Source organism: Phaseolus vulgaris, chromosome 4 (assembly GCF_051622355.1).
Source record: "Phaseolus vulgaris cultivar YP4 chromosome 4, ASM5162235v1, whole genome shotgun sequence".
NCBI classification, from domain to species: Eukaryota; Viridiplantae; Streptophyta; class Magnoliopsida; order Fabales; family Fabaceae; genus Phaseolus; species Phaseolus vulgaris.
This window is the reverse complement of record NC_143501.1, coordinates 29162404-29234492: the sequence shown is the minus strand read 5'-3', so window position 1 is coordinate 29234492 and position 72089 is coordinate 29162404. Positions and strand designations below refer to the sequence as shown.

At 36.2% G+C, this 72089-nt stretch overlaps 1 protein-coding gene and 2 pseudogenes across 1 annotated transcript in view; 1 reads left to right on the top strand and 2 right to left on the bottom strand.

Moving 5' to 3' along the window:
- The window catches only part of LOC137837442 (cellulose synthase A catalytic subunit 2 [UDP-forming]), a 9062-nt gene extending 5396 nt beyond the window's left edge, over positions 1–3666 (top strand). The window contains exons 7-14 of the mRNA XM_068646427.1: positions 1–63; positions 480–617; positions 714–839; positions 948–1160; positions 1268–1541; positions 1756–1952; positions 2039–2389; positions 2712–3666. The exon at positions 1–63 is cut by the window's left edge and continues 283 nt beyond it. Coding sequence (XP_068502528.1) covers positions 1–63; positions 480–617; positions 714–839; positions 948–1160; positions 1268–1541; positions 1756–1952; positions 2039–2389; positions 2712–3293 — 1944 coding nt within the window. The 3' untranslated portion in view covers positions 3294–3666. The remainder of the gene's footprint in view (positions 64–479; positions 618–713; positions 840–947; positions 1161–1267; positions 1542–1755; positions 1953–2038; positions 2390–2711) is intronic.
- A 1537-nt stretch (positions 3667–5203) lies between these two features.
- On the bottom strand, positions 5204–6803 carry LOC150027992 (uncharacterized; annotated as a pseudogene).
- A 23047-nt stretch (positions 6804–29850) lies between these two features.
- On the bottom strand, positions 29851–30432 carry LOC150027991 (serine/threonine-protein phosphatase 7 long form homolog; annotated as a pseudogene).
- Positions 30433–72089: the final 41657 nt, after the last annotated feature.

Below are 72089 nucleotides of genomic sequence, written 5' to 3'. Positions count from 1 at the left end.
AAGGTTGACTACTTGAAGGATAAAGTTGATGCAGGATTTATAAGAGAACGTCGTGCCATTAAGGTTTGAAATTGTTCCTATGATGTCATTTTCTGACCAAAGGAAAACCCATAAACTTAAGGTTTCAATTTTGCATGAAATATGACTAGACTAACTGAGAAACATAGTTTATGCCAGGGGAAAGTTTAGTTATTTTTCTTCGGCTTCTCTATAATCATGATTGAATGTTACTTTAGGACAAAACTTAGACGTAGTTGTTTATTTATTTTTTGTGTTCTCCGATCAAAATAAAAGTTCCACTAGAAAAATTTACATAATACTGAGATGAATTCCAATTCATTGAATAACAATGTTAAAAACACCTTAAGAATTGTACCTAAGTTTTGCCCTTTATTTCTTTGTATATCATCTTTCATCTCTTCTATTTGGCTTCAACCAATAATTGGTTGCATTTGTTGTACTCAATTGTGTTGACACAGAGGGAGTATGAAGAGTTCAAAGTGAGGATTAATGCATTGGTGGCAATGGCACAGAAGGTTCCTGAGGATGGTTGGACAATGCAGGATGGTACACCATGGCCTGGGAACAATGTCAGAGATCATCCTGGAATGATACAAGTGAGTACCATGTTAAGATGCTATTTTTGGTCTTTTGTGTAGATTGAAAATGTTGTGTCCACATGGCATGTCTGTATGACTTAACTGTGATTACAGGTTTTCCTTGGTCAAAATGGTGTTCGTGACATTGAAGGAAATGAATTACCTCGACTTGTCTATGTGTCTCGTGAGAAAAGACCTGGATATGAGCACCACAAGAAAGCTGGAGCTATGAATGCTTTGGTAGAGTCCCCTTTTCTCACTATAAAACTGAAAGCTTTCCTAGTTTTCTTCTGTCTCTCCATTTCCCTTCTAACATTTTTTCTATTGCTTTGTTGGTTGATTGTGAAGGTGAGAGTCTCAGCAATAATCACAAATGCTCCTTACCTACTGAATGTTGATTGTGATCACTACATAAATAATAGTAAGGCCCTTCGTGAATCCATGTGCTTCATGATGGATCCTACATCAGGGAAAAAAATATGCTATGTACAGTTTCCCCAAAGATTTGATGGGATTGATCGTAATGATAGATACTCAAATCGCAATGTTGTATTCTTTGATGTAAGTAAGAATTTGCTCGTGTTGTTTGAACATATATACTACCATACTATACATACATATAGCTTTTAGTTTGCTATGAAGAGCTAATATTTGTTAAATATGTATAGATCAATATGAAAGGTTTGGATGGGATCCAAGGACCAATATATGTGGGAACTGGGTGTGTCTTCAGGAGGCAGGCATTTTATGGATATGACGCTCCTGCTACGAAGAAACCACCAAGGAAGACATGTAACTGTTGGCCTAAATGGTGTTGCGGTCTGTGTTGTGGATCTAGTAAGAGAAAGATTAAATCAAAGTCAAGTATGAAAAAGATGGTAAAGAATAAGGATGACACTAAGCAAATGCATGCACTAGAAAATATTGAAGAGGGAATTGAAGGTATGAAATGCCTCAAATTGGCCGTGTTTCATTTGGAAACATTGAAATGCTTTCTAAGACTCTTAAATAGTTTTTGAGATGTACTGAGTTGAACTTTGCTCTACTATTACAATACATACTTATGTAGCATACTTTTATTGTATTTGCATTCTTATGAAGCAACTAATTAATTTTGTAATGGCATTTGGTGTTCCTCTTGAAACCTCAATCACAGGATTTGACAACGAGAAGTCCTCACTAATGTCTCAACAAAAGTTTGAGAAGAAATATGGGCAATCATCTGTTTTCATAGCTTCAACACTCATGGAAGATGGGGGTATTCCAAAAGCAGCAAGTTCTGCGACACTCTTGAAAGAAGCCATCCATGTAATTAGTTGTGGATATGAGGATAAGACAGAATGGGGGAAAGAGGTATGCTATTTGTTTCAGATTTAAGGCCTTGAAGCTCTTTTAAGCCATGGTCTACATGTATTTAGACCTCTGCAACATTGTTTCAGGTAGGGTGGATATATGGATCAGTTACAGAAGATATTTTAACAGGTTTCAAGATGCATTGTCATGGTTGGAGATCTGTGTACTGCATGCCCAAAAGGCCTGCTTTCAAGGGTTCAGCTCCTATAAATCTCTCAGATCGTCTGCATCAAGTTCTTCGATGGGCGCTTGGATCTGTTGAGATCTTTTTCAGTAGGCATTGTCCTATTTGGTATGGTTATGGTGGTGGCTTGAAATCGCTGGAACGATTCTCTTACATAAACTCAGTTGTTTATCCTCTGACTTCAGTTCCCTTAATTGCTTACTGTGCATTGCCAGCTGTCTGTCTGCTCACTGGAAAATTCATTGTCCCTGAGGTAGGGTTAATTTTTTCAACTTTTAATTACAATCCTCAAACTGAGTACAATTTATGTCCTAGGTAGGGATACATAAACATAGAAGTAACTTTCACATAATTACAGTGCCTATAGGCATAACCAATCGAAAGCCGAAGATGTATTAAAATCATAATATAGTCTGTAGTAAAGTGTGTTACAAAGTTTTTTAATATTATCTCAAACTTTTGATTAGGAGTATGTATAGTGCTCACACCAAATTCAAGAATTGTTTTAAGCAATAAAATAGAATGGGATGCAGTTTATGATGTTTTTGACTAATGCTTTATTTTATTGTTCTCAGATAAGTAACTATGCCAGTATCATTTTCATGGCCCTATTCATCTCTATAGCTGCAACTGGCATCCTGGAAATGCAGTGGGGAGGTGTTGGTATACATGACTGGTGGAGGAATGAGCAGTTCTGGGTTATTGGTGGTGCCTCCTCACATCTGTTTGCTCTCTTTCAGGGTTTGCTCAAAGTTCTGGCAGGAGTTAACACAAACTTCACTGTCACATCCAAAGCTGCAGACGATGGAGATTTTGCTGAACTCTACATCTTCAAGTGGACATCCTTGTTGATCCCTCCCTTGACCCTACTAATCATAAACATAATTGGAGTCATTGTTGGTGTGTCAGATGCTATAAATAATGGCTATGATTCATGGGGTCCTTTGTTTGGCAGGCTATTTTTCGCCCTTTGGGTCATTGTCCATCTTTACCCTTTCCTCAAGGGTGTCATGGGTAAACAGGAAGGTGTTCCTACCATCATATTGGTCTGGGCCATTCTTCTGGCTTCAATCTTAACACTACTTTGGGTGAGGATCAACCCATTTTTGGCCAAAAATGATATTGTGCTGGAAATTTGTGGATTGAAGTGTGACTAAGGTAACAAGATGGAAGGCATGGTTTACTGTTTTACACAGATTAGTCTTGCAACATGCATAAATTTTTGGTCAAAGACACATTTCTGGATGCAGTACTATCTGTTGGTAAGCACTACCACTGAAAAACAAAGTTATTTGTGGCGGGTGTTTGTAGATACAACATGTTTTGAAAGGTTTCATTATTCTTTTTATACATGTGCATTTAGTCTGAAATCACAGGTGAGATGTAATTTATAACTTATTTCTAAATAAGGCATCTCATATTTGTAATCATAAGTGTTCTCATGTGTTTGAAATCCCCTATGAAAGTGGGATCTATGGTTGATTTTGATACTGTTGCACCAAGTGAATAAAACGTCTACATTGTATAGTATTTCCAATTTCACATAGTATCTTGAAAATAATGCAAAGCTAAGTGCAGATTTGTGCAATGAACTGGTCTTGAAATTTTCTGCCAATTTTTGTATATCCCTCTATTTGCCTTAAAACTCGTTTTGCCAAATCTTGCATTTCCTCCTATGGGGCATGAATGTATGTAGAGTTAATAAAGTGTTTAGCTTAGTCCTTATTACAGATTAAAACTGATGAGAGAAAAAAATCATATATGACAGCACAAGTAAAGTGTAAAGTTTAATTTTAATGCATTTCATATTAATTGTAATAAAAAAATGATTTTTTTTTAACTAGTGTCTAGGACTAGACAGAAGAACCATTTATAAATCGATGGTTGGATATTGATTAGGTAGTTGAAGTGTCAACATCACAGTTTTTGCTGATGGGACAAGCTCAGAAACTCTCACTATTTTCACTCTCTTTACTTGTCAGTCAAAAGAACTTGCAAAGAATATCACGTGAACTGATTTTAGAATCACAAGTTTCCAATCTGGTGAAAGCTGAATACTGGGTCAATGTGCAAACTCTCCAAGTAAATAACTTTCTTTTAAGATTTATTTTCCATGAATAATACATTTTTTTTTTAAAAAAAGTCTTAATATGGAATCAGGGAAACTTTATTTCCCCCAAATAGTACTTATTCCTGTTCATAGTGGAAATTTGGAGATTTTTTCCATAACCAGTACGGATTTGGGAAATAATTCCCTGAATATAACCCTCCACACCTAGTAAGAATTCAAATCCATTAAATCAAATTCTCACATTTGCTTCTCATTCACGAAATAATTTTTTTTTTCAGAATTTGATTTTCAGAGAGCTGAATTCTGGAGATATATATATATATATATATTATAATTATCTTATTGGTTTCTACATTTAGGGTTAATATTCAATTTAGTATGGTGGTTTTAAAAAAAAGTCAATTTGGTCCCTATATTTTTTAAAAAGTATTCATATTGGTCCTTTCTGTTAAGTTTCACCTTACAGCCTCAAGTGCTGCTTATGTGATAGAGAGAAATGTTCATGTGCACTGTCTATTTAAAGACACATCAGATTGGGTGTTGTGTGAGGTGACATGAGATTGAGTTTGATAGAGATTAATAAAGTGTGGAGGGTTAGGGTTTCTTCTTCTCGTTAACGTTTTTTGGAAGGTGGTTTATTCACGGATATGAGGGTCGTTTGTGGTGGAGTCCGGTGTTGTGGATTCGTTGGTGGGAGGAAGGAATTGACTTTTGTGATTTGTTCCTAGATTTGTTATTATTTGCGGTTTCCTTAAGTAGGAATGCTTGCCTATAGGTCTGTATTTGTATCATCATGCACCTGTAATCGGATGGAAGTGCAGAATCAGTCTAATTGTAGCCATGGTGGTGGGAGCAGGACCGCATTGGTTGCTCCCATTTGCGATTGTGAGGAATTTGCAGTTTTGAGAACAACAACAACTGTAAAAAATGGTGGGAGACAATTTTGGGGTGTCCAAAGTACAAGGTGAGATGTATTGAAATGTGTTCCAAAAGCAGTCATGACTTCCAAAACTGAACTCTCATGGATTGTAACTTAAGCCTCGTGTTGGGTTTGACAAATTTTGCATTTGGTCTTGTTGTTCTTCGAGTTGGCTGAGTAGGGGGAGATGATGGAGGGGGTGCGGTTGGAGCTGCCTGACATGGAGCTTGCTGAGATGACCTTGGGTGAGATGAACATGGATCACTTGGAGCTTGTTGAGATGATTTTTCAATGCAGGACTTTCTGTTGTGGCCAAGCTTATGGCAGATCCCACATTTTTTCTTTAATCCTGTTTGGCCTAACTGACTCTTGTTTTTCATTACCTCCCATGCCTCCAACCTTCTCTTCTTTTTTGGTCTTCCAGGCATCTTCTTTGTGGGAGGTGGCACAATATATGGCATTTCAGTTTTGTCCCACACTTGTTCACCGTCCACTGGATATATAATTGAATTGTACACCTCTGCATATGTTTCCTTCTTGAACCATAATGAAATGAAGTTGTCTGCATCCACATTCATAAATTTCATTGCAAAAAGTGCATGACAACAAAGTATTCCCGTCAACATCCATTTTCGGAAGTTGTAGTCATGTATGTCCAAGTTAACCACAATTTTTTCTCCAATGATATAGATATGCCTCACTTCAAATAGCTGATATGTGGAAGAGCTATGATGATTGAATGGGTTAGACATATCTAACAACTAACACAATAACTTTTTAAAATACTGTATGAATGTTGTCATCTAACCTGGGTATCCAATATCGAGTTTGATTTGCTTCCTTTTGTTACCTACTTAAAATCTTTGGACATATTGATCCTTCAAATGAGGCAATTTTCAATATGTTCTTTGCCCATCTCTACATTATACAAGACCTGATATCTTCTAGCATGCTAATGATAGGTTTTGCACGTGCAACTACAAACACACTATTAAAGCTTTAACAAATATTGTTAGACAAGTGAGTCACATTTTAAAGTGAATGTGAACCTTGATCTAGACCACATAAAGGAAAATAAATGATTTTATATTTCTTTTATGACTTGAAAAACTGAAAAAAAAAACTACTGCACAAAACGAATCATATAACATTCATACTTCATTACAATTGCTGCACAAAACTAGTGGAACACGAGTCATACAACATTTATATTGCATCAAAATTAATTTTTAAAAAAATAAGTCTTTTCTATAGATTAAAACACAAACACTATCATTTAAATATATAATCAGCCATCAAGGAGTAAACATATAAGATTTCTAACATGAATTTGATTCAGATGTGAAGATTAGAGGCAAGATGTGAAGATTAGAGGCAGATCCAATCATATTATTCAATGAATAATACTTTTATGTATAACTCACTTTTTCTTAAAGTAGAAGTGTTTCAACCATGCATCTATAAACTTTAACCGACCCTAATGAAAAAGAGGCATGTATCAAGCACATCAATAACAAAAATACCATATCAATCAACTAAGATGATGTGAGTATATGATGTGAGTACAGGTGAAATGATGTATGTGAGTACAAGTATGTGCTTTATGAATGCTTGCTTGAGAGGTAGTGCAATCAGATGTTTGAAAGCCTCATCATTAACTTCCTTTATAGCCCTCATGATGTGAGTTGATTTTTAGATGTTTTCATTTATGGTGACACTTTTACTTAAGATTGAGATTTTAACAATTTAAGGTGATGACATAAGGAAGATTCCCACTGGACACGAACTTAACCAAGTGGTTAAGTAAGTGTGGAAGTTCACTTCACAGAGGCAAAAATGAAAAACAAGATATGGTGAGGATGAGATGCAATTGCGAAATTTAAAAGGGGCACAAGGTTAACATCAATGGTGGTCACAACCTCCCAAATGGTGCACCATACTCATGATTATGATCGAAACTCAAAAACAACAAAGAAAAGAAACTAAAAGACAAACACATAAAATGGAATGGAGAAATGGAATGAGAAAACTTATGATGGTGGGTGAGAATTGTCACGCCACTTGGAGGGTGACGTGCTTCAAGATGAGTGTGTTGGCCGCCACTTGAGAGCTTCTCAATCACTCAAGATAAGACCTCAAATCGAAGAGGACATAAGCCTCACTAAGAGCTCACACAATTTGTGCAAAGTTTCTTCACTTCATTCAAATTTCAACTTGTAAAATACATTGGGTAGGCATCCTATTTATAGGTGAAGGAGCCTTGGAAAACAAGAAAAAGGGGTAGGATGGGAAAAAGGAAAAAAAAAGGCAGCCTTAGGGTTTGACTAAGTCAAACCCGCACCTTAGGCTTGTCCTTTTAGAAACTAGGTCAAATTGCCTTCCTAAAGGGCTAGGAACAACCTAAAATGATAACTATATCCCTTATTATACTAAAGGCACCTTATTCTAGCCTATCTTTGCTATTTGGACCCCTAAAGCGAGCCCAAATTATCTACAAACATATTCTATTTTTTTAAGAAGACCAAAACGAAAAACTTATGGTATTCTGGTTTATAGCTTCTTCTTCTTTTGTTGATTCTTTCTCGAGGCTTGGTGGGGCCTGACTTTGTATCTTGAGATGACTGACCCTTTTGGGAAGTGCTTGTTGTGTCCTTAGTCATCTGTCGGTTTGTATCATGCTCCCCAGGTTCACAAGAATTGGTCCTCGAATTTAGAACTCCTGCAAGTAACATAGTGAGTTGGTTCACATGATTTGTATATGGGAGGTGTGAAGCAAACTTATGTTCATTAAGCTTGGGGAGATTATATGGTTGAATTCTAGCTACAGGCCATGTTCGGAAAGAATATTTGGGGATGAAATGATTTTGGGAGAATCCTTTTAGAAGGTGATAACCTTTAGGAGGTTTTTGAATATCATCCCTAAACTTCTTAATCAAATATGTCAAGTATTTAGAATGTTTAGGTAATTTAAAAGACAAGGAAGAAAAACACCTTTGAGGTGAAGTGATGATACCCGTGTTATCTTGTCCTTCGTTTTCTCTTTCATTTTCACTTTTGGTTTTTGTTTTAATTTGGGCATGATGCTCCTCTTTTAGCTTTGGGGTCCTTTTATTTGGATAATTGGCAACTATGTGCCCAAACCCTAAACATTTAAAACATTTTGTGCTTGAAAGTTTGGTGGGTGACTTAGGGGTAGAGGTAGAAGGTTAGTCTTTAAAAACTTTATAGGAAGAAGTGGTTTCTTTTGAAATATTGGAAGGAAAAGTTTTTGTAGAAATGTTATTTTTATCCTTCCCTGAAGATTTGTAGAAGCCATCATGACTCACTTTAGGGGTCCAAATAGCAAAGATAGGTTAAGAATGAAGATTTATCAACAATCACAGAAAGAGCAATCAGGGAAGCCAAACAATCAAAGTAATTAAATCTGTTTGCAGAAAAACAATCAGTTGAAATTTCGTTTTAACCGGTTGTTTATAACAGCAGAGACAAAAATCAAATCAAACAGTTTGTAATGAGTAAGAGTGATATGATTCCAATAACATGATAGAGATATAATATGGAGATTTTAAGGATTCAACAAGAGTTGGAATATGATTAGGCACTTTCTAAGAATTGGATCAATGTTCTTAACATTCAAGAACTCACCAAATCACAAGTAACCAAGTCAAACTCCTATAGAAACCCTTGAAAAGGAAAATGAACCGATTGAAACACAAAAGAACACAAATGAACTGATTAAAAACACAAAAGAACACAAATGAACCGATTAAATCTCCATGAAACACAATTAAAAACACAACAACAACAAACTAAGAAGAACTACCGAATGAAAACACAAAACAAACAAGTTTAACCGATTGAAATGGAAAGAAACATCAAAGACATGTTTTAGGATTTGTTTTGGATTGAAAATGGATGAAGAAGATGAAACGAAATAGGAAACTTATGTGGTTGGAGTTCTTGGAAATGAACACGCCACTTGAAGGATGAAAGGCTTCAAGATGAGTGTAGATGCCGCCATTTGAGGTTCCAAGAATGCACTCAAGATGAGACTAGAAGAGGAGAAGACACAAGTCTCTCAATCACTCACCAATTCGGGAGACTCAAAATATCAAATCTATTATTGAAGATGCCTTTCATGCCTTTATATAGAGACATAAGACCGACCAAGAGTACAAAGGAAGTAATATTTGAAGAGTCTCCTTCTAGCCTATTCCTAAATTGGCGCCTAAATGAGCAAGAGAAGGAAAAGTCACTTCTTCTAGCTCTTTCCTAAAAACTAACGCCTAAGGTACTTACAAAAGAGGTGTCTTTTTGGTTTCCCTCTTAGCACCTTCCTAAACACTACTCCTATATGTTTTACAAATTTATACAAAAGAAATTACAAAGAAAGATATTAATTGGAGCCCATTCTTGAATGCATGTAGTCTTCTTGTTGGCTTTGGGCTTGATCCTCTCTTTACTTAATTCTTCTTTAATTTTTGAGAAGACTAGAAGGAAGAACTTTAAATGTTTGGATGGATGGCCTCTTCCTCCATTAGTAAAATCCTCTCTTACTTGATCTCTATCAAAGAGAGAGAGAGAAAGATTACACAATCAATTTATACTGTTTCACTCAACACCTGAGCTACATCCAGTCCCTAGTAAACCTCTGGGTATTCCAATAGAAATCAATCATAGATTACAAACACTCAACACTACAAAGAGGCAATCTTTACCACACAAGAACACTCACCCTCTTTGCTTTTCACACAACCACAGTCAGAACAACTTCTAACCTTAGAGATTAACAAACTTACAAGTATAGAAAGAAAAAACAATTACAAGAACCAAAAGGAACAAATTACATTTGGTATTCAGGAAATCACAGAGCTCCTAAGATCAGTTCTTGAAACAATGCACAACCTTTAGGAAATCTTGCAAAATCTCTCCTAAAAAACGTTTTCAATCTTACTTCATGTTTCTTTTTGAATATAGAGAGAAACCATAATTATAGCTCTTAAATCTAGCCGGTTTAGGAAGTTAATCATGAGCTAAAACAATTTTAATTTAATTGAAAACAGATTAAACAGGTTTTTGAAAAATTGTTAAGAAATGTGACAATCAACCGGTTGAAATGTTGTTTTAACAGGTTGAATTGGTTTTGACAGTTAGTCAACCAAGTCAAAATCAGTTTTGAAAACCTTCAAACAACTGGGTGTAAAACAACCGACTAAACCGTGAAATCAACCGATTGTTTTTCACTTGGCTTAGAAAAACATTTTTCTCTTTCAAAATAGATTGATTCAGCTTGTGCATAGGATTAAGAATGAACTTTACACAATTTCTAAACACCCTAGAACTAAGCTTCAATCAAAGCAGCAAAGCATCAAACTCTTATCACAAATTTGGTTTCATCAAAGCTTCCATGTTCTACACTGATGGCATCTTTAAATGCTTCCTTGTTTGTAAAATAGGTACCCAAATCCCAGGAAAATTTTGCCATGTTTTTCGGCATTTGAAAGGATGGAAATTTACCACCAGTACTGATATGCTCCCCACCATCTTCAACTTCGTCCATGTTGTATAACTCTTCTAATTCCCACTCTGTATTTGAAAATCCTCCATCATGCACAAATGTTCCTTCACTTTCATCATCATCAACACCCAAATTCTGCAACATCTGCAGAATTTGGTTCTAAACCTTCTATGGGATTACTGGCATGCCTTTTACTTCTATGCCTCTACCTACCCTCACCGTCACCCTTATTTGTAGTACCCTCACCCTCATCCTTATCTCTAGTAAATTGAACCTCTTTTAACTAAGAAGAATCTTTTGACACATGCCCACCATCATCATCCCCACTACCATGATCACATTCCATGTCTTCATGAATAGCCGCACCAATACCCTGACCACCATGACCTTCCTCCTCCTCCTCCTCATCTTCATCAACCACACCTTCCACGCTATGAGGCTCCACACCATCATGCTCACCAATATCCTCACCACCATCATTCTCAACACCGCGTTCAACACCTTTGGGTTCCACACTAGCACGACTTTCCCCCTCCTCCTCATCTCCCTCAACCACACCTTCCACACTATCATGCTAACCAATATCCTCACCACTATCATCCTCAACACCACCTTCAACACCTTCGGGTTGTTGAATCAAGTGTGTTCAAACTTTGAAGAATCCAAACCCTTTGAAGGTTGATGGAAGGCAGGATGTGCTTGCAGTTGCTGATGTGTTTTAGAATAGGATCTAGGGTAGATTTTCTGTGTAAATTCACTCTTGATTGAATCCAAAGCTTAAGCATTCTTAAACCTTTTAACTGAAAGTGTTTTTCAAACTAAGTGAAAAACAACCTGTTGTTTTGTCGAAACCGATTGTTTTATACTTAGGTGTTTTTAGAAAGGTTGAAAAATGTTTTTGATGGTTGACTTACTGTCAAACCAAAACAACCGATTGATTCGAGTATTCAACCGATTGTTTGTTTTGGGACCATAATAGAAAACTGTTTTGTGCTTTGACTGAGCATTAAATGATTTTATAACTAATTACGCTCCAGTGTTAAATGCTTTGACCAGTCTTTGAAAGCAATAAATAGTTTGTTCAGTTTATGTAACAAACAAGGACTGAGATTAAATAAAAGAAAAACAGATTTGAGTTTTTCACTGATTTTGCTTTTGAAGAGTTGAAGTTTGCTTTGAGTTTGCTTGGATCAAGAGAGTGTGGAATAAGATTTTCATCTTGTATTGATTTCAAATCTTTCTGTAACAAGTGTAATCCTTTTGTACTTTGAAGAAACTCTATGTGTGAAGCTGAGAAGTGCTGTGTGTTCTTGAGGTTGTCAAGATCAACATTCTTAGTCGTGTTTGTGCTGAGCCAAAGGAAGTGTGTGTCTTGAGGGGATCAAGGTCACTTCTTTGGTGGTGTTGTAAGTAATCTAGGGTTGATTGCTTAGTGGATTCCCCAGTGGTTTATGGGAAGACTGGATGTAGCTCTTGGTTTAAGAGTGAACCAGTATAAACCTCTGTGTTCATTCTCTCTATCCCTTGAACTCTTTAAATTCAGTTTATATTGTGAACTGGTATAAACAACCGATTGTTTCTGCGAAACAACCAATTGTTTTTCTGGTGCTGTTCTAATTTGCTTTGTGTTTTTGGCAAACTGATTTCTTAATCAAGTTTTCTCGAAGCGATTTCATTCTAGACTTAAAAGTTTGTGAAAACTCTCTTTAAACCATTCACCCCCCCTCTAGTTTAAAGTCATCCATTCTTACACGGGTTCCACACCAGCACAACCTTCCTCCTCCTCATCATATCCTTTACTGTTAAAAACCCCATTTCCTTTACAATGTGAACTATTTCAAAGTAACTCCATCTATTAGAGTCACATGAGCATGTTGATGTTAGAATGTGTGGCCAAAATAAGAGTGGGGGGGGGGGGGGGGTGAATTGTTTTCACAAGATTTTCGCAAAGATTGGAAGTAGAGTGAAAAGTTCTGAAAAATCAAACAATTGATTTTCTATTCAACTGGATAAAATTTTAGTTTTATACTTCTTTATAAAAAATCAACCAGTTGTTTTCTCGAAACAACAAGTTGTTTATACCAGCAAACAAAGAACAAATTTCAAAATAGTAGAGAGATTCACACAAGGATATTTATACTGGTTCACTCTTAACCAAAAACTACATCCAGTCCTCAGCTAACCACTGAGAATTCACAAAGCAATCAAAGCAGAATTACAAAACACACACCAAGAGTGTTGATCTTGAACCCCTCATGATGTGAGTTGATTTTAGATTTAGCCATTTTAGATGTGACACTTTACTTAGGATTGAGAGTTTAGCAATAATATGGTGAGAATCCTAAGAAGATTCCCACTGGACACGAACTTAACCAAGTGGTTAAGTAAGTGTGAAGGTTCACTTCATAAGGGCAAAGAGAAAAATGACAATTATATGGTGATTGATGATGAAAGGCGGAAATTAATTGAACATGGAAAAGAACATAAAGAATATAACATGGAAGGAGTCACAAAGAATATGAAATTCCGAATTGATAGTGGAAGCAAATAAGATCAAAAACACACAAAGGTAAATTGAGTAATGGAAAATGGAAGAAGAGGTGGAGTAGAGAAAGCTTATGAAGATGGCAAAGAGGAGAACACGCCACTTGGAGTGTGGATTCCCCAAGATAAGTGTGGAAGGCCGCCACTTGAAGAGCCTCACTCTCACAAGATAAGACTTAAGCTAAGAGCTCCCAAATCTCTCACAAAGTGTGTAGAGTTTCCTTTCTTCTATAAATTTCAACATGAAAATACATGGAGTAAGGCACCCCATTTATAGGAATGGGTGCCTTGGTGGGCAAGAAGGACAAGGGTATGGTGGTAAATGCGTAAGGGGCTGCCTTTAGGGTTTGACTAAGTCAAAACCGCACCCTAGGCTTGTTCTTCTACAAACTAGGTCAAATTTCCTTCATAAAGGGCTAGAAACAAGCTAAAATCATAACTATACCCCCTATTATGCCATAAACACCTATTCCAGCTTATCCTACTATTTGGACCCCTCAAGAGAGCACAAATTCTTTACAACATATTTGTATCTTATAAGAAGACTAAAAGGAAGAATAGTTGGTGTGTTGGTTTATGCCCAACTCCTCTGGTGAGGTGTATGTGATCCTTGGTGGGGTCTTGAATTGTTCGCTGAGATGATTCTTCACCATGTGCTTTGTCTTTTGCTTCCTTGGTCATCTTCGTAGCTACTTGGGTTGTATCACCTCAAGAACACACACCACTGCTTGGAAACACCACAATTTTTAGAAACCATTTTTGAAACTGCCTTACACAGATTACACAAAATTACAATATTCAAAAGAAGGAAATAGTGATGGAGATCAAAATGAAGAGGATTTTACTAATGGAGGAAGAGGCCATCCACCCAAAAATTTAAAGTTCTTCCTTCTAGTCTTCTCAAAATTAAAGAAGAAATTAAATAAAGAGAGGATCAAGCCTAAAAGAAGACTACAAGCATTCAAGAATGAGCTCCAATTAATATCTCTCTTCGTAGTTTCTTTTGTATAAAAATATAAAACATATAGAGTAGTGTTTAGGAAGGTGCTAAAGAGGGAAACCTAAGACACCTCCTTTGTATAACACCTTTAGGCGTTAGTTTTTAGGAAAGATCTAGAAGGTGCCTCTTCACTCTCCTTTAGGCGCTAGAATAGGAAGAGTTAGAAGACTACCTTGCAAAGCTTCTCTTGTAAGCTTCCTTTGTAAATGTGACCGGTCCTCCTCTCTATAAAAGGAAGACTTAGGTCTTTGTAATAATAAGATTGATTTTTGAGAGTAAAGAACCTCTACCAAATTGGTGAGTGATTGAGAGAGACTTGTGTCTTATTCTTTTCTAGTCTTATCTTGAGTGAATTCTTGGGCTCTCAAGTGGCGGCAACAACACTCATCTTGAAGCCAACCATCCTTCAAGTGGCGTGCACATTCCAAGAGCTTCATCCACATAAGTCCATTTTCCCTTCATTCCAAATTACCCATTTTTGTTCTACTTGTTTGTTTTCACTTTCAATCGGTGCAATCTCTTCCTTATGATGTCCTCTTTCATTTGTTGCACTTATATTCAATTTTAATCGGTGCAAATTGGTTGTTCTTGCTGTTTTGGTCACGTCCAACATGGGTATAAATGCTATATGTTGTATTCTTGAGTTTCTATCCATGGGTTTGTTGTTCAAAATGGGTTTCTAAGTGAGTTTGGCTTGGTTACTTGTGTTTTGGTGAGTTCTTGAATGTTTAAGAACATTGATCTAATTCTTAAAAAAGTGCCTAATCATATTACAACTCTTGTTGAATCCATAACATGTTCATATCATATCCATATTATGTTATTGGAATCATATCATGTGGTATCATGAGTCTTAGGTGTGTTCTTGTGTATGTTTGAGTTGTTTTGGCACTTTTATGTCAAGAACATTACATTCTTGTTGTACATTTCTGTTTTAGGTTTATTTTTTAGTATTTCTTGCTGTTTTCTTGTTCTTATTACATTGTGTTTGTGTCATTTTGATTTTTGAATCTCTATAAGTTTTGTCAAAGTCATGTTTCTCCAAAAATGTTATAAATTCTATGTAGTCCTTTTGTTGATAATTTTGGTTTCTTGATTTTGTTTTGAGTGCAGTTTCATGTGTTTGTTTTCTTGATCCTTTGGTGCATTTTATATTTGGATTTGAGTTCTTACTTGTATTTTAGATCTATACAAGTTCTTGAAACGTCAATTCTATTATGTCTTTTGAAGTTCTTAATTCTGTTTTTCATTCCAGTTAGGTTTCCTCTGTTTTCTTGAAAACATGCTGACTGTTTCGATTTATTGAAATTTCTGTGATTACTCAAAATTTCTGAAATTCTGGATTTGAGTTCTTGAAAGTGTTATAAAAAAGTAGAAAAAAGAAGTACATCAAAATTCCAAGTACAAAAAAAAATGATAAATGAAATACGTCCAGTGTGTAATTCTGGCACAAAAAATACGGTAATCTGGCAGTGATTTTGCAAAATTTATCCCAATTAATTGGTGCAATATTTTTGCGTAATTCCAGTTCCATTGTTGAGATAAGATCTTGAAATTTCTGTGGTTTAAATTTCATAATCCAGTTTGCATTATACAGTTCCAGATAAATCTGTAAAGTCATGCACAATTTGCAAAAAAATAAAATTCCAGTAGTTCTATTTTTGTTTTCTTCATCTATTCTAGTGCTTTTCTTTAGGTTTCTTTTTGTGTGCCATCCTTTAATTGAGTACCTTATTTTTCTTGATTGTCTTTTCTTCCCTATTCTTTGAGTTTGTCATATATCTTGTATTCCTTTTGCTATAGCCTTTCTTGTTTACACCTTTTCTTGCTTGTCTTTTATTGTTCTTTATAGTTTTGTGGTGTATTGGCTTTAAGAAAGAGTGGTTTGCTTTGACATATTTCATTTGAGAGTTACCAAAACCTCAAGAGCAGATTGGTTGAGAGAAGTATTCTTTCTTGGAGTGATTTGAGTGACTTTTAATTTTCAGTACAACACTATAATTGTTCCATTTTCTAACCTTGTTTTTCTTAATATTGTTGTTATTGTGTTTGCTGTTTTCTTTTTCAAATGGATACATATTCAAGTGCTGAATCTTCCAAACCACTTTCTACTCATAAGGCTTATGTTCTTAATGAATTAAAAGAGGCAAAACGAGCCCTTGCTCTAAAAGATGAAGCTATGAAAAAGTTGGAAGAAAGATTAGAAAAAGTTGAATTGAAGAAAGAAAAACCCTCACATTCCATCCATGGAAGACACCATTCTCCTAGACATTCTTCCAACGGTTCTTCCAATGCTCACGACCATGGAGAAGAACATAGAAGAAGGAGACATCACCATCATTCTCATGGAGATAGCCATCACCGTGAGCAAAGATATCACCAAGAAGCCAAGCCTCAATTTCCTTTTGTAAAAGTACCTAACTTTAGTGGTGATAGTGATCCTAATGTGTATTTAGATTGGGAGGCTAAATGTGAACAAATTTTTCAAGCCTATGAGGTCAATGATGACCAAAAGGTGAAAATAGCCTCTTTAGAATTCATAGATTATGCCATGCAATGGTGGCATAACATTGTAATGGACATTATATACAATAAGAGACCTCCCGTGGTTTCTTGGAACGATTTGAAAGAGTGTATGCACCTTAGATTTGTGCCACCACACTTTAGGAAAGACCTATTGTTGAAGCTCCAAAGGCTTCAACAAGGCACACTAAGTGTGGATGCTTACTTTAAGGAGTTAGAAACGCTTTTACTCAAAGTAGACTTGGATGAAAGTGAGGAAGCTAAGATAACTAGGTTTGTGAGTGGTCTAAGAAGGGATATTCAAGATGTTGTTGAACTTCAAGAGTATTCATCTTTGGGATCTTTGGTTCACCTTGCAATGAAGGTTGAATCCCAACTTACAAAGAAAAATGCTTTCAAAAACTCTCCCAATAATGGCTACTACAACAACTCTTGGAAACATAAAAAAGATTTTTCAAACCTTCCTTCTAAAGATTCTTCTTTCCAACCTAAGGAGTCTAAGCCTTCTGCTTCTACTCATAAATCACCAATCAAATCGTCTAGTAAAAAATGTTTTAAATGCTTAGGATATGGTCACATAGCTTCTAATTGCCCTTCTAAACGTAATATGTTTATACATGATGGGGTAGTAGTTAGTGAGCATGATTCTGAAACCTCTAGACATTCCTCACCTTCTAAATTCTCAAGTGAGATTGAGAGCGAAAGTCCTTGTGAAGGTGACTTATTGATGATAAGTCGAATGTTGGGAACAATTCCAAAATCTTTGGATGATACCCAAAGAGAAAATATTTTTCACACCCGCTGTCTTATCACCAACAAGTTATGTTCCTTGATTATTGATGGAGGTAGTTGCACTAATGTGGCTAGTATAAGAGTTGTGGAGAAGTTAGCCTTACCCACTATCTCTCATACCAAGCCTTATAAATTGCAATGGCTTAGTACCGAAGGTGAAATCATGGTTAACAAACAAGTCCTCATTAACTTTGCAATAGGAAAGTATAAAGATGAGGTTTTATGTGATGTTGTGCCCATGGAAGCAACTCATCTTCTTTTAGGAAGGCCTTGGCAATATGATAGACATGTTTTACATGATGGCCTATCCAATACAATGTCTTTTTCCTTCCAAGGGCACAAGGTTATCTTAAAACCCCTCTCTCCTAAAGAGGTTCATGAGGACCAAATAAAAATGAAAACTAAAAGAGAAAATGAGAAAGCAAAAGAAGTAATTACTAAACCGAGTCACACCACTTTATCCACTAAATCAATCATGTTGACTCGTGCTATGCCTCAAGTTGAACCTCAAAGGTATTCTTCTTCTTTATCTTTTTCATTACCCAAGGTTCCTATTTCAACACCAACTTGGTTAAAGAATGTTAGGGATGATTTTTTCATACTTCCTAATGGTTTTCACCATTTAAGAGAACTTTTTCCAAAAAATATCATCATTCCCAAACAATTTTTTCCAACTTGGTCTGTCTATAGGACCTCCTTTTTTGAACTCCCTCTGCTTCCACATTCTAAGTCATGTTTGCCTTTCTCTTATTCCACTGTTAATCTTGATAGTAAACTGACTTTGTTATATGCAGGGATTCAGAATTCGTGGACGAATTCTCTCCAACTCGGGGAGCATGATGGAAATCAAAATGAAGAGGATTTTACTAATGGAGGAAGAGGCCATCCACCCAAAAATTTAAAGTTCTTCCTTCTAGTCTTCTCAAAATTAAAGAAGAAATTAAATAAAGAGAGGATCAAGCCTAAAAGAAGACTACAAGCATTCAAGAATGAGCTCCAATTAATATCTCTCTTCGTAGTTTCTTTTGTATAAAAATATAAAACATATAGAGTAGTGTTTAGGAAGGTGCTAAAGAGGGAAACCTAAGACACCTCCTTTGTATAACACCTTTAGGCGTTAGTTTTTAGGAAAGATCTAGAAGGTGCCTCTTCACTCTCCTTTAGGCGCTAGAATAGGAAGAGTTAGAAGACTACCTTGCAAAGCTTCTCTTGTAAGCTTCCTTTGTAAATGTGACCGGTCCTCCTCTCTATAAAAGGAAGACTTAGGTCTTTGTAATAATAAGATTGATTTTTGAGAGTAAAGAACCTCTACCAAATTGGTGAGTGATTGAGAGAGACTTGTGTCTTATTCTTTTCTAGTCTTATCTTGAGTGAATTCTTGGGCTCTCAAGTGGCGGCAACAACACTCATCTTGAAGCCAACCATCCTTCAAGTGGCGTGCACATTCCAAGAGCTTCATCCACATAAGTCCATTTTCCCTTCATTCCAAATTACCCATTTTTGTTCTACTTGTTTGTTTTCACTTTCAATCGGTGCAATCTCTTCCTTATGATGTCCTCTTTCATTTGTTGCATTTATATTCAATTTTAATCGGTGCAAATTGGTTGTTCTTGCTGTTTTGGTCACGTCCTCCATGGGTATAAATGCTATATGTTGTGTTCTTGAGTTTCTATCCATGGGTTTGTTGTTCAAAATGGGTTTCTAAGTGAGTTTGGCTTGGTTGTGTTTTGGTGAGTTCTTGAATGTTTAAGAACATTGATCCAATTCTTAAAAAAGTGCCTAATCATATTCCAACTCTTGTTGAATCCATAACATGTTCATATCATATCCATATTATGTTATTGGAATCATATCAAATAGAGTACACTTGGGATTTACAAAGCAGTAGTACAAAAGTATAGAAAACTCAGTTCCTATTTCACATACAAGTGATGATCCAAAAGCTCTTGAATCTCTTGAAAACGTTTTTAATAAGTTCTCTTTCTCAGGCACTTGAAAAGATCATAAAATAATCTTTATATAGACTAAAAAAAGTGGTTAAAACTGTTAGATCATTAATCAAAGTCAGTTAGAAACATTTCAAAACAGTTATTGTTTTGCAAAACAAGTAATTAAAATTATTTTTCTGTTAAGGATTTCATATAAAATAGCTAGTTGTTTTATCGAAATAACTAGTTGTTTTAGTTTGATAACAAAGACAAACTAAAGCAAATCTTTTTCGAAACCTTTTGAAAATCACTAAGTGTCAAACAACCAGTTGTTTCTACAAATCAACTGGATAAAAAAAAACTTGGTATAGTCTCATAACCTTTGATTAACAGCTTTTTCAACAATTTCATTTGAAAAACAACTGACTAAAATTTCATAGCTTTTTAGAAAACACTTCTTTTAAAAGAGATAAAGAATCAAGTGAGCTTGAATCAATACAAGGTGTGAATTAACAATTCAAAAACTACTAAACTACACACACAAACACAACAACAGGTTCTTCAAGTCTTCTACTTAGATTTGGAGGCATCAAAACACATTGTTCAACAATTGATGTATCACCACCAACATATCTGCCATCATAAAATGTCCCACTATGGTGGACCACAAGCTCAAAATAACCTTATCACATGATATGGAGTTTATAAAAGGTATCCCTATAAAATATACATATGGCCACATATATCAAACAATTTTTTTTGTACATGGTGGGACCCTACATCATAAAGTAAGTTGTAAATTTTCTCTCAAAGTAATTAGAAACAGAACATACAATATATAAAATAAAGCAATGAATTAAACAACATTTAAAGACCCCGTAATCATTAAACCAACACATGGTAAGTGAAAAACTCCTAACCTTAGAAATGAGCAAACACAAAACTCACCACGCTCAACAATGACTACACCTCACACAACTGTTGCACCTCATACAATCTTTGCACCTCACACAATCACTGCCCACATATCACACTTCACGGGATCACACTTCACGTGATTGAACTATAACCCCAATCGCACCTCACACGATTGCACCTCACAAACTCACTGGTTACTACACTGATTGCAATTAAAAAATTATAACCCCAGTTGCCCATTCATTCATTGCAATTCAAAAAACCCTAACCCTCAATTGATTTTTCACTAATCTATCAATCCACTCCAGTTGCCATCTCACACAACACCCAATCTCACTTCTCTCTGCCACATAAATAACATTTGACACGTAAGGTAGGACTTAACAAAAAGTACCAATTTGGATACTTTTTTAAAAAAATAGGGACCAAATTGATATTTTTTAAAACCACCGTACTAAATTGAATATTGACTCTAAATGTAGGGACCAATAAGGTAATTATACATTTTTTTATAATAAACAAGAGCGCAAAAAGGTTGTTTGGTGAATGATCGAAATTCCGTTTTTTAAGGAATATAATTATGGCTTCTAGTTTTCGACTTTGGCATAGGAATGTTCATCCTGAATTAATTATGTGGTGACCGAATTTTGAGATGGTATTTTGGAATATATTATTCATTTTCTTGGTAGAGTGTGAATGGGAAAGAAGAAAGAAAATATAAAATAAAATAAATTTTAAAATTTTTTTGTAAGTAAAAAATGCTTTAAAATTTTTAATTAAAAAGGGGAAGAATAAATTTTAAATGAGAAGAGAAAATTATTAAATTATATAAGGATAAATTATTAAATTTTTTTGTGTAGTGAATTTGAAGGTTTATTTTATGTATTTCTATTTTCAAATTTGAAAATATTTTAATGTTCTACAAAACAAAATTATATTCAACCTTATATAGTTAAATAACTGTTTTTGTCTCACTTAAAAAACTTATTCTCCCTATTTTTAATTAAATTTTTGAAAACATTTTTTACTTACAATATTTTTTTTTAATTTCGGATAATCCTTCCATCACCAAGTTCATTCTTGATGAAGTTGTAGCCAAAATAAAATAAAATAAATAGATATCCAAATTATGATGAGTTACTCACATTCATACGCTATGTTCTATTTCAATGCTGGAAATAAAACAAATTAAGTTCACTCCAATACCAAAAATAAAAAATAAAAATTCAAAACTGTCTCGAGAATTCGGCTTATCAGAACCAATTTTCAAGAGCGTTTTCATGCCCCAAAATTCAATGGCCAAAGTCGAACATTGAAAATTAGAATTATATTTTGGCAATTTCTCCCTCCACCATATCAATTTCAGGATGCACCCAATCAGCTCTAGAAAATGACAAAAATACTCCTTCTAAATGACAAAAATAACCTTACACAAAAATGGAAAAATTATTTTTGAAATTTTTATCTGAAATATTTTGGATTTCAATTTTCCGAACATATTTTTGAATTCTGAAATTTTTTATCCAGAATGTATTTTTAGTTTTGTGTTCAGAATTTTTTTTCCAGCATGTATTTTTTTTATTTCTCAATTATAATTATTATTTTGGATTTTTTTAATTTAGAATAAGGGTAGTTTTGAAAATTTAAAAAATTGATATGGTGGAGGTTAAAAAATTGATATGGTGCAGGAGGGTAGTTTTGGAAATTTAAAAAATTGATATGGTGGGGTTAAAATTGATATGGTGCAGGAAGAATTTGCCTTATATTTTTGAGAAATCGAATTTGGATCATCCTCCAAACTATTTTATTCCATTCTTGTTCATTATCGAACAAATTATCCTCAAAATTTAACTTCCCATAAACCAAATTCTCAAAACATTTTTATTAAATAAATAAAAAATAAAAGTGAAAATTCGATTATTTGGAGCTGAATTTTCACCATGAAAATTTTGAGTGATAGTTGAGGAAATAAAGGAAAAAGATTTGTACTACACTTAAGTAAAATTCTGCGAAAATTTGATATCAGAAAGCTGTTTTTTCATCTTGGTTTGGATTTTCAACATTTGGAAACCCTACAGTGATGTGATTCCAATAGCCACATAGAACAAGATTCTTGACACTTTGAGGAATCACCTTGAGCTGGAAAATATAGAGGCACTTTCTTAGAAGTTGGATCATGGTTCTAAGTCAAGAACTCACCAATACAAGTACCAATTCCCAAACTCATTTGGATGAACCAAATATTGTCAAATTGAATCAACAAAGGAATTATAAAAGAGAAGACCGAACAGAATTAAACCACAAACAAATGTTCCGAACAGAATTTAGAAAACCAAAACATAGGTGCTGGAAAATTAAGGACAGCCGAACCAAAAAATGCTCAAGAACACAAAACAACAAGAGTAATTGAAAGAGAAGAAAGGAAGGAGAAGAGAATGCTCATGAAGATGGAAGATAGGTTGGATGATCACGCCACTAGAAGTATGGATGCTCCTAGATGAGTGTGGAAGCCGCCACTTGAGGAAACCATGGTCCTTCAAGATAAGACTAGAGTAGAAGCTCAAAAGCTCTCCAAATGCTCACTCCAATTTTGAGTATAGTTTCTTTAGATGAATTCAAATCTGAATTTTACAAAGGAAGCACCTCTATTTATAGCCTAAGGTGCTGAAAAATAGGTGGGAAATTTCAAATAAACTCATTTGAAATTCCCACCAAAAACAAGTCACATGGGAGGTGTGACCTTTTTCTACTATGACACCTCCCAAAAACTACACCTACACCACTCTCCTAAGTCACATGGACAATGTGACTTTATTTTACATTTTCACACACCTTTATTTAATAACCACACCTCCTAAAACTATACAAGAGTATTTCAAAGCTTGGCCTTGCCCCTCATGGGATGGATTTGGGCTCTTTGGGCTTTGGCCTTCTTGGGCTTGGGCTTGGGCTTTGGGCTTGGGCCTCATCTTTATTTTATGTCTTCTTTTAATTTTGAGAAGACTAGAAGGAAGAACTTCAAATGTGAGGGTGGATGTCCTCTTCCTCCATTAATAAAAGCCTCCTTTATTTGATTCTCATCATACTCCTCGAGTTGGAGAGAATTCGTCCACGAATTCTGAATCCCTGCATATAACAAAGTCAGTTTAGTTTTACAATTAAAAGTGGAAGAAAAATGTAAACATGACTTAGCATTTGTAAATAATGGGATTTCAGAAAAGGAGGTTCTATAAATCGACCAAGTTGGAAAAATTTGTTTGGGAATGATGTGATGTTTTGGAAAAAGACCTCTTAAATGGTGACAACCATTAGGAGGTATGAACAAATCATCCCTAACATTTTTTAACCAAGATGGTGGTGAAATAGGAACCTTGGGTAATGAAAAAGATAAGGAAGGAAAACACCTTGGAGGTGAAAGGATAAGACCCATGTCAACTTGGCCTTCTTTGTCTTTTTCTTGTTTACTTGTGGTAGGTGGGTGAGTTAGGTCTTGTTTTACTTTGTTGATCTTTAAGATTTGCTTTTGTGGACAATGAAGAGCTATGTGCCCAAAACTTAAACATTTAAAACATTTGGTATTTGAAGTTTTGGTAGGCGACTTAGGAGTAGAAGGTTTTGTAGTAGAAACGTTTTTTGGAAATATGGTTTGTTTGGAAAAATTGGAAGGAGAATTTTGAGTAGACATTTTGTTGGCATCCTTCCTAGAAGAGTTGTAGAAATCATCATCATGAGTATTTTTGAAAGTTGTTTTCAAAAGATAGGATTCCACCTTGATGGCTTGGCGAAACACTTTCTTTAAAGAAGAGTACTCATTTAATTCTACAATTTCTCTAATATCTCTTCTCAAACCACGTACAAACCATTTTATCTTTGACTCTTCATTAGCATGCATATTCATTTTAGTCAAAGTTGTTTCAAAATCTTTAAAGTATTCTTCTACCATCCTATGTCCTTGAGGAAGCCTTTGGAACTTCAACAAGTGTTCCTTCCTAGAAGGAGGAACAAACCTCGCGCGCATACACTCTTTCAAAGCATTCCAAGAAACCACGGGAGGTTTCTTGCGATACATAATGTCCATTACAATTTTATGCCACCATTCTTTGGCATAACCCAAAAAGGATAAAGAAACTAATCTAAGTTTTTGGTCATCTTGGACCTTATACACATGAAAATAATGGTCAACCTTAGTCTCCCATTCTAAATACACATTAGGATCACTATCACCATTAAAACTAGGGACTTTTTTACAAGCAATGTTGAACACTTGGTGATATCTTTGGTCACGGTTATAGCTCTCTTCATGAGAATGATGGTGATGCCACCTTCTTCTATGTTCTTCTTCACCAAGGACTGAAACTTTGCAAGGAGAATGCTGCTTGTAATATGCACCACTTGAATAGCCAGCCATTTTGCAAATAAAAAACAGCAAACACACAAAAACAGCAAACAAGTTAAGAAACAAAATTAGCAAAAACAGTGAGCTTGGCAATGAAACTGCCGAAGTGAAATGAGGCTGAAAAAAGAGATCACTCTCAAAGAAATAATGTTCTTGCACGAATCTGATCTTGAGGCCTTGGAATCCTCAAATGAAATATGTCAAAGCAAGCACACCAATCTTAAGAGCAAACCACCACAAAACCAAAGAAACAATAAAGACAAACAAGAAAAGGTATAAGCAAGGAAAGGTAATTGCAAAAGGAATACTATACGTAAGACAAACTCAAAGAGTAAGAATGAAAGACAATCAAGAAAATAAAGAACTCAATGAGAAAAGTAGGCACACAAAAGAAAACCTAAGGAAAAGCACTAGAGGAGATGAAGAAAACAAAAAATTTAGCTACTGGAAATTTTCTTTTTATGCAAACTGTGTTTGATATTCACTGATTTAACTGGAACGTTGTAGAGCGAACTGGATTATGAGATTTATACCACAGAAACTTCAAGATGTTAACTCAATAATGGCACTGGAATCAATTAAAAACAGTAAGCCAATTGAGAGAAATAAATTTTTTAAAATCACTGCCAGATTACCGTATTTTTTTCGGCAGGAATGTACACTTTTTTTATTTTATTTATCATTTTTTGTGTACTTAATATTTTTGAATGATTCTTTTTTCTATTCTTTTCTAACACTTTGAATATCTCAAATCCAGAATTTCAGAATTTTACAGTACGTAAATCAGTTGCAATAAGGAAAAACAGTAAGCACTCTTTTCAGAAACAGAGGAATCCTAATAGGAATAAAAAACAGAATGATGAACTAGCAAAGACATAATAGAAAATGATGTAGTGGAACTTGTATAGGTCTAGAATACAAGTATGAACTCAATTCTAAAAAGAAAATGCACAAAGGATCAACATCAATTCAGAAAATTATATGACACCAAAGCAAGAAACAATCAAAACAATAAAAGTACTACTAGAAGTAATGACATATATGGAATAACATGACTAAGACAAAACTTGACATGATTCAAAAATTAAAAGACACAACACAAATTGTAACAAGTGAAAGGAAGCTTAAGGTATACTCTAGGAAGGATAATGCCATTCCAAAAGAGCAACCATACTCATAAGAATTATGAGTGCCGTAAACCTTTCCACAAACACTTGGAGCAAAAGAAAAACAGCAAGAAAACTCAATTAAAATTCTAAAACAGAAACTTAAATTGCAAGAAATTAAAAGAGCTCTTGAAAATAAAGTGCACACAACTCAACAATTAAACAAGAAGAACCTAAGACTCATGATACCACATGATGTGATTCCAATAGCCACATAGAACAAGATTCTTGACACTTTGAGGAATCACCTTGAGCTGGAAAATATAGAGGCACTTTCTTAGAAGTTGGATCATGGTTCTAAGTCAAGAACTCACCAATACAAGTACCAATTCCCAAACTCATTTGGATGAACCAAATATTGTCAAATTGAATCAACAAAGGAATTATAAAAGAGAAGACCGAACAGAATTAAACCACAAACAAATGTTCCGAACAGAATTTAGAAAACCAAAACATAGGTGCTGGAAAATTAAGGACAGCCGAACCAAAAAATGCTCAAGAACACAAAACAACAAGAGTAATTGAAAGAGAAGAAAGGAAGGAGAAGAGAATGCTCATGAAGATGGAAGATAGGTTGGATGATCACGCCACTAGAAGTATGGATGCTCCTAGATGAGTGTGGAAGCCGCCACTTGAGGAAACCATGGTCCTTCAAGATAAGACTAGAGTAGAAGCTCAAAAGCTCTCCAAATGCTCACTCCAATTTTGAGTATAGTTTCTTTAGATGAATTCAAATCTGAATTTTACAAAGGAAGCACCTCTATTTATAGCCTAAGGTGCTGAAAAATAGGTGGGAAATTTCAAATAAACTCATTTGAAATTCCCACCAAAAACAAGTCACATGGGAGGTGTGACCTTTTTCTACTATGACACCTCCCAAAAACTACACCTACACCACTCTCCTAAGTCACATGGACAATGTGACTTTATTTTACATTTTCACACACCTTTATTTAATAACCACACCTCCTAAAACTATACAAGAGTATTTCAAAGCTTGGCCTTGCCCCTCATGGGATGGATTTGGGCTCTTTGGGCTTTGGCCTTCTTGGGCTTGGGCTTGGGCTTTGGGCTTGGGCCTCATCTTTATTTTATGTCTTCTTTTAATTTTGAGAAGACTAGAAGGAAGAACTTCAAATGTGAGGGTGGATGTCCTCTTCCTCCATTAATAAAAGCCTCCTTTATTTGATTCTCATCATACAGGAATTTGGCTTTCGGAGTTTCGAATTCTGGAAGATTTTTCCCCTTTTTTTAAGTATAGGGGGAGGAAAATTGAAAAAAAAAACAAGAGAAATGAAAATAAATTTGATATTAGTCAAAGAGTTTATTGAAATAATTAATAAAAATTGGGAAGAATAATTTTGAATTGGTTTGAAACAGGGAGGAAAATAAAAAATATTATGTAAGGGGGAATATAATTTGGTTTTGTAGAAAATTTAGAAATTTAAAAAATGAAGAAAATTTAAAAAATTTGTGAATTTTTATTATTATTGGTGGAATAAAATTTTGGAAGGATTTTAAAAAATGGAATAGGAAGTACAAAATGAATAAAAATATAAAGGGTATTTTTTATATTTTTATTAAAGAAAGAAATTATTATGTACAAAATAAATTTAAAACAATTAGTTAAAAATGTTTAGATTAAACTGTAATTGGTTTGTGAGAAGGAATAAAATAAAAAATAATTTAAGGGTGAAAAAATGTTGGTACTGATATTAATTTTGTAAAATAATATGGAAATAAATTTGTTGTTATTACAATCGTTAGTATAAGAATTGAGTGAGAGATAGAAGAAAAAAATTGTGGACGTTTATTATTATTGTTAAAATTATTGGTAAAATTATATTTTAAAATGATTTCAAAAAGTATAATAAGTAATATAAAATGAGTTAAAGTATAAAGTGCAATTTTTATATGCATATTAAAGATAATTTTTTTTTTTGTATAGAAATCAAATTTAAAATAAATAATTGAAATTGTTAAGATTAAATTTTTAATTGGTTTGAGAGAAGAAACAAAAGTAAAAAATAATTTAAGGGAGAATTTTTTATTTTTATAATATAATTAAGAATTAAATGTGTTATTATTATACTAGTTTTTACATAAACTGAATGAAATGTAGAAGAAAATTTTCAAATTTTAGAATAGTATATTCTTATTATTATTGATAATATTATTATGTTAATTTTTTTTTTTAAAAATCCCGTGGGAAATTTAAACTAAATTAACATGTAAAGTTCAACTATTAAATTATATTAAAGAAAAAAATTTAAATTTTATAAATAATGTTAATGTAATTTGGTGTGACTAAAAGCATGCCATTTCTTTAAATTTGATATTCAATTTGGAAGGAATTTTGGAGAATTAAAATATTGGAATGAAAAGTTGAACTTCATTACTAATGTGAAATTTTTGTACACAATAATTTAGTGGTATGAGAGGATCTTAGTCTCTGTAAAAGGGACTAGTTCCACATAGATGACGATGTCTGATATATGGTAGGTTGATTCAGGTGAGTGTTGTTGTTGCATTTGTGGTTGGTCACTGGATTCAAATTTATAGGGTTGTGTAGTCATTAAAAAAAGAAACAAAAGAGCTTCATTTTCGAAGTGTGTTCGATGCATAGATTGCATATAAGCGTTGACAGAAGATGGTGTGCTAAGATTTGCTGCAAATAAGTTAGAGAATAAATCAGTTGAGTTGGACACAAATGAATGTTTTTTGTCGTTCATAGTAAGTTGTGGTGTAGGTGTCCTGAATTGTTCACCTGTAAATGAATGTTGGTAAAGTTCCTTCTATGGCTGATAATAATTAGTAGTAGTTGTAAATGTGGGTTTGAGTGATGAATTTTGTTGTGGTTGTGGATCTTGCATTAGTTGCGACATTGACAAGAAATATATAAAATTAGCCATGTACCATTTCCTATAGGCTTCTATTGGGCTGGATGCCTCAAAGTCTCTGTATGGATTCCATATAAACTGCAGTATATCATTGTTAGTCGGATATTGATGTTAAAGTTAAAGATATTGAATGAAATTAAAGTGAATGTTTTTTTCTTCCATTACCTGATCACATTGTATGTGGTCAATCATAGACTTGTACCCTACAAGGTCATTGTGAGGGAAAATTTTGAAATTTAGAACTCCACCCCCACTCCATTTACAAATTAGGAGGTACAAATGTTGTTGGGTGGAAAGAGGCGTGATGTATGATATGTGATATTGATGGTGCCTTCATTTCGAATTGTTTTTCTTCTTGAATTTTGGATGAGACTTGGCAGAAGCTTGGTGTAGGAAATGGAACAAGGTCACTCCAATGGAGCTATGGATTCCTTGAAGGTGCATAAAGAGTAGGGAGACTGATTGGTTGGACCATGTCACTTGAAGAAATGAATAAGAAGACCAAAGGTGTGTATCCTAGAGAGGTTTAAACAAGGGAGTGAATAAGCTAGCAACTTTGCAACATAACACTCAAAATTGATGTGACCTAAGCACCTCCTTATATAGGTTTGAGGTCCGGTTCCAAGAAAGAGTGGGAAAATTCAAATGCAATGAGTTTGAAAATGGCACCTAAATGAAGTCACATTGCAAGCATGACCTATGTGTGCTTCATGTGACTAATTTAGGTCTAAATGACCGACCTATGTTAATTAGGAGTCTTAATGAAACCCTAATTTAACATAGGTTGGTTTTAGATGCCTAATTTCAACCTTAATTCAAATAAGAAAAACTACAACTAAATTTCCTACTCTACTTTTAACAAGAAAATAAATTCTACTCTAGAGAAAATTACACTAGGTTATGACATTTTTGAACCTATATAGAAGGGTGTCTCTGGCATCAGTACCAGAGTCCCAATATTTTGGAATCTTTCTTGCCATTGACCTAGTGGTTGGTCCTGAGTTGGGCCTTCTACCATCAGATACCATACCCACTATTTCTAAAGCAATGCACACCCATTCATTGTTTTTGATTTGAAATTTTTTGCCTTGCACAATTCCCTGTACAACACATCTAAACAATCAGAACCCCAACTGTATCGCCTTGTTCTACGTAGATTATTAAAACATGTTAAGTACATAAGATGAACTTTGTTATCGGTTTTATCATGCATCGAAAACTTCTCAAATCAAATTTATCCTATAATGGGTTTGTAGTCGCTTTTTTGTGGGTTCATCGGCTAATCAGAGTATATTTTCTCTTAGACATTTAGTTTCACTTACCGATGAGTGATTGAGCTTTGACTAGCGTCACACCTAGATAAGTGTCGCACTTCCTCCCACTTAAACATTGTGGGGCTAACCGATGGTCCATCTACTCTGAGACCTATTTGAAGTGAATTGCATTGTAATTTGATGGTACACTCGTTAGTCAAAAGGTGGAATATGTGAGTTTCAGGTCTCCATCTTTCAACCAATGTGGTTACTAAGGCGTGATCCACTTTTGAATGCCTTAGTTTTGTAATTTGAGAAAATCATGCTTGCCACAAAGTAGACAATATTAAAGGATGTGACTCTGCCATTGAATGACAATAAGACTCCACAATATCATGTTTGGGCTCCTGCAACATTTAAGAAATTAATATACCGTGAAAAGGTTACCACAAAAAATGTTTTTAAAAAGAAATAATGTCATAAACTTACCCATGTGGACTTGTGTTGTTGATTCCTCAACAACATATTTTTGGACTAAAAGTAACTTTGTAAAGGAGAAAAGCTTAACAAAGTAGTGGATATAAGTGTCTTTTAGAATAATGTCATTGGAAAAATTTAATGAGGCGATATTTATACATGGTTTTGGTTAAATTGGGAACGTTGATGGGGAATATTCAATCTAGGTTGTCGCACGTGGGTTGACACATTGGTCAAGAGATTGAGCCCATGTTCAGGTAATAATGTGGATGAATAATGTCTCACAGAGTGTGTTGGTTAAATCTCAAGCGTTATAGGGGGCATATTCAATTTGGTTCGTTGCATGTTGGTTGACACTCTGCTTAAGAATATGGACCCATGTTCAACAATAATGTGGGTGAACAATGTGTCGCGCTTTGTGTTGTAGATGTGATGACTATTTTACGACAAGTGTATCGTGTTAGAAGTAATAATTTTTCCATAAGGACGGATATCAAACCCACCAGGAATTGAATTATCAAGCATAAGATTCACTAAATAGAAAACAATAAGTAAAAGTTTGTAACATGTTTGTTGTGTATGATTGCAAGAATGTAAATAAAACAAAGTAAAAAGTTATTGATTAGTTGGGAAAATTGGGATTGAGGTCCATCCATCTTACTCTTTTGTATTTTAAAAAGCATAATAAGATTCTATTCTTTAATTGACATTGATGCCCATATAAAATTCATTTATATAAATTTCTCGCATATAAAATTCTTAAGAGAGTATCCTAAATATCGATTCCTCGCATATTTATAAAAATTCTTTATCCTTACGATTAGATGTTGTGATGTGAGTTGATTTTATGATTGCACATTTTAGAGATTACTCTTTTGTTTATGATTTTTTGAGATTAACAATTATGGTAAGAACCCAAAAAAGATCCCCACTGGACACGAACTTAACCAAGTGGTTAAGTAAGTGAGAATGTTCACTTCTAGAGGGCAAATAGAAAAGCACAAATATATGGTGTGGATGATGCAATGGTGCGAAAATAAAGAAAAAATGAAGTAAGGAATGAATGAAGATGACCAAATGGTAAAGACATAAACAAGAACATAAAGATAGAAGGAAAAGCGCAAGGAATGAAGCAAAAGGAATGGAAGGAAAAGATGAAGAGATTAAAGAAAGCTTATGGAATGGAGGGGATGATTCACGCTACTTGGACGGTGGGAGGCTCCAAGATGAGTGGTGAAGGATCCGCCACTTGAAGTGCACTGCACTCAAGATAAGACTCAGATAAAAGGAGTACTTAGACTCACAAAACACTCACGCATAGTTTCTTTACTATATTTAAATTCAATGTCCCAATACATGAGGCAAGACGCCCTATTTATAGGGAAGGGTGACTTGGAGAGCAAGATGAGGGAAAGGTAGAAAAGGAAGGTAGAGAGGGGCGGCCTAGGGTGTTGACCATGGTCAAAACCTCCCCTTAGGAACAACTTCTAGGATGTAGGTTAACCTTCCTAAACCTAGGTGTCTTGTCTTGAAAAAGTGGGCTTGGCACAATCCCATTTTGCTAAGTAGACTCCCACTTATACTATGTGAACCTAGTCTAGCTTATTCTTCTATTTGGACCCCCAAAGTGAGTCTGATTTATTTACAAACAATTTTTTTCTTATAATAAGACCAAAAGGAATAACATCTGATGCTCCGGTCTATGCCCAATTCTTCTTTTGCTGAGGTCCTTCCGATATTTGGTGGGGCCTTGTTTGGAATGTTGAGATAACTGATCAAACTGTGAATTGTTTCTTATGTCCTTGGTCATATGCTTGGCTAATTGTATTGTATCATGGCCCCTAAGTTGGAAAGAATTCATCATCGAATTTAGAACTCCTGCAAATGACATAGTTAGTTTGTTCAAAGATAAGATAATATGATATATGGGTTGTGAAGTAAACTTATGTTCATGAAGCTTTTGGAGTTCATATGGTTTAATTCTAGATACAGGCCATGTTTGTAGAGAATGTGTAGGGAAGAAGTGATTTGTTTGCGAAAATCCTCTTAGAAGGTGGGAACTTTTAGAAGGTTTTTGAAGATCATCCCTAAACTTCTTTATCAAAGATGTCAAGTATTTATAATGTTTTGGTAATGAAGTATACCTAGGAGGCGCAATTAGTTTTGTATGGGTCAACATTATTGTTTTGATTGCGTGAGATGAGATAACGAGACCCGTTTATTTTGCTCTCCTTTTTTTGTTTTGTCTTTTGGTTTTCATTTTTATGTTGTCCTCATGAACTTCTTTGGGATTGAGGGGTTTTAAGATAACCTTATGCCCTTGGAAGTTGAAAGACATTTTATTGGTATGACCATCATGTAAAACTTGTTTATCATATTGCCAAGGTCTTCCTAATAGAATATGTGTTGCTTCCATTGGCACAACATCACATAAAACCTCATATTTCTACTTTCCTATAGCAAAAGTTATGAGGACTTGTTTATTGACCATGATTTCACCCTCTTCACTAAGCCATTATTGTACTTTATAGGGCTTTGTATGAGAGATAATGGGTAATCCAAGCTTCTCCACTACTATTGTACTTACCAAATTAGCACAACTACCCCATCTATTGTCATGGAACATAGCTTGTTGTTGATAAGGCAGCGGGTGTGAAAAATATTTTGTCTTTGGGTTTCATCCAAAGGTTTTGGAATTGTTCCCAGCATAAGCTTTACCACCAGTAAGTCCCCTTAACAAGGTATCTCACCTTCACTTTCACTAGGGGTTTGTGAAGGGGAAGTTAGACCTAGAAAATTGATCACTATTGTCACTTACTTCTATTCCCCCTTTTATCACCATGGTTCTTTTGGTTGGACAATTGGCAGCTATGTGCCCAAAACCTAAACATTTAAAACATTTTGTACTTGAGGTTTTGGTTGGCGATTTAGTCCTAGAAAAAGGATTGTCTTTAGAAGTTTGTGGGGTGGATTCTTTAGAGGAGTTGGAAGCATTATCTTGTTTTGAAAATTTATTTTTACCCTTCCAAGATAAGTTATAGAAGCCAACATTATGAGTATGTTTGAAAGATTTTTTCTTTAAAAGTTGTGATTCAATCTTGATGGTTGTATTGGACAGAGTGCTCGGTACATGGGGTTAGTAGGTTAGCTCGGCTATTGGGCCCATGGTACGGGTCATGAGTTTGGCCCAGGTTGTTGGTAAGCCCGTTGGGGGCATAATTAAAGTAATATTTTTATACGACAATATAAGGCAACTTGTAAAGGGTATTTTAGAACCTAGGGGTACGCTTGGTATATGTGGTGCCTAGGTCAAGTAAATGTTTCTCTTAACTTAAATACGTGTGTTATAGGGCACATATTGGTTAAGTTGCATGCATGATAAAAGATAACGTTGCACCATGAGTAGGATGCCCACGTAAGCATAATATCACCCTTATGTTGGCGCATAAGTTGGTGCCCTGATGTTGGCGCATAAGTTGGTGCCCTGTTGGCAGGTGGTTGTTCTGTTATTATTTTATGCTCTTCTTAGAGATAAGATTCTTTTTTTGTTGCAGCACCTTGAATGAAGGCACCTTAAACCCTAAACCCTAAACCCTATTGAGTATGCTATAATATGCTTTCAGTTGAGATTAGATTCTCATGAGAGAAAGTTGTTATAAGAGATAAGCTATAAAAGGCGCTTGAGACCCCATGTAAAGGTATGTTGTTTCTGAGACTAAAACTGAATACTTCTTAATTTCTAGTAAGCCCTTATTGACTTGATCGTCGGAGTGCAATCAACAGGTAAGACCCCCTCTATTTCAGCGGAGCCGGGTTCCAGTGCAACCAGACGTAAAACAAATTCTAGAAGAGGCAGGCCGGGGCTAGAGCTTGTCGCCAAGGTCAACCGACGAGGAAGTGAACCGACAAGAACAATGGCTAAGTGAACAAATTTTTCTAAAAATGTATACTCATAAAGTTCTACAACATTTTGAATATCTCTACTTAATCCACTCACAAATCTAGCAATCTTTGACTCTTCATTTTCATGCATATTTGATACAATCTAAGCAGCCAAGAAGATGACTAAGGACTCAAGAGACAATTCACACTGTGAGCAGTCATCTCAGCAATCAAGTCAAGACCCCACCAAATATTTGACAGACCTCACTAGAAGAAGAACTTGGCATAGACCAAAAAATCAATTGTGTTAGGATGTATGACTTTAAACTAGAGGGGGGGGGGGGTGAATGGTTTAAAGAGGGTTTTCACAAACTTTTAAGTCTAGAATGAAATTACTTTGAGAAAACTTGATTTAGAATTCAGTTTGCCAAAAACACAAAGCAATTTAGCACAGCACCAGAAAAACAATTGGTTGTTTCGTAGAAACAATCGTTTGTTTATACCAGTTCACAAATATAAACTGAAAATAAAGAGTTCAAGGGATAGAGAAATTGCACACATAGGTTTATACTGGTTCACTCTTAAACCAAGAGCTACATCCAGTCTTCCCAGAAACCACTAGGGAATCCACTAAGCAATCAACCCTAGATTTCTTACAACACCACCAAAGAAGTGACCTTGATCCCCTCAAGACACACACTTCCTTTGGCTTAGCACAAACACCACCAAGAATGCTGATCTTGACAACCTCAAGGACACACAACACTTCTCAGCTTCACACTTGGTACAGAAAGATCTGAAATCAATACAAGATGAAAATCCTATTCCACACTCTCTTGATCAAAGCAATCTCAAAGCAATATTTAACTCTTCAAAAGCAAAATCAGTGAAAAACTCAAATCTGTTTTTCTTTCATTAAATCTCAGTTCTTGTTTGTTACATAATCTGAACAAACTATTTATTGCTTTCAAAGACTGGTCAAAGCATTTAAAACTGAAGCGTATTCAGTTATAAAATCATTTAAAGCTCAGTCAAAGCACAAAACAGTTTTCTGTTATGGTCCCAAAATAAACAATCGGTTGAATGCTCGAATCAATTGGTTGTTTTGGTTTGACAGCAAGTCAACCATCAAAAACAGTTTTCAACCTTTCTAAAAACACCTAAGTATAAAACAATCAGTTGTTTCGACAAAACAACAGGTTGTTTTTCACTTAGTTTGAAAAAACACTTTCAATTAAAAATGTTTGAGAATGCTTATGCTTTGGATTCAATCAAGAGTGGATTAACACAAATAATCTACCCCAAATCCTATTCTAGAACACCTCAGCAACAACAAGCACATCCAGCCTTCCGTCAAACTTCAAAGGATTTGGATTCTTCAAAGCTTTGAACACACTTGATTCAACAATCTCCTCCTATTTGATGAAGACAAATCCCTGGTTGCTTGTGTTGGATTTGATTGAATCTGAAGCAGTTCCTGCAAGACAAAGTTTAAGCAAAGCACAATATCTCTGATAGAGGGTTAGAGCAAAAACAGAAACAGTATATCAACAACATTAAAACCAACAGAAATAAGGCTTACTTAAACACTCATACACAACATAGAGTTTTGCAGAAATAATAAAAGATAATGAAAGACAACACAACATAAAATCTCCCCCTATTTGTCTTCACAAATAGACAAAAAGAAGAGATAAAAAGATAATTGTTCCAGATTATGCAGAAATTTAAAACAGAAGCTCTTAAACTGATACAAGACCAAAAACAATTGGTTGTTTTGTGAATTCAACCGGTTGTTTTTCCTTTAATCATCCTTGCCATACTGGAGTTCAAAAATCTGATTCTGAACAACTTCTATCTGTTCATCCAAGGTCATGAATCGTGTATCCATGTTGTTGAATCTGTTGAATCTGTTGTCTATAGTATGAAGATTTCTTTGATTCTCGGCAAAGCCATCAAGCCTATTCACCATGTATCTTTCAAAAGAAGACATGGATGGAATTTCATCTCCTTGATTTCCTGCACTGGTTCCAACACCTAGATTGGTTTCAAGCTGTTCTTCATGGTGAAAATCCATGTCAGCAGCTTGATCTTCTTCATCAAAATCAGCAGCTGCAGCACTTGATGAAGCACCATGATCACCTTCTTTGCTCACCCATTTCCCATTTATTTTGGTGAATCCCATATTGCTAAGAGAGCCATTGTTCATCTCTTGTGTTGAATTAACCAACTCATATGTCTCATATTCAAGATTCACTTCAAAATAAAGCAAGAATTTAGAGATTAAAAAAACATAGGGATAGTGATAATCACTTAACCTCATGGCTTTTTGCATGTGTTCTTTAATGATGTGGATTCAATTGATTTTGATCTTCTTCATGATGCAGTAGATGTATACAAGGTCTTCTTCTGTTAGGACAGAATGGTTGCTCCCCCTTGGAGTAAGAATCCAAGTTACAATAAGAGCAAACACCCTTTCATCTAGCTTTAAGCCTCCAACCGAACAAGTTATCACTTGTGCATTTTGATTCTTCAAGCAACTCTTGTAGTATTGGACTTTTTTAAAATCCTCCACTACTCCAAGATTTCCCTTGTTGATTCTTAGACCAACATATTTCAGACCAGCAGCAACAGTCCACACATCATAAGTGATCTCCATGTCAACTCCCTTTACATGAGAAATAAGATTGTTTCCCTCAAACTTGAGATTGGTGTAGAACACCCAAATCAAATCAGGGTATATGTTCCCCTTCATCTCCAAGAACCTTCTTAGTGATTGGTCCTTGAGCAGCTTCCTCACATTGTCTAGCTTTTGGCTTTTCAGCCAATCAAAGGAAACAACTTTGGGGTTGTTGATCACCTTTGTGCTAGTTTCAAAGCGATATCTTTCAATGAGCTCATTGTCTCCAGAAAACCAGCCCTCTAATCTCCCTCCAGACCTCATAGCTCTGGTTTTGATCCTCTTTGAAGTGGGAGGAGTTGATTCCATGACAACAGAAAAAGAGGCAAAGAAGACTCACACAAGGAGAGCAAGAGATGTTGCAAGAGATGGCTCAATTGATTCTTCTTGTGAGAGTGAACAGCTGCAACAAAATTTAAAGAAACACAAAACCAAACTGCATTCAATGATGTGAGTGGGTTTCAGTCTTCAGAGAGAAAAGACTTGACCAAGACCTGCACAGAAAACGTCAGAAAAAGCAGAAAATCACATGGTCATTACATGTGATTTTTGACTAGTCATAAAAGCTCTTAAATTTTCAAGATTTTGGAATATATTCCTTTATGACATGTTGTAACTTCCTCTAGAACATAAACAGGCTTTCAACACAACTTTATTGACCCAGATCCTTTCGTAATTGATATCTGCAACAAACAGAAATTAAAAAGAAATTAAATCCATTATTTCACAGTGCTGTCAGATACGAAACAATCAGTTGTTTTTCTGCAGCAGTAAAACAAATTTTGAATTTTTAATTATGAGCAGAAAGAATTCAAAACAGATGTAATTGAACATTTTAAAAGGAGATATTTAAGCATGAATATGAATTTAAAAAGGAATTAAAGATAGAGATAAGGAAGGTCTTATCCTTTATGATGTTTTTTCAATGAGTCATATGCCTTTTGATCAAGAAGTTTCTTTTGACTATTGAGAACCTTGGACTGATACATAACATTGATTCAACTTCAATATTGATCTTTTCCTTCCAAGAACCTTATCAGATGACTCAGTGCGTCATGTTTCTCTAGATTCCCTACATGAACATGAATTCAAGCAACAAGGTTTGGTCCCCTTACAAATGTGGGTCCATTTGGTTTACTTTTATCATTTGAAACCTCACAACCTTTGGGAATCCATTTCATAAAGCCTCTGGGAACAAAAAATTTCCTTATTTTGCAGAACCTAACAAAATGACCTTTCTTCATGCAATAAAAGCATGTAACAACCGGTTGTTTTGACTTAACAATCGGTTGTTTTACTAGCTTTTTTGAAAAACTCTTTGAAAACTTATCTTGCTTGTTTTGTGGATTAAAACCTAATCCAGTTCTTCCAAAAACACAGTTTTGAGATGCCATGGCCAGTCTAGAAAGCTCATAGAGGGGGTGAGCATGCAAACTAGCCACACCCCTCCCATGTGCTTCTTTGGGCGCCATTTTTTAGGAGGGAATTCATTTGAATCTCCCTCCACTTTTATTTGAATTTTCAGCCCTCTAAACACTATAAATAAGAGGGCTTGGCTCATGTAATTGCAAGATTAATCTAATAGTGAATTGCTGCCAATTTTGTGCCAATCTCACTACTTGTCTTCTCCTACCTCTCTAGGTTAGACAATCGATCTTCAAACTTTCATTATACCAAAGTAAGATGGTCTCACCACTCACATTCCATACCTAACCTGCACCTCCAAGGCATCCATCATCTCCTAGGAGAGTCTTGACCGTGAGCATCCATTAAGCTTCCGCAAACTCCACCAACAATTCTCCAAAGGATTAAGACACTCTTCCATCAGTGCATAACTTTGAAGTAAGGCGCCATCAACACCCACCACCAAAGCCTTCTTTTCTTTTTGTAAAGTTACCTAGTTTTAGTGAGGATAGTGACCCAAATGTATATTTAGGATGGGAAGCTAAAGTAGAACAAATATTTAATGTGTGTGAGTTCGAAAAGGACCAAAAATTTAAGTTAGCTTCCCTAGAATTCGTAAATTATGCCATGCAGTGGTGACATCAAGTTGTAATGGACATTGGTTTGAACAAGAGGCCAGTCGTGGTCTCTTGGTATGATATAAAGAAATGCATATGTGCGCAGTTTGTTCCTCCTCACTATAGGAAAGAACTCTTGTTGAAGCTCCAACAACTTCAACAAGGACTTAAAAGTGTAGATGAATACTTCAAAGATTTAGAAGTAACTTTGACCAAGATTAATATGCATGAAACTGAAGAGTCAAAGATTGCTAGATTTGTTAGTGGATTAAGAAGAGAAATTCAAATTGTTGTAGAACTTTATGAGTATACATCTTTGGAAAAATTGGTTAACCTAGCCATCAAGGTTGAATCACAACTTTTTAAGAAAACATCTTTCAAACATACTCATAATGATGGCTTCTATGACTCATCTTGGAAGGGTAAAAATAAATTTTAACAAGATAATCCTTTCAAAGAATCCACCCCACAAACTTCTAAAAATCCTTCTCCTTCTTGGACTAAATTGCCAACCAAAACCTCAAGTACAAAATGTTTTAAATGTTTAGGTTTGTGGCACATAGCTTCCAATTGCCCAAACAAAAGAACCATGATGGTTAAGGGGGGGTGGGGGCAAGTAGTAAGTGACCATAGTGGTCAATCTTTTAGGTCTAACTCCTCTTCCCCGTCAAAAACCCCTAGTGAATGTGAATGTGAGATACCATGTAAAGGTGACTTATTGGTGATAAGGCGAATGTTGGGGACAATTCCAAAACCTTTGGATGATGTAGGCCTCCTATTTATAGGTGAAGGAGCCTTAGAGAACAAGCATGAAGGGTAGAATGGGAAACACTAAAAAAGGGGCACCCTTAGGGTTTGACTAAGTCAAACTCGCATCCTAGGCTTGTCCTTCTAGAAACTAGGTAAAAATCCCTAGGAATAAGCTAAAATGCTAACTATACCCCCTATTATGCTAAAGGCACCCTAAAGAGAGCCCAAATTATTTACAACATATTTGTATCTTATAAAAAGACCAAAAGGAAGAATAGTTGGTATGCTGGTTTATGCTCAGCTCCTTTGGTGAGGTCCATGTGATCCTTGGTAGGGTTATGAATTGTTCGCTGAGATGACGGTTCATCATGTGCTTTGTCTTTTTCTTCCTTGGCCATCTTCATACCTTCTTGGGTTGTATCACTAAAGTTATCTTAAAACCCCTCTCTCCCAAATAAGTTCATGAGGGCCAAATAAAAATGAAAAACAAAAAAGAAAATGAAAAAGATAAAGAAAGAAAAGATAACCCGAGTCATAATATCTCACCTTACACTGCAAAAACAATCACGTTGACCCATGTCGAAATGCAAATTGCACCTCTAAGGTGTTCCTTTTCCTTGTCTTTTTCATTACCTAATAAATTAAATACTTGACATCTTAGACAAAGAAGTTTTGGAAAATAATTCAAACACCTCCTAAATGTTCTCACCTTCTAAAAGGATTATTTTCAAAAAGTCATTTCTATTGAAGATGGATGAAGCTCATCTCTACCTAGTCTTAGTGTGTTTGATGTAGATGTTAGCTAGGTTGCTTTGTAGGTTGCTATATGTCCTAGATGATCTCATTCTTTAGGGTTGTGTGTATTCAAGGTTGCCTTTTGCTGCATGACCCATCCTAGATGCCAAATCAAGGTATTAAGATCAAGCTCATGATATTGTTAAACAGTTTTGGAAAAGCTTTTTAAAGTTTTCTTAAATGGTTTGATTCAGTACAAAAATAAATCTGTTTTATTGAGAAGCAATCAGTTTATTTCTTCTCTGTTAAAGGCTTTTCGAAATTCTGTTAGGGCACCAAAGGTACAGCTCAGTCTGTTATTTCAGTTAAGCTGAGCTGGCAACTTTATCATCTTTTAACCTGTTGTTTTTCAGAATCAATATGTTGTTTTGCTAACTGCTCTGTAACTGTTTTTTAAAAGTGATTAGAAACTATTCTCTATAAAATAAAATGCCTTTCTCACGTAAAGGGATGCTGAACAATCACAGTTTTAACAGAGATACAACATTCTGTGTGTGAGAAAGTGAATTGAAAAGGTTTTGCAAAGGTTTTTCAAAAGTGAAATACATGTGAGCTTGCCTTGAAGAACCTTGTGCTGGATGAAGGTGCTGGTACTGTCTTGGAGCAAATAGAACAACTGGTTTATGTTCTTGCAACATTGTTTCAGGTGTAATCTTTTCCTTATTCATTCTTGTATTGGTTTTGAGCGTTAGTCACTCTAGATAGGGTTTCTTGGAGTGCAAGGTATGCTGGAGTAGTGTTTTTCAGCCTTGATAGTTGAGGTTCTTGAAGGGTTCAAGAACTGCTGTGTGTTTGTAATTGATTGTATCAGTTTTTAGTGGATTACACCTTGGAGTGAGGTGAACTGGACGTAGCTCTTGATGAGTGAACCAGTATAAAAATTCTTGTGTGGTTCTTCTCTCATCCCTGCACTTAATTCTGTAATTTCACATAATCTGTCAAGAAAGGATCTGTTATATTGAAACTAAATCTGTTAATTCTGGACCTGGTTAGATCTGCTGTTCTAACTTGTTAATCAACCCTTCAATCATAAATCAAGCTGCTGTGTGGATCTGTAATAAGATAAGAAGGGTAAACTGGTTCCTTTAACTAAACTGTGACATTTGGTTCATTACTCTAGATGGCTTATGTTAAGTAAAAATTGATTAATTCTGTACCTTAAACTGCAACTTTATAAACAATGAAGGTTAATCAATCTGGTTCTGGTATTGCTGCTGGTTGATCTAAACTGTGCTGATCTTGTTTTAATTGTGCCAGATTCATCTGTAAAAACAATTTGTTCCTTTCAATATCAATCTGTTCTTTTCACCTTTGTTACATAGTAAATTAGATTGTTTGCGAAAATTTGATAAACTCAATTCACCCCTCCCCTCTTGATCTTAGACACTGCTTAGGAAAGACCTCATGTTGAGACTCCAACGGTTTCAACAAGGCACGCTAAATGTGGATGAATATTATAAGGAGCTTGAGACGCTTGTGCTTAAAATTGAATTAGAAGAAAGTGAGGAAGCTATGATTGCTAGGTTTGTGAGTGGTCTTAGGAAGGATATTCAAGACATTGTTGAGTTACAAGAGTATTCATCATTGGGCTCTTTAGTTCATCTTGCAATGAAGGTGGAAGCCCAACTTGCTAAGAAAAACTCTTTCAAAAATGCTTCCAATGATGGATACTACTCCAAGTCTTGGAGAAACAAAAATTCTTTTTCTAGACATCCTTCCAAAGATTCTTCTTTCAAACCCAAGAAAACTAAGCCATCTACTTCTAGGCCTAAATCTCCCTCTAGAACGTCTAATACTAAATGCTTTAAATGTATGGGTTATGGTCATATAGCTGCAAATTGTCCTTCAAAATGAAGTATGTACATGCATGAGGGCATTGTAGTTAGTGAGCATGATTCGGATTCTCCTAAGCATTCATTGCGTTCTCATGCATCTAGTGAGGAAGAGAGTGAATGTCCACTTGAAGGGGACTTGTTAGTTGTGAGAAGACTTCTTGGACAAGTTTCACAACCTTTTGATGAAAGTCAAAGGGAAAATATTTTCCATACAAGATGTCTTATTCAAAACAACATTTGCTCTTTAATAGTGGATGGGGGTAGTTATGCAAATGTGGCTAGTACAAGAGTAGTAGATAAGCTTGGATTGCCTACTATCTCTCATACAAAGCCCTACAAATTACAATGGCTTAGTGAGGTAGGAGAAATAATTGTCAACAAACAAGTCCTCATCCATTTCTCCATTGGAAAATACAAAGATGAGGTATTATGTGATGTTGTGCCCATGGAAGCCACTCATGTTCTTTTGGGAAGGCCTTGGCAATTTGATAGAAAAGTTTTACATGATGGCTTTACCAACAAACTATCTTTTGAATTCCATGGTCACAAGGTTACTTTAAAATCTCTCTCTCCAAGAGAAGTCCATGAGGACCAAGTTATCATGAAGAAAAAGAGGGAGAGTGAAAAAGATAAAAAAGATAAAAAAGATAAGAGTTCTAAGCCTACACTCCTTGTGTCTAGGCGTGAAATTGAAAGGGAAATAGTGGCTCATCATCCTCTTTTCTTAGCCATCCCTAGAACTGTTAGAGTAGAATCACTTGTTGATAATCCTCATTGCTTGGAAAATTTGGTAGAAGAGTTCCAAGATGTGTTTCAAGATCCTCCAAATGGACTTCCACCTTTGAGAGGGATTGAACACCAAATTGATTTGATACCGGGCTCTTCTTTACCAAACCGTCCAGCATATAGGACCAATCCAAGTGAAACCAAGGAAATTCGCCAACAAGTTGAGGCTTTGATTGAGAAAGGGTGGGTGCAAGATAGCATGAGTCCTTGTGCTATGCCTATCATCTTAGTGCCAAAAAAGGATGGCACATGGCGAATGTGCTCGGATTGTAGGGCCATCAATAACATAACAATTAAGTATAGGCATCCCATACCTAGACTAGATGATTTGTTGGATGAATTACATGGTTCAAAAATCTTTTCAAAGATTGATCTTAAAAGCGGCTACAATCAAATCCGTATCAAACCGGGTGATGAATGGAAGACGACTTTTAAGACCAACTTTGGTTTATATGAGTGGTTAGTTATGCCTTTTGGTCTAACTAATGCACCAAGTACCTTCATGCGCCTCATGCATCATGTTCTTAGACCATTCATTGGTAATTTTGTTGTTTTTTACTTTGATGACATTCTCATTTATAGCTTATCTTTGAATGACCATAGGTTGCATGTTAGGCAAGTTTTAGAAACCCTTAGGAAGGAACATTTGTATGCTAATCTTGCTAAATGTATGTTTGCTCTTGATCATATAGAATTCCTAGGGTTTGTTGTGAGTTGCAAAGGGGTCCATGTGGACAAAACAAAGGTGATGGCCATTCAAAATTGGCCTACACCGAAATCTTTGAATGAGGTCCGAAGTTTTCATGGACTTGCTCCTTTCTATAGAAGATTTGTCCCAAACTTTGGTACCATTGCCGCACCACTCAATGACATAGTGAAAAAGGATGTGGTCTTTCAATGGGGAGAAGCACAACAAAATGCTTTTGACACTTTGAAAGAAAAATTGACTAATGCTCCCATCTTGGCCCTTCCTAATTTCACTAAGACATTTGAGATTGAGTGTGATGCTTCAAGCATAGGTATTGGGGCTGTTCTCCTTCAAGAGGGCCACCCCATAGCCTATTTTAGTGAGAAATTGAAGGGAAGTCATCTCAGTTATTCCACCTATGATAAGGAATTATATGCACTTGTTAGGGCTTTGTTTACTTGGCAACACTATCTTTTTCCCAAAGAGTTTGTGATACATAGTGATCATGAATCTCTTAAATATTTGAAAAGCCAAAACAAACTTAACAAGAGGCATGCTAAGTGGGTGGAATTCATTGAGCAATTTCCTTATGTGATCAAACACAAGCAAGGCAAAGTAAATATTGTGGCGGATGCTCTTTCTAGAAGATACACTTTGCTAAATCTTTTAAGCTCTCAATATCTTGGTTTTGATCACATTAAGGAACTTTATCATGATGACCTTGATTTTTCCCTCATCTATCAAGAGTGTCTTAAGGGAGGACACAAAGACTTTTTTTTATATAAGATGGCTTTCTTTTTAAAGGAAAACGTCTTTGTGTTCCTCAATGCTCTATTAGATTATCTCTTGTTAGAGAAGCTCATGAGGGGGGTTTAATGGGACATTTTGGGGTTGCTAAAACTTTGGATGTGTTGCATGAACATTTCTTTTGGCCTCATATGCATAAACATGTACATAGTTTGTGTGATAAATGCATAGCTTGCCGCAAAGCTAAGTCTAAGATGCATCCCCATGGTCTATATACTCCTCTTCCTATCCCTTCAATGCCTTGGGTAGATATATCTATGGATTTCATCTTAGGCTTACCCAAGACATCAAAGGGAAAGGACGCCATTTTTGTGGTAGTGGATCGTTTTTCAAAGATGGCTCACTTTATTCCTTACGACAAAGTGGATGATGCATGCCACATTGCAAACCTCTTCTTCCAAGAAGTGGTTCGCTTGCATGGGATTCCTAGATCTATAGTGTCCGATAGAGATCCCAAATTCTTGAGTCACTTTTGGAAGACCTTGTGGGGCAAGCTTGGGACTAAGCTTTTATTTTCTACCACTTGCCACCCACAAAATGATGGTCAAACCGAGGTGGTGAATAGAACTTTGGGACAACTATTGCGATGTTTTATTTCGGGGAATCCTAGAGTGTGGGAGAATTTACTACCCCATGTTGAGTTTGCATATAATCGTGTAGTAAATTCTACCACCTCACATTCTCCTTTTGAGGTTGTCTGTGGGTTTAACCCCCTAACACCTCTTGATCTTCTTCCTATTCCCCTTCTTGGAGATGTCTTGTGCAAAGATGGGGATGAAAAGGCATCTTTTGTGAAAACTTTGCATAAAAACATCAAGAAGAGAATTGAGAAGAAGGTTGGCAAGTATGCTGAACTTGCCAATAAAAGGAGAAAAGCATTGTTGTTTGATGAGGGCGATTGGGTTTGGCTTCACTTGAGGAAGGATCGCTTTCCTACTCAAAGGAAGTCCAAACTAATGCCTCGAGGGGATGGACCTTTCCAAATCCTCAAGAGGATTAATGACAATGCTTATGAGTTAGATATGCCTATACATTCTTATGTAGTCATACTTTTAATGTCAGCGATCTAACTCCTTTTTCTGTAGGTCTCCAGAATTCGTGGTCAAATTCTCTCCAACTCGGGGAGTATGATGGAGATCAAGCTCAAGTGGACATGGAGGCCAATCAACAAGATCAAGAAGAGGTAGAGGCACAAATGGAGGACGCCCATGGAGGTCAAAGCCCACCTCAAAGGCTTACAAGAAGCATGTTCAAAGCTTTAGGAGCTAGGGGACAATTATTTTCTCTTTTTGTAATATCTTTGGTTGAAGGTGCTTAGAGGGAAACATTAGAAACCTCTTTTGTTATAGCATCTTTTAGGCTTTAGTTAGGAGCTTTAGGAGGGGGGGTGCGTTAGTAGATAGGTGTCGGAGTAGAATAAGAGGTGCCAAAGGAATTTCCTTGAAAACTACCATGGAACATGATACAAGTGAGGAAGAAGATGATCCTGAACATGATGAGACTTTGAGTCTGCTCACCAGAAAATTCAGCAGGTCTCTTAGAAAGAAAAACCGTGACAGAACTCAACAAAGAAAGAGGTACTCTAAACCCAATTATTCGAATTCTTCCAATTACACTTGTTTTGGATGTGGTAAACTAGGTCATTTAAAGGTTGATTGTCCAAATAATCAAAACAAGGAAAAATCAGCAAGCAAGAAGAGTGAAAGAAGCAAAGGCAAAAGAGCATACATCTCATGGGAAGAAAATGATGTATCCTCATCTAGTAATTCCTCAACCGAAAGTGAGGAAGCAAATCTGTGCTTTATGGTGAATGAGGAAGAATATAACTCTGATTCAGTAAGTAACTTTTCTACTGATTCTGAAAACTATGATCAACTGTTAATTGCATTTAAGGAAACACATGATGAAGCAAACAGATTAGCTGTAATTTGTAACAAATTGAATAGAGTAAATAGGGTACTTGAACCTAAGGTCAAAGCTCTTGAAGAAGAGCTGCACAAAGCTAAAACTGAATTGGTCAGCCTTGAATTAACTTGTTTGCATGCATTAATAAAAACCTGTGATAATTGTAAGAAGCTGGAAAAACAGGTTGAATATTTGTTAAAAACACTTTCAAATTTCACCAAAAGAAGAGAAAATCTTGAAACTTTATTAGGTTCACAGAATGCTGTTTTCAATAAAAATGGTTAGGATATAATTCTGAAATGAAAAGCAATGTGAAAAAGCTGTCTAGTTTTTTTGTTCCTTCCAAAACAGGTTTTTCTTCTTTTAGTTGTTCAAAAGCAATGCATACTGCAACATGTTTTTACTGTATGAAGTCTGGTCATATATCTAGAACATGTAAAGCTAGAAGGTACCTTGTTCCTAAAGGATTGGCCAAATGGCTTCCTAAGGAAAGGTATTAATCATGCTGGACCCTAGACTAAAAGGGGTACCATATATGCTAAATCTGTTTTGTTGCAGAAAAACAACAGGAAAAATCAGTGGTACCTGGACAGTGGCTGCTCAAAGCACATGACTGGTGATGTGACTCAGTTCATAAATCTGAAACTCAAAGCTGAAGGGCATGTCACATATGGGGACAACAATAGAGGAAAAATTCTTGGAAGAGGAGATGTGGGTACTAAAGACTCAACCACTATTGAGAATGTACTGTACGTTGAAGGGCTAAAACATAGTCTTCTAAGCATTAGCCAGCTGTGTGACAAGGGATACAAGGTCAATTTCGAAGCCAACACTTGTACAATTTCAAATGAAATTTCTGGTAAGGTGTTGTTCACTGGGAAAAGGGTAAACAACATCTATCTCTTAGATATTATAAAGAGCTGTTTTGAAAATGAGTGTTTGTTATCTAAAAGTGATGAGTCATGGCTGTGGCATAGGAGGCTAGCTCATATTCACACAAATCACTTGAATAAGCTAAAGTCTAAGGAACTAGTTTCTGGTTTACCAAACATAAAATTTCAGAATAATAAATTGTGTGATGCTTGTGTAATGGGAAAACAGATAAGAACTTCATTTAAATCTAAAGATGTGGTTTCTACAAATAAAGCCTTGGATGTTTTACATATGGACTTGTTTGGACCATCTAGAATTGCTAGCTTAGCTGGAAATTACTATGCCTTGGTGATTGTTGATGACTTTTCAAGATATACATGTCTTGCTTCTAAAAATGATGCATATAAAGCCTTTAAGAAACTTGCTAAGGTTCTGCATAATGAAAATGAAAATAGGATAAAACAGATTCGTAGTGATCATGGGGGAGAGTTTTAAAATGCAAAATTTGATAGATATTGTGAAAAACATGGGATCACACATAGTTATTCTGCTCCTAGGACACCCCAACAAAATGGTGTAGTTGAAAGGAAAAATAGGTCACTAGAGGAGTTAGCTAGGACCATGTTAAATGAATCTGATTTACCTAAATATTTTTTGGCAGATGCAGTATACACTGCTTTTTATGTGCTTAACATAACATTGATTAGACCAATTCTTAAGAAAACTCCCTATGAATTGTATAAAGGAAGGAAGCCTAGCATTAGTCATCTTAGGGTCTTTGGATGCAAATGTTTTGTTCTAAATAATGGTAAAGACAATCTGGGGAAATTTGATCCTAAATCAGATGAGGGAATACATATTGGATATGCTATAAATGGTCATGCTTATAGAGTGTATAACAAAAGATTGCTTGCAGTAGAAGAATCTATACATGTTGTATTTGATGAAACAAATTTTTCTGTGCCCAAATCTGTTCTGGATGAACCTGGTATGGATGATTTAAGAACCATTTTGCAAAAGAATCAATCTAGTGAGCTTGATGCAACTAATCAAAATTTTGTCAAAGAATCTACTGTGAATGCAGGATTGCCTAAGGAATGGAAGACACCCAGGGATCTTACACTAGACAATGTAATTGGTAAAATTGAGAAAGGAGTCTCAACAAGGAATTCACTTAATAATTTCTTCAGAACAATGGCCTTTGTTTCACAGATTGAGCCTAAAAACCTGGAAGAAGCACCGCAAGACAACAATTGGATAACAGCAATGCAGGAAGAACTGAACCAGTTTGAATACAATGAAGTGTGGTCTTTGGTTCCAAGAAGGCATGAGATGAATATCATAGGAACCAAGTGGGTGTACAGGAACAAGATGGATGAACATGGGGCTATCACTAGAAATAAAGCAAGGCTGGTTGCTAAAGGTTATAACCAAGAAGAAGGAATTGATTTTGGTGAAACCTATGCACTAGTAACACGTCTTGAAGCTGTCAAGTTACTCCTAGCATTTTCCAGCATACAAGGGTTCAAGCTATTTCAAATGGATGTCAAGAGTGCATTCTTAAATGGTTACATTAATGAAGAGGTGTTTGTATCTCAGCCTCCAGGGTTCGAAGATCATAAAAATCCAGAGCATGTGTACATGCTTAAGAAGGCATTATATGGATTGAAGCAGGCACCTAGACAATGGTATGAGAGGTTAAGTGAATTTCTGCTCTCTCAAGGATATAACATTGGCAATTCTGATAAAACTCTATTCATAAAGAAGAAAAGAGAAGACATTATACTTGTGCAAGTCTATGTGGATGATATTATCTTTGGATCCACAAATGAAGAGATGTGTGAAGACTTTGTGAAAACAATGAAGAGTGAGTTTGAGATGTCAATGTTAGGAGAAATGAATTTCTTCCTTGGACTGCAAGTGAAACAACTCAAGGATGGAATTTTCATAAGCCAAAAAAAATATTGCAAGGAGTTGCTTAAGAGTTTTGATATGGATCAATGCAAAACAATCAAAACCCTATTTCAACAAGCTGCCAGCTGGATCAAGATTCTACAGGAAAATCAGTGGATCAATCTAAGTACAGGGGTTTAATTGGTTCCTTATTATACTTAACTGCTAGCAGGCCTGACATTATGTTTGTTGTGTGCTTATGTGCTAGATATCAATCTGATCCAAAGGAATCACACTACAATGCAGCAAAGAGAATTCTGAAATACTTACAAGGATCTAAGAATGTTGGGTTATGGTATCCTAACAATGTATCTTTAAATTTAACTGGTTTTTCAGACTCTGACTTTGCAGGTTGCAAGGTTGATAGGAAAAGTACAAGTGGGACTTGTCACATGCTTGGATCAAGTCTAATCTCTTGGCATTGCAAGAAACAGGCTTGTGTTGCTCTCTCTACAGCAGAGGCAGAATACATAGCTGCTGGAAGTTGTTGTGCTCAAACCTTATGGCGAAGGCAGCAACTAAGTGATTTTGGAATTTTATTAAACAAGATACCTATAAATTGTGATAATACTAGTGCTATAAATCTGTCTAAGAATCCTGTCATGCACTCAAGGACTAAACATATTGAAATTAGACATCACTTTCTAAGAGAACATATAGCTAATGGAACGTGTGATATAAAATTCATTGGCACGGAATTTCAATTAGCTGATCTATTCACTAAACCTCTTGCTAAAGATAGGTTTTATTTTCTTCTAAATGAATTGGGTATCATTAGCTTAAATTGTCCTCTGCAGTGAAAATTTCAATCTGTTACTTTATACTTTAACATGTTTCGTTCTCTGTTTCAGAATTACTGCTGTGACTAGGAAAGAGAAAGATTTGATTTTTTTTTCTCTCTTTCTCTCTCTTTATCTTTGACTGCTTTTACGGTTATTAACCAGCAGGTCTATGCCAATTAGCGTGTGGGTATCCTAACTGATTGGATATTGTGTAGGTGCAACTGATTGGATATTCTTACGTAAATCAACACCTGAACCTGCTGCACCATAAGAATAAAATCTGAAGCATATATGTTAGATTTGATTTTTTTTTCAAAACCCATAATTCTTGAAATCTGATCAAATTGTTTTTTTTAAAAATTTGTGATTTTTAAAATCTGATTTAAAGACTCTATATAAACCGGGCACTAATCCATTTTTTCTCACACCTTCTCATCTATGCTATAAGCTGTCCAGGTTCAAATCTGATTCTTTACTTGTTTCGTTTATGTTATTATTGATAATATGAACTGCAAACTTATTCTGTTTCTAGCTGGAATTGTCTATTGCTGAATAGGTGCAGGCAACAACAGACTAAGCAATGGCATCCTCCTCACACAGAAAGAAGAAATCCAAAGAACAATCTAACAGCAGCCAAGGCATTCTAGAAAAATGGTTTGCTGGAGATTCTGAAGCCATGACTAAGTTCATCAATGAGACAAGCAGAGAGCAAGTCAATGCGCCCAAGGTCCTGGAATTTTCTTGGTTGAGGGAAGAAAATCTGACTGAAGCAAAAACTCTGCTCAAGCATCAAAAGCTGAAAAACTTCTTAGAAATGACTGGAAATGTCTACCCAGACTTGGTGAAAGTGTTCTATAGTAATCTGGTTCAAGATGGCAAAAATCTGGTCTCCCATGTGAAAGGTGTGAAGCTGAAAATTACAAGGGAAATATGGAGCAATGTGGGAGGAATCAAGTATTCAGGAATGAAGGTTAGCAAAGGAAATACTGTTGGAATTCAAGGGTTTAGCAAAATGCAGTTTTATAGGAGCTGTGTTAGGAATCCTGCTGAACCAGTAGCTAGATTTCATGCTGGAAATCTGACATTAATTCCAAGACTCCTTGCCTACATAATTGCTTGGCAGCTTACTCCAAGAGGAAGTAATCATGCTACTCTCCATGAAGAGGATTTGATTATGCTGTACTGCATAATGAATCAACTCAAGGTAAATTGGGTGAGTACAATGGTAGAGCATATGCTCAAATCCATAAGGCTTCCAGATTATCGTTTTCCATATGCTATTTTTGTGTCAAAACTAATTGATTATTTTGAAGTTGACACTACAAATGAGAGAAATGACACCATTAAGGCAACAAGTGAAATAGACAACTCCACTCTCTTGAAGATGGGGTTCCAAAAGGAGGATGACAGCTGGGTATTTAGAAGGAATGCTGCAAACAGAGCTGAGAATGAAGCAGCTGATCCAGCAAATGAAGAAGAAGAAAATGCTGATGGGGTGCAGCACATGGATGAATCACTAGTGCACTCTTCTGGAAATGAGGATGTTGCTGCTACAAGCCAAAATGCACTGGTTGCATATGAGGAACCTGTGTATAGAGGTGAACCTCTGTCCATGTTCGAAAGACAAGTACTAAGCAGGTTGGACACACTCACATATGACCAAAAGGCACATTATGAAATGGCTCACGCCAGGTTTCAACACTTGGATGACCAAATTGAAGGAGTTCAAGTGCAGCTAGCTGAGCTTTACTACAACAACAAGTGATCCTAATTCTTAGTCTTTATCTTTTATATCTTGTTGAACAATTTGGGTTTAGTCGGTTTGTTTTTATTCTGCACTGGTTTTAGTTGGTCTTATTTTGGGTTGTAGTAGAACTCTATAATGGTTGTTTGTTTGAACTGTTATGAATGTCTATGGTATGTCTTTATCCCATGCCTTATTCTGTTTGATGAATCCAAAGGGGGAGAAGAACAGAGAAAAAGCTCACAAAGGTTGATGTTCTGGTTAAAGCTGCAGGGAGGTAGCACAAAACTCACACACTGCTATTTTCTGGTTTTATTTCTAAACGTTGTTGTGCAGGTTTTGGCAGTGAGTACAGTGCAGGTTTTGATCATCAAAGTATGCAAAGCAAAGGGGTTTTTGTCTCCATCAAACAGGGGGAGATTGTTCAAGATGGATGAAGCTCATCTCTACCTAGTCTTAGTGTGTTTGATGTAGATGTTAGCTAGGTTGCTTTGTAGGTTGCTATATGTCCTAGATGATCTCATTCTTAGGGTTGTGTGTATTCAAGGTTGCCTTTTGCATTCTAGATGCCAAATCAAGGTAGTAAGATCAAGCTCATGATATGGTTAAACGGTTTTGGAAAAGCTTTTTAAAGTTTTCTTAAATGGTTTGATTCAGTACAAAAATAAATCTGTTTTATTGAGAAGCAATCGGTTTATTTCTTCTCTGTTAAAGGCTTTTCGAAATTCTGTTAGGGCACCAAAGGTACAGCTCAGTCTGTTATTTCAGTTAAGCTGAGTTGGCAACTTTATCATCTTTTAACCTGTTGTTTTTCAGAATCAATCTGTTGTTTTGCTAACTGCTCTGTAACTGTTTTTTAAAAGTGATTAGAAACTGTTCTCTATAAAATAAAATGCCTTTCTCACGTAAAGGGATGCTGAACAATCACAGTTTTAACAGAGTAACAACATTCTGTGTGTGAGAAAGTGAATTGAAAAGGTTTTGCAAAGGTTTTTCAAAAGTGAAATACATGTGAGCTTGTTCTTGAAGAACCTTGTGCTGGATGAAGGTGTTGGTATTGTCTTGGAGCAAATAGAACAACTGGTTTATGTTCTTGCAACATTGTTTCAGGTGTAATCTTTTCCTTATTCTTTCTTGTATTGGTTTTGAGCGTTAGTCACTCTAGATAGGGTTTCTTGGAGTGCAAGGTATGCTGGAATAGTGTTTTTCAGCCTTGATAGTTGAGGTTCTTGAAGGGTTCAAGAACTGCTGTGTGTTTGTAATTGATTGTATCAAATTTTAGTGGATTACACCTTGGAGTGAGGTGAACTGGACGTAGCTCTTGATGAGTGAACCAGTATAAAAATTCTTGTGTGGTTCTTCTCTCATCCCTGCACTTAATTCTGTAATTTCACATAATCTGTCAAGAAAGGAATCTGTTATATTGAAACTAAATCTGTTAATTCTGGACCTGGTTAGATCTTCTGTTCTAACTTGTTAATCAACCCTTCAATCATAAATCAAGCTGCTGTGTGGATCTGTAATAAGATAAGAAGGGTAAACTGGTTCCTTTAACTAAACTGTGACATTTGGTTCATTACTCTAGATGGCTTATGTTAAGTAAAAATTGATTAATTCGGTACCTTAAACTGCAACTTTATAAACAGTGAAGGTTAATCAATTTGGTTTTGGTATTGCTGCTGGTTGATCTAAACTGTGTTGATCTTGTTTTAATTGTGCCAGATTCATCTGTAAAAACAATCTGTTCCTTTTAATATCAATTTGTTCTTTTCACCTCTGTTATATAGTAAATTAGATTGTTTGCGAAAATTTGATAAGCTCAATTCACCCCTCCCCTCTTGATCTTAGACACTGCTTAACTCTAACAATTTCATCCCCAAATATTTTTTTCCAAAAATGGCTTGTGTCTAGAACTTACCCATATGAACTCCTAAAGCTTCATGAACATAAGTTTACTTCACATACCCCACCTAACAATATTTTAAATGTGAACAAACTGACTATGTTATTTGCAGGAGTTCGAAATTCGAGGTTGAATTCTCTCCAACTTGGGGGGGCATGATACAATCCAAGCATCCAAGAAGATGACCAAGGACTCAAGAAACAATTCACACTGTGAGCAGTGATCTCAGCAATCAAGTCAAGGCCCCACCAAATATCAGACGGACCTCACTAGAAGAAGAACTTGGCATAGACCAAAACATCAATTGTTCTTTCTTCTGGTCTTCTTAAAAGACAAAAACATGTTTGTAAATAATTTGGGCTCACTTTTGGGGTCCAAATAGAAAAATAGGCTAGAGTAGGTTCACATAGCATAAAAGGGAGTGTACTTAGAGAAATGAGCTTGTATCAAGCCCATGTTTTCAAGACAAGGCACCTAGAATTATGGTTTTTAACCTACCTTCTAGAAGCTATGCCTAAAGGTGCGGTTATGATCATGGCAACACCCTAGGCAGCCCCTCTCCCTTGCCATTTCTACCCTTCACCCATCTTGCCTACCAAGGCACCCCTTCCTGTAAATAGGATGTCTTTCTTCATGTATCTTCAACTTGAATTTGAATAGTAAAAAAAAATTTGCTTGAGTGATTAGTGAGCTTAGTCTCCTAAATGGTTTTGGGTCTTATCTTGATGGACAATATCTCAAGTGGCTCCTCAAGTTATATGGGTCTTATCTTGAGTGGGTAATATCTCAAGTGGCGGCTCTTGCATCACTCATCTTGGAGTCCCTATGCTCCAAGTGGCGTGACTTCCTTTCTTTCCATAAGATCTCTTCATCCCTTCCTCTTTATCTTTTATTTACGCCTCCTTCCATTCCATACATGTCTTCTTCTAATCTTTAATTTGTTCTTTGCTTTCGTATTCTTCTTTACTTATTCCTTGTCTAAATTTTTGCTACATCATTTGTCACCATATAATTGTCTTTTTCTCTCTACCTTTCTGAAGTGAACCTTCACACTTACTTAACCACTTGGTTAATTTCATGTCCAATGAGAACCTTTTTAGGGTTCTCACTTTAAATTGATAAATCCGAAATCATAAACAAAGAGAAACCAATAAAATGTGCAATCCTAAAATCAACTCACATCAATATTAATCTTTGTCAAAATTACTTATAATCTTTGAAGTATTCATCTACACTCCTAGGTCCTTGATGAAGATGTTGGAGCTTCAACAAGAGTTCCTTGCTATAGTGAGGAGGAACAAACTGCGTGCGCATGCATTTCTTTAAATCATACCAAGAGATCACGATTGCCCTCTTGTTTAGCCCAATGTTTGTTACAGTTTGATGTCACCATTGCATGACATAGTCTAAAAATTCTAGGGAAGCTAACCTAACTTTTTGGTCCTCTTCGACCTAATACACATTAAAAATTTGTTCTACTTTAGCTTTCCATCCTAAGTATACATTAGGGTCACTTTCCCCACTAAAACTAGACAACTTTACACATGGAAAATAATTCTTTGGTTGATGTTGGTGTTGATGACGCCTTTCTTCAAAATTGTGCACTCTCCAATTTTGTTCTTCTTCTTGACTTCCATGATGCATGTAATTTCTAGCAGCTATTCTAGGCTCCCATCTCCTTTCTCTAACTTGTCTCTCTTGAGCCTCCTCTAGTCTAGCCTTTGCATTCTTTCCACTAGTTGTTGCATTTCCTCTTCTTTGTGGGCCAAGCTCCTTTGGCATCCTCAAGCTCTCCCAAAAGATGTGCCTTTTGAGGAGATTGTGGTTTAAAAGATTCCCCTGAAGATAAATGATACACGATGTTGCTCAAAAGAAAGTAAATAATTAGTGAAAATAACAATTAATGCACTCACTCACATGTATCATCACTTGACTTTTTAGTAAGGATGGAAAAAAGGTTAACTTCATTCAAGAAAGGTTTTGCACTCCAAAAGGTTTACACTTGGTAGCAACACTTCAAGTGAAAGAGGTCAGAGGTCTTAACACTTGCTCACCAAAGAACCCCCAACAAAACTTAAGAAAGACTTGAAGACAAGCAAGAAAAGATAAAAGAAAGAAATCTAAACCAAATTGGAATTAAGATAATGAAAAAACTTAGAAAGACAAACAAGAAAAGCACTTAAAAAACTCTTTAATTTCAGTTTTATATTTTGTGAACTGGTATAAACAACCGATTGTTTTTGCGAAACAACTGATTATTTTTCTGGTGCTGTGCTTATTTGCTTTGTGTTTTGGCAAACTGAATTCTGATTTAAGTATTTCTCCAAGTAATTTCATTCTAGACTTAAAAGTTTGCGAAAACCCTCTTTAAACCATTCACCCCCCCCCCCCCCCCCCCATCTAGTTTAAAGTCATACTTTCTAACACACCTCTCTCCTTATTTTCACTTTTTTCTCTTTTTTATAATTTTTTTCCTCCTCAATCATATTCTTCTCTCTCTCTTAGTCACATCTTTTTTTCCTTGATGAACAACTAATTTATCGCCATCCCTTTGGGTTGGTTTGGGTATTGGCTGAAAACTGACCACTCTGTCTCTCTGCTAATTATTTGGGAATCTGTCCCACCTTTGTTTCTAATTTTTTTATTACCACCATATTATTCTCTTTATTGGCAAATGTAGTTTTCCAGATTTTTGCCAAGGTATCTTCAAATTTGTTCAGTCTTTTAGGAACTGAAGGATATAGGGGTTGTTGTTGTTGTAAAGGACCTTGCTTATTGGATGGACAACTATATTGTTTCCACCCAAAATTTTGATTCTGATTGCTTAAGAATAATTATTGTTATTGGAGAAACCACCTTGCCTTCCTTGGTTGCCCATGTAATTTAATTCTCCTTTAGATGAATTGTTTTGATAAGAACAATGACCATTGGGATGATCACATCCAGAAAAATCACACCTTTTTGGCTGACTTTGACTCTGAGAAGATTGCACAGCTTGTAATTGTTGTGGTAATTTAGCCATTTGTACAGTTAATGCTTCAAGTTGTCATGTCATAATTTTATTCCGAGCCAGAAGTGCATCTAAAGTACTCAACTCTAACAACCCTTTCTTCTAAATACATTGTCTATCATGTTGGGCTTCATAATTTGTTGATGCCAATGCATCACTAATCAATGCCGTCTGTTCCACATCAAGAACCATCATTGTGCCATCGGTTGCAACATCTAGGAGCATCTTAGTATCAGATATGAGACCATTATGAAAAACACTCAATTGAGCAATGTCTTTAAACCCATGATTTGCGCATTTTCTCAACATCATTTTTAAATCTCTCCCATGTCTCACAGAAGGCTTCATATGCTCCTTTTCTGAACATAAAGATCTTAGACTTTGCTTTGATGTAAGGAGATAATGGAAAAAATCTTTGTAGAATTTTTTCCTTTACATCCTTCCAGCTTGTGAGACTCTGAATTAGATGTGATTTGAGTCATTATTTAGCCTTTCCTGCCAATGAAAAAGGAAACAAATGCATATAAACATTTTTAGTATCCTTTGATTGAAAGCCCATTGTTCCCACCAATTCATAAAATGTAGACAAATGTGTATATCGATCCTCATGGTCCATGGTTGTAAATTGATGGTTACTGATAAGACTAAGAAAACAGGTTTCATCTTTAAGACCTTGGTGGTAACAAGTATTGCAATACTATAAAATTGGCTTGGCCCCTACTGCATGGTATAATCTCCAAGTGTTCTCCTAAGAGGTGGTGCTTGCTCTTCTGTCACATTGCTTTTCTCCTGAAAAATAATAATGGGAAGGGAAAAAGTGGTTGAGGGTTCTTCTCTAATGTCTCCTTGTTTTTTCTTTTGTCTTTTTCTTCTTGTTTCTTCGAGTTTCCTTTCCAATCTCTGATTCAAATGATAATTAGTCTTTGGGAATTTGACCTCTTAATATCGTATAAGAAAACTCACTCAAGGGTTCTATACCAACCAGTCCTCAGACTTCGGCGTTGACCACAGTCATGGTGGGGCCCCGAAGGATGGGAGACTGGGAGGACGGGCCAGTGTCTCGCAGAGCTCGCGAGTGAGGGTGGTCGAGGAGGGGGCGACATCAAGGCGAAGGGCGTGGAGGCCTCGGGCCTCGGGCCTCGGTAACCCAAACAGTAAAGATGGGCCGAAAAAGGTGGTTTCCAAGCCACACTCCAGTTATCGGTATGGGAGAGGCCTAGATCATTGAGCGCCCATGCATGGGGTGTGGATAACGCGGTAGGGTGCACCACAATCAAAAAGCCACTGGGAAAGAGACGACTCGTAAGGGTCACGTTCCAGGGGTGATCTGCATGCATGGCACGTGAATAGCTAGGGCACTCCAAGGATGGATGGCCCAGAGATTGGGTGCATGAGTTGGCACCCAAGTGGTCATCTCGTGGAGGATGCACTCCGGGAAGGGAGTCTTACGCATTAAGTGGCCCTCAGAGCGGGTGTTAGTGACGCTAAGGCACACCTACAATAAATCTGGCTACAGTTAGCGAAAAGGGCAGAGACACTAGAGTATATAAAGGGTAACAACCAACATAACCAAGTACGCAATTATAACGCGAGTAACACACAGAGCTCTCAGAGTTAAGAGTTCTTTTTGGTGTTTCATTGCCCGGGAGTTTGACTTGAGCGTCAGAGTGCAAACGGCCGCGAGGGCGCCCTTTGTCTCTTTGTTTTCAGGTGATCCAATCGGAGGAAAGGCACGCAGGGAAGAGGGTCTTTCGACGCGAGATTATTGTAGACGCACGAAGACGTTTACGTCAACCGGCGGGAACAGGTTTGCACAAGGATTCACTAGTAGTAAAACAAAATGAACTTTTAAAAATTAAAATTGAAAACAAATAAAAATAACTGAAAATAAAATTAAAAAATCTGCAATTAAAATAAAAACAAAAAAAATTAAAATATTCACAATACTTAATAATTTTCACTAAAAAATGAAATTGTTCCCTGGTAACGGAGCCAAAAACTTGATGACTATTTTATGGCAAGTGTATCGTGTCAGAAGTAATAATTTGTCCCTAAGGACGAATATCGGACCCACAAGGAACAATTGAATTATCAAGTATAAGATTCACTAAATAGAAAACAGGTAAGTAAAAGTTTGTAGCATGTTTGTTGTGTATGATTGCAAGAATGTAAATAAAACAAAGTGAAGAGTTTTTTTATTCAATTGGGAAAATTGGGATTGGTGTTCATCTTTCTCATATTTTGTATTTTGAAAAGCATAATAATATTCTATCATTTGATTGATATTGATGCCTATATAAAATTCATTTATATCGATTTCTTACATATAAAATTATTAAGAGAGTCGCCTAAATATCGATTCCTCGCATATTTATAAAAAATATTTATCCTTACAATTAGATGTTGATAGCAATTAACATTCCAAATCTATTCGTAGCATTCAAATATGTTAAGAATTATCATTTTGGTCAAAAACATAGAAATATTTTTGAGTCAAATATAAGGATCAAAATCATGGTAAACAAGTCTTACGAATAAAATGAAAATACCAATCATCAATCAGGAATAGAATATTACATTCAAATATAACTTTAATATATAAGAGTTTGAACATATTACTTCCAATCCCAAAGGGTAGAATTAGTCATTCATGATGGCCATTACAAGCATGGAAGGCAAGAAAAGATGATCAATGATGTTTCTCCTTGACGACTGCCTCCTATAAGGTTTTCTATCACCTTCTATTCTCTCAATGATGTCTAGGGTTGTACCTCACGCCTCATATTTAACCTAGTTGGGCTTGGGCTAAGTGACTTCTCGCCTTGGCGTGATTGGGCTCGCTTGGGCTAGTTGATGGCAACTGTTCAGCGTCGAGACTTTCGTCCAAGAAGATAGATGATGATCGAGATTTAATGATGAGTTTTTAGAGTCTTTTTCTTCTTCTTAGCCTTGTAAAAATTGTATAGAGTAGTTAGGAAGTTTTAGGCCTTGTATTTTGGGTCAAAGTAGAGGAGGATGTAAATAGAAAAGAAAGTAAAGTATAAAATAGTAAAAGAGGGGTGCAAAATAGAAATGTAGGCAAGGAAGGCATGAGACTCCACATGTCTTCTCCTCAATGGAAAGGATTTTCACCAATAAGGTGGTGACACTTGTCACACTTTCATTTAAGAGGTTTTGAGAGACTTTCTTATAAATAGGAATCTCTTGTACATGTATTTTCAACTTGGAATTAGTAATGAAATGCTGCCTATTTTTGGCCATTCTACTTGTTCTTAAGTTCTCCCTAGGTTAGTCTCCTTCAAGACTTAACCTAAGCTTTTTCCTACTGAGTTGACCTCACCTCTAACTCGTACAAATTCCTAACTTCACTTCAATCCATGGAAACTTATCTTGAGTTTCGTTAATGTTGTCGCTCATCAGATCTCCTTTACCATCCATCCGAACAAGAAATTACAAAGATCACTACTAGAAGAAGAGTGTTTTTCCATCAGGAGTGGTATCGCCTAGGCGAGATTAAGCTTTCTTGGGCAAGTTCCTCTAGAAGGCTTCTCGCTTAGGTGAGTTTGGGCGAGTGTTGGAGCTTCCCACTTTCCCTTTTTATCTTTTATATTATACTTTAGCCCTTTCATCTCCATATTCCCCTAGATCGTTCTTATTCATATTATAATCACAAAAATATATAAAAATGTTTAAATTCATAAACTATGGGTTAAATTGTAGTTATTTTATAAAAAAATATTCATAAGTGTCTGTATTTTAATATGAAATATTATTGAAATATGACACTTATCAAGGTGACATCAATTGTCCCGTGATAGAGGTTAGGTGGTCCAAGTCACAATCGAATCGTAACACTTCGGCTGCTAGGATCTTAAGTAGAAAGAGTTACACCCTAACTATCAAATACAACTTTTGATTTAGTGGTAAACTCTCGATCCAACAAAGATATAAAAACCAAGGTCACCAGTTCGATTCCAAGTGGGGTAATTGTTCAGGGGGAGATTGTTGCAGGTTGCACAATTGTCATATGGTATAGACCAGGTATGCTGAGTCACAATTGGAGAATTTGATTCTTAGGAGGAAAATTCCTAAGGGGAGATTGTTGAAAGTGGCATCAATTGTCTCATGGCAGAGGTCAAGTGGGCTAAGTCACAATTGGGCTACTATGCGCTTAAGTAGAAGTAGTTGCACCTTGACTATCAGTTATAACTTTTAGCTTATTGGTCAGCGTCCGATCCAACACTTGGTGTTGATTGAATCTTGAGCATTCATGGTGACATATTTAAACTCGACCATCGCATGTGAATTGACACTCTACCCGAGAATACAAGCCCATGTTCAAACAATAATGTGGGTAAATAGTGCCTCAGGCTTTTTGTTAGTTGAATCCGGAGCGTTGATGGAGGCAAAATCAATTTAGGTCATCACATGTGGGTTGTCACTCTAGTAATTAATATAGGCCCATATTAATGTAATATTGTGGGTGAACAATGCCTTGTGCTTTGTGTTGGTTGAATCTTAAGCATTGATAGGGGCAAATTCAATTTTGGTCGTCACATGTGGGTTGACACTCTGCTCAAGAGGATGAGTAATGGTCAGGTAAGGATATGAGTGAACACTATCTCATGCTTTGTGTTTATTGCATATAAACTTTTGATGGAGGCAGATTCAATCTCAATCATTAATGGGACAGATTCAATCTGAATCGTCAAATGTGGGTTGACACTCTACTCAACAATATGTTCCTTGTTCAGAAAATAATGTCGGTGAACAATATCTCATTGAAGTGTGTTCTATATTTATAATTTATAGAAAAAACCTCTTACAAATATGTATTCCCTAAAAGAATTCAATTATCTTACTGCACTAATTATTATTGGAATGGATCAAATTAGCCCTTGAATGGAACTATGATAATTCATTAATGGCAATCTTGCATATAAGTGGAACAACGGTGCAATGTGCGAAAGGTGTGTACTTTCATTCAACTTGTCCTAATTTTTTAGGATTATGTTTTATTTCTCATTGTTAACTTCAAAAGAGAAGGTACACATTGCTATAAGACTTGAACACATGATTTAAAGAGTAATGTTAATCATGGTTTCATGAAATTTAATGGTACATGTAGAAGATGGATGGAAGAAATTATAATGCTTTTCACGAAGTCTGCACATGTCTCCGTAATGTGCTTTCTATCAAGGTACACTAATCAATAAAGTGCATCATCGCATCCATCCTCTAAAAATGGATTTTGGTAAGGGTACACTCATCACTAAAGTGGCAAATAATCAATAACTCCATAAATGACTTTTTTGTCAAGGCACAATGTGCTCACACTCAGACCGATAAAAATAGTTTATCTAATATAGATGGTTTATTTTACGTGTCACAATAGCAATGCCTATCTTTATCTCAATCATTCACCGTCTATAAATTTTGTTTAAACCACTATCTTCATTTTAAAGCAGCACTCCAAAATTAAAATTATTTTTTTATTATTAATTATTTTTTAATTTCAACCAACAATCACAATTTTAATTCCAAACAATATTACAAAACAAAATTATATTTCTCCTTACATAACTTTTTATTTTCTTTATTCTGCCAAACCAATTAAACATTATTCTCCCCATTTTTAATTAATTATTTCACTAAAAATTTTCTTAAAATCAATTTTATTTTATTTTATCTTTTTCAAAATTTTCTTCTGTTTTACTTAAAAAAAAGAAATATTAAATTCCTGTGAGATTTTAAATATAAAAACCGTGAGAGTTTAACTTCTTGAGAACCGAATTTTCAAGAGTAAACGGTCTTATTTGGGAAATTAAAATTCCCTGAATTTATTTTGAGTTTTTTTTAAATGTATTATTAATGGAAAAAACACTTATTTTGATGAACAAGTAAATAACTGAATATGCAGTAATGTTACTGAACAATTTGACTTATCTTGTAATTTTGCAAGACGAAACATGATGAAACCTGATAGATAGAGCAATACTTGAGCAGAATATTTTCCTGTTGAGTATGCTTTCAGTTGAGATTATATTCTCATGATAGAAAGTTGTTATAAGAGGTAAACTATAAAAGGTACTTGAGATCTCAGGTTAAGGTACGTTGTTTCTAAGACTGAAATTTACTACTTCTTGTTTCTTATAAGCCCTGTACTTACTTGATCTTTGGAGTGCAATCAACAGATAGGGCCATCTCTGTCTCAACGGAGCCGTGTTCTAACACAACAAAGGGAAAAGAAGATTCCAACAGAGATAGACGTTTTGTTCCTTCGTTTTCAAAAATCTATAAATAGAAGTCCATTTAAAACTTTCTTATGTTTCCATCCACTTGCTCCAAGTCTGAGCATTAAGGAATTTTTCGAATGCCAACCTTCTTCGCTTGAGTGCTTTGGTTTGCTTTTCACCTTTGTTCTTCACTTTTATTCTTCAAAAGGTTAGTAATGGCTTCTTCTTTCGGGTCTACTCACATTCCTTCTTATTCTTCTTCATCAAAACGAACACACTCCAATTCTTACGAGGTTAGGGATGTGGGTTGTTCTATCTAACCAACCCCCTCGTTATCCTAGTTATGAGTGAGTTGACGCACACGTCCTTGATATATCTACTTGTTTTAGGGGTTCTGCTGCTTTAGATGACTTTCTCTCTAAAGTTTCTATGTTAAAACTTGACTCCCCGTCGGATGTGGTTGTAGCTGATAGTTGTAATCATACCGACCGGAGTTTGTCACGGTCGGAAAAGTAGTTCTCGGGACAGGACTTATTCTTTGCATATACTTGCCTTTTTAACGATTTACATGTGACTTTTCTTTTGATGAGTTCATGATGGGGGTCGTTAGGATCCTCAACATTGCTCCTACCTAGCTACATCAAAATTCGTGGCAACCCTTCAAACTTTTTGGCTAATTTATTATGCCTTTGGGTTGAGGTCGTCCCTATAGTCTTTCTTGTTTTATTACTATTCCCAGTCGGCCCATCATGTGAGTTGACTTTCTCTTTCAATCCGTTAGGGTAGCATCCTTTTCACTCCCTATACCTCATCTTATAAAAATTTCAAAAATAGGTACTTCAAAATCTTTATCGAACTAAATGGTGAATCTTATTTCTATGATTCTGATGAGTAAGCCTAAGTTTCCATTCCATTGGACTTGGTCTCCCACCGGTTGCAAATTGTGGTCGAGGTCATCCATGAAATATTTCATATATTCGACCAACTTCTAAATAGGCTCCCTACTTGGAGGATTCTAGTCGTTTACCAATTGCTCCACCGTTGAGTGGATTTTGTAGGTATATAACGTTTAAACTGTTAGTGTTTTTATTCACTTTGTTGACCATGTGTTTAATTTTTTTTGTTGTTTTGTAGAAATTATAGCGCAAACCGACCCTGATGCGACCAATATACTGGAACAACTACGTCCTCAGGCAACAAAGTGACATAAGGGGTAGCTAGATTTGGTTGGCGGGGGGAGGGGGGCTCGTCCGCCCCTATAATTTACCTGGTGCTACCTTCAAGTGGTGATGAACGGCCAAAAAAGCTGAAGAAGAGGGGGAAACCCGCTCGGTCACATCGTCATTCCACTCCTCAACCCGCACTAGATGTCGGGTCATCCTCATCCTTGCTATTAAGTGAGCATCTACACCTCGCTCGGGGTGTTCAGATTGCTTGTACTCCCGAGGAGGAAATAATCTACGCTGCAGCTCTGGTCGATGATCTGGTGTCGACCATGGTTGAGATGATGAGAATAACACTTGTCGTCGGCCGGACGCTTGGAAACGAGCTAGAAAGAAACTCAGCTGTTGTGTTGGCTAAGTTAAAAGCAGAGCTGAATGAGTCCTCCAACTCCCTGAAGGTGACCCTAGAGGCCATGGGGTCATTGAAAGAACAATCACGCCGAGTCAAAACTGAGCTTGATAGTGTGATGTCCCGGAATGCTACCATTAAGGCCAAGCTGAAGGCCAGCGAACAAGGGCGTACTGATGCGATCAAGGCACAAGAGGAGGAATTGGCCAAGCGTGAAACCTTGGCGGGCGAGATGGCTTACTACCAGTTATTCCTCTTTAGAGTTGATAAAGACGGTTTCAATGAAGGTGTATTGGGATGACCGACCCGTCTACTTGACTCGGTTAACCCAGACAAACAGACCCCAACCTAAACGACGAGGTCGACCACGTGGCACACCTGGCCGACCGACACAGGACGCTCAAGTCAAAGGTTGACATGATTAGCAAGACTAACCCATGGTTAAGGGATGACCTAATCCAACCCTAATCACAAACCAACTCCTTAATCCGGCCCAACAACAAGGGCCCATCAAGGTAATATAAATATCACGCATTCCAAGGAAAAGGTACATCATTATCTACAGTATTTTGACAGCCGAATACGACACCCTACTGACTTGAGCGTTAGAGTGCCATCTGCAGGTACCCCACCCGTCTGAGGAGCCACCCGGCGAGCAAGACCGAAGAAGGAGCGTTGAACAGGTGAAGACCGACCGAATAGCATCCGAAGTCAATAGTTCTCCCAGTCCCCAAACTAGTTCGAGAACAGAAGGTATCCGCCAGGCGGCATTCTTCGATAGAATCCCCATTGAGGATGACCGATATGACGATTCTAAAGACATCGTAAACGGTCAGCTTGTGGCGGCAATAGTGATGAAGAAAGGGAAGGAGATGGGGAAGGAGGTGAAGAGGTGGAACACTCATTGGGGTTGTTTGCGTCTCTGTAGTTTGTAATTATATGTCTTTTTTGCCTTAGTTTGAAAATTTACTCTGCTTTTGTCTCTTAATTATGTAATTCCTTTTTCCTTTAATGTTTTCATGCCGTTTTTCCCTCTTTGCTTGTCGACCACACAAATTTATTGTGTTTGACCTTTTCAGTGGTTGTCTTGTATGTCTATTAATACTTGTATATAATTGTAAAGAATGTATATCGAACGATCGTTAGGATTGGGATCCTTTGTTTGTCGCTCGAACTGTTGAATGACTAACAACTTGAATGTTGATCATATTTTGAATCGATATAACTTAAATAAGTTGAGTTTAATGTCGACCTGATACTTGAATTCATATACTTTAAAATAGGTTGAGTGTTGCTTTTCAAAATAAGTTGTATGTTGAACAATCGTTAGAACTAAGCTCTTTTGAATGTTGGTTGGGCTTTTGAATTGCTTTGTCCTTGTTGAACATTGAGTGTATACTCGAAATAATATAACAAATAAGCTAAATCTTTGATAGATTGAGAGACAACCTCATTTCGGAATCCATATAATTCTAGTAGGCTGAGTGTCATTTCTCAGATAAGCTGAATGTTGAGCTTCAAACTTTAAATAAACTGAATGTTGATCGTTAAGCCAGTTGGCGCATAAACTTTAAATAAATTTAACTTCGATTAGACGCTTAGTTGAGGGAGCTTGTTGTTTTAAGAAAATACTTGATTGACCATATCGACGCATTACATGTTCATTCGGTAAGGGCCACTAAGTTAAACAAGCTGCCTTGACCGACAGGTATAAGTTTAGGATTTGGGTAGGGGTTTCCGTTTTAATGCAAAACTTCCTTGACCGTGTCGATGCCTTACGTGTTCGGTAAGTGCTGTTAATTGTTAAGCGGGCTTCCTTGACTGAAGAGTTTTATGTAGATTAATTTTTAACCATCGGCACATTACGCGTTTGTTCGATAAGGGTTGCAAATTGTTAAGCGATATGCCTTGTGAGGATGGTGTAGTGTTTAGGACATTCGCCATAACTAAAACAATAACAAGTGTGTATTTTTAAAGTGCTTTGTTAAAACCTTCCCGGTCAAAAACCCTCCTAAGAGATCAAGCAAGGAAAGAGTACACTGTTCAATTTATTAACTGTAATAAAATTTGAGATGTGTGACATTCTACGTCCTTGATACAATTCTTCCTAACAAATATTCCAAACTAATCTTCGTTTTGAAACTTCTAGGTGTCACTTTCGAATTGTATCTTCTAACTGCACGAATCTTTCAAGTTTCCTCTCTTATTCTGCTTTTGTCTTTGAATTCATTGATTAGGTCTAGTCTGACTGCTAGACTCTCCTAATTTAGACTGACATCAAATAGTTAGTGTCATAGGGAAAGTTCCCCGATCTCTACTAGGATCATGGCTTCAGTACCATACGTCAGGCTAAATGGAGTTTCTTGAGTGGTGGTTTGTGGTGTACACTGGTAGACCCATAAGACTTCGATGAGCTCCTCGGTCCACTTGCCTTTCGTTGTACCGAGCCTTTTGTTTAATTCATTGAGGATTACCTTGTTCACAGCCTCGACCTGCCCAATGGTTTGGGGATGTTCCACTGAGCTGGTGATATGTTTGATGTTAAGCTTTTCGTAGAACTCTGCTAGCCATCGGTCAATAAACTGCCAACCCTTGTTAATGATGATAACATGAGGTAAGTCAAAACGACATATGATGTTCTTCCATACAAAATTTTGAACATTTTGTGTTGTCATCGCCACTAAGGGTTCGACCTCTATCCACTTAGTGAAATAATCAACTCTAATTAAGAGAAATTTGCATTGTCCCTTGCCTGGGTTGAAAGGCACGATGATGTCCATTCCCCATTTTGCAAATTGCAAAAGGGAGAGGATGTGATGTAGGTTTTCGGGCTTCTGATTAGATAATGTGTCATACTCTTGGCACTTCAAACTTTTGCATACGAACTTGGCGCACTCACTCTTAATGATCGACCAATAGTATCATGCTCTAAGTACCCTAGCAGCCATAATCCTTTCTTTTGAGTGACTACCACATACTCCTTCATGTATTTCTCACATGACGTAGTTGGTCTAATCTTTTGAGATACATTTCAGTAAAGGTTGGGTGTACCCTCTGTTAGAATGTATGTCTTTAAACTAGAAGGAGGGGTGAATGGTTTAAAGAGGGTTTTCGCAAACTTTTAAGCCTAGATGAAATTACTTCAAGAATAACTTGATTAAGAAATCAGTTTTCCAAAACACAAAGCAACTAAGCACAATACCAGAAAAACAATCGGTTCTTTCGCAGAAACAATCGGTTGTTTATACCAGTTCACAAATATAAAACTGAAATTAAAGAGTTTAAGGATAGAGAGAATGCACACAGAGGTTTATACTGGTTCACTCTTAACCAAGAGCTACATCTAGTCTTCTCAGAAACCATTGGGAAACCACTAAGCAATCAATCCTAGATCACTTACAACACCACCAAAGAAGTGACCTTGATCCCCTCAAGACACACACTTCCTTTGGCTCAGCACAACACCACTAAGAATGTTGATCTTGATCCCCTCAAGAACACAGAACACTTCTCAGCTATACACACAGAGTTTCTTTCAAAGTACAAAGGATTACACTTGTTACAAAAAAGATCTGAAATCAATACAAGATGAAAATCCTATCTCACACTTTTTGATCAATGCAATCTCTAAGCAATTCTCAACTTTTCAAAAAGCTCATTTAGTGAAAAACTCAAATCTATTTTTCTATGATTAAAGCAAAGTTGTTTGTTGCATAATCTGAACAAACTATTTATTGCAATTAATGATTGGTCAAAACATTTAAAACTGTAAACCCTAAACCCTAAACCGTAAACAGTTGTAAAATCATTTAATGCTCAGTCAAAGCACAAAACAGTTTTCTGTTATGGTCCCAAAACAAACAATCCGTTGTTTTCACGAATCAATCGGTTGTTTTGGTTTGACAACAAGTCAACCATCAAAAACAGTTTTCAACCTTTCTATAAACACCTAAGTATAACACAATCGGTTGTTTCGACAAAACAACAAGTTGTTTTTCACTCAGATTGAAAAACATTTTTCAATTAAAAGGTTTGAGAATGCTTATGCTTTGGATTCAATCAAGAGTGGATTTACACATAAAGTCTACCCAGATCCTATCTAAAGACAGCTCAGCAACACCAAACACATCTAGCCTTTCATCAACCTTCAAAGGGTTTGGATTCTTCAAAGCTTGAACACACTTGGTTCAACACCCTCAGCTTTATAAGTCATGACCAATGACGACGAACCATGCGGTCTGCTGCCTCACGGTTTTTTCCTCTTGTGCTCCACGCTCAACACTCTCTAGGAAGGGTTAGATAGGTGTCATCCATGTTTTTTCTTTAGTAACGAGCATGCATTCGTTCGTGCTGACACTAGGATTCTTGAGAACTACATAAATCACCAAATGGTGGAGCCTTTTCTTTTTAGTTGTAGCCAACTTGGAAAGCATGTCGGCCCTCACATTGTGTTCACACTGAATATGCTCAATTTGAACACTCTTGAACTTGGAGATAAGATTTCGAACGAGGTGATAATATTTTTGAAATAGAGATTCTTTCACCTCGAACTCTCCTTTTACTTGACTGACTACTAGTTGGGAGTCGCTTTTACAAAGCACCTGGAAAACTTCCATGAAATGTGCCAATGTCAATCCATCCAGAATGGCTTCTATTCTACCTGGTTATTTGAAGTTTTAAAGTCAAACTTCAAAGATTGTTCAAGGAGGATCCCGCCCGAACCCTCTAGGAATTCTCCTGCCCCGCATGATTTGTCATTATATGACCCATCCACATATAGTATCCACGGTAATCTTCATCTATGACTGGTTTAGGTCTTAGTTTAGCCATAAAGTCAGCTAGGCTTTGGGACTTGATTTCCCTCATCGGTTGATACTAGATTTGAAATTCAGATAATTCAATTGCTCATCCGATCATTCATCTAGCTAAGTTTGGTTTAGCTAGAATCTTGATGATGGGCGATAATAACGAGTGTCAGGGACACCTTATCAATCATTTGATATTGACCTCGACACCATGTAGAACTCGACTAATAACGTAGATCGACTGCTTCTCTTTTTCTACCTCTTGTACTAAAACAACACTAACGAATTCTTCGGAGACTAAAAGATACACCATTATTGGTCATTGTGCATCCAATATTTGTATGATCCGAGGTGCTGCCAAAAACGTTTTGAGTTGAAGGAACATTTCTTCACATTCAGGTGTCCAGTTGAACTTTGCTGCTTTTCATAAGAGTTGGACGATGGACTTTGATTTTTTCCAGTTTAGGCACAAATCTAGATAAGGTCGTTAATCAACCGATTCACTTTTGAATTTCCTTTATATTTTTTAGGGTTCACATTTTAGTGATAGCCCTGCACTTCTCTGGGTTTGCTTTAGTGCCACGGTGAGTAAGCATGAAGCGAAAGAATTTTCCACCTTCTACCTGAACGCATACTTGTCGAGATTGAGTCGCATACCATGATATCTGAGAAACTTCCTTGAGATCTTGAATGTGCTGAGCGCATGAATCAAATTTTACGACTATGTATTCGACATAGACCTTGACGTTTCAGTTGAGCATTCCTTTCAAGATTTGATCCATCGGTCATTGGTAGGATGCTCTGACAATTTTTAGGCCAAATGGAATGACTTCATAGAAGAAGTTATCGCAATCAGTCATGAAGACAGTCTTTTCCTTAATGCATCTAAGAAACTCAAAATGTGGTCATCAGCTGCCCCATCAACCAGGTGATCGATGCTCAGCAAAGGGTATGCATTTTTCGGACAAGCCTTGTTCAGGTTGGTATAGTTCGTTCACATCCTTCATTTACTGTTGGACCCTTTTACCATAACCACATTTTCCAGCCACGTGGTATATTTTTTCCTTTATGATGAAACTGGCTTTCACAAGCTTGTCGGTTTTATTTCCGTGCAGTGTCGCGCTTCTCTTCGCCCATTTTTTTTCTTTTGGGCGATGTTCGTGCCTCTTTATAAACTGAGAGGCGATGTGTGATAATATTAGGACTTACCCTTGACATGTCAGAGGCAGTCCAAGCAAATAAGTCAGCATTTTCGATAAGTGTTTGACTTACCATTGTGTTATCGGTCGGCGTAGGCGATGTCCTCATATGCGTTCAATGTGTATCATCTTGTAGGGGTATTGAGAGGAAGTCTTCGCCCGGTTCGGTTCGAGTATCATTCATTCGGGGATCCAGATCCACTAAAGCAACCACGTGCTCCTTCCTTGGAGTTTTCGTTTCTCGAGGCCGGTCTCTGCTCGGGCCCCGAGATCTTTGCGATTGTTCTCTTCTGCGACCGCGTGATCATCCCTTTGGTGACTCTCTATAACGGAGTCGATAGAGGCATGGATTGATAAACCTCAACTAAAGCAATTATTTGACTAACAAATAAGGTGGAGTAAGCTCATCAATGATGATTTGGTCGTTGTAATGCACCAAAGCCATGATAATTGTCAAGGTCATTTTGTGATAATGGTAAATATGTGACAATTGATTGGATGTTTTGTGTAGGTGTAGGTAATGATCACCTACATTTATAGTTGATAAGACATGACACAAATTATCAAAGAAAGAAATTTATGTCATATTTAATATACATTATTCAACATATGACTCTTTTTAATTGTGTAGATGAGAATGTGTACGTACGGTAATAATGGTTTTGCATTAGATTCCTTTGTACGAAACGATAATGATGTCTAAACCCTTATGACGCCCTAGACCCATTTATGTCTCCATATTCCCCTTAATTAGTTTAATTTGACTTGTACTCATACACATTAGTTGAATATTTGGGCCTTGATGAGGCCCATTCACAAGGGGACGTCACTTGGGCTAATTCCTTTCACATAATTTTTCTATTTATGAAGTGAGTGGAACCAGTTTTGGGACCCTATTATACTCCTAAAAAGTCCAAATTGTTTGTTCAAAAGGTCCCTTAATTTTTTATTTATTTTTATGTGTAGTCCACATTAGCTGAATTTTTGGACCTAGACGAGGCTCATTCATAGGGGGATGTCACTTAGGCTTATATCTTTCCCATAGTTTTTTTATTCACAAAGTGAGCGGAACCCATTTTAGGACCCAATTATATTCATAAGAAATCCAAATTGTGTCTCTAAAAGGCTCCTTAATTGGTTTATTTTTTATGTGTAGTCATACCGAATAACTGACGTTTTGACGAGGTCCATTCATTGGGGGACATCACTTGAGTTGATGTCTTTCCCATAGTTTTTTTATTCATGAAGTGAGCGGAACAACATTTGAGTCCCAATTATACTCATAAGAAGTCCAAATTATGTCTCTAAAATGCCCTTTAATT